Consider the following 59,094-nt stretch of genomic DNA (forward strand, 5'->3'; position numbering starts at 1 on the left):
TGCCGTCATGCCTCAAAGACACCGTAAAACTTGACTCATCCAGACTAGTGGGCCAAGAGGGCAAAGGAAGTATTATAGAAATAGTAAGAGAGAAGGGAGAACAAGAGGGAGGGTCATGGGAAAGGGAAATAAATTGTCAATGAATTTTTATGTTTCTCCCACTGTGCTTCTGCTGTGTCAAGGATGCTCGCCACCCCATCCCTGCTTTTCCACACTAGAGCCGTAGTTTTCAGAGTGTGGCCCCCAGGCCAGTAGTGGCAGCATCACTTGGAAACTTGTTAGAAATACAGATTCTCAGGCCCCTCCCCAGGCCTACTGAATCAGACACTCAGAGGTGAGGCCCAGAAATCTGTGTTTTAATGAGCTCTCCAGGTGATTCTTATGCCTGCACTAGTGAATTCCCTATTCATTCTTCATGGCCCAGCGTCAGTGTTACCTCATCTGCAGAGCCCTCCCCAATCCTCTCAGACAAAATTAATGACTTCCTCCTCTGTTTTCCATTGTACTTTATCCATGCCAATTATATAGCACTTAGTCTATTGTAGTTAGCTCTTTAAGAATCCTTCCTCCCCCACAGATTATAAGGTCCAGGCTTATTATTGATCTTTATATTTCTAGCACCAGGCATGGTGCCTGGTATGAAGTAGACATGTTACATTATCACAAATTACTTTTATTTGTTCTGCTCCCATGACCCCTTGTCACTCCCTTCTTACCTGTTCTTTTTCTTCCTTTCCTTGGACCTGGCTTCTGGGTATGAATAAATCATCACAGTGAGATCTTACCATTTAAAGGCAATGTTTCCATTGGATTCAAGCACTCAACCCTTTCATATCTATCAGGCAGGGTTCAAAGAGAGAAGCAGAACCACAAGTAGAGATATTTAAGGGTGTGTGTGTGTGATGTGATTGAATGATTGGTTACAGGGATTTGAACTTACACGATTATATGCTAGTTAAACTGTCTGTGCTTCTAAGTTGGAGCTTGAGTCCACTTGGTTAGACATCTGGGAAGGGAAAGATAGATGAAAAAGGGGTGTGTGGGGAGAGCAAAGGAAAACTGGATCCCACAGCACCTAGTGGAGCTCATGAGCATGAACTAGAACCCAAGGACAGACTGGAACCAGTCAGTTCTGTCTCCAACCTTGGTGACATGGATGTCCCACCAGTGTAGCGAGTGCCTGTGTCACGGAGCTAAACACGCTCCCCACCCAGCAGTTGGAGGCGCTGACGGAGAATCTGGGAAAGGGGAGCGGCTGCAGGCCCAGCGGCTACCCCTCACTGAAGAGGGAGCCAGCAGATAAACAACTGCGTGTGGGAGCCACAAAAGCGCCTGCCCCAACCTTCTGAGTGTGAAAACAAATGCTTCTGTGCACCTAAAAGTACTCCAAAATAAACTTTTTAAATAAATGGCTGCTGCTTCACTTTCACCTCCAAATCTCATGTGAAAATATCCCTGTGCCCCATTCTCACCAGGAACATATCGGGAAGGAAATTCTGGAAAACTTAGTTCAGGCTAGCAAGTTGACACCATACATAGCCACCACAATATCCACGAGTCTGATTCTGAAATACCTGAGATTTACTCTCTGAACTGAAAAATCTGAGATATGGGCAATATTTTGCAAGAAAACCCAACTATGGGCTGGGTGGTGGAGGAAAACTCTTCTTAGATTGGCTGGCAGTGGAATTGGTTCCAGAAAGATCGATAAGAATTACATGGGGGAAGACTAGGACATCCCAGGGGAGACAAATCATGATTCTCAACAGAAGACCCTCAGTCACCAGTGAAGGGCATAATTATGCTGAGGACATTATCTTTACTGAGGTAAGATAGATTTTAGAAAGATTATCAGTAAGAATTAAAAGCAAAACCATCTAAATTTAATTAATTAGAATATCCTTCATGCATTATAGTTTATTGAGGTCTTTTGTATTAGTGAGTGTAATAAAGGATAATAGAGTTTAGTAGAATGTAGTGGGCGAGAGCCTGGACTCCCCACTTACTAGCTCTGTGACCCAGAGCAATGTATTATACTTCTGCAAGCCTTTGTATTCTCGTTTGTAAATGGGCACTAATAATAGTCTCTACCTCATATAGTTATTGTGAGGACTTAATGAGAGAATCCATGTAAAGTACTTGGCAGAATACTAGGGACATAGTATGTTACCTGCTGCCATTGTCTCATCATCGGTGCTGTTGATGTTGTTACTGATAATGCTATTACTTCTCTAGGAAATACTTCCCAGGCAGGTTGGTTCCAAAGGTTCAGTCATACCTTTACCACTCTAACTATGAAGCCCATTTAGCAGACAGGATCCAGCATTGTTATCAGAAGAAATTTGCTCTCCTTCTATTTATCTTTTCTTTGGATTCAAATATAGTTGCCCTTATCTCCTCAGCCTCAACTTCAAAATGTATCCCTCCACTTTCCTGTAAAAGTTCTCTTTCCTTTGCCTAAGTAATGGGCTTTGCAGCTTTTCTCCACTACCTGTGCTACCAGGCCTTGGGCAAGGATGGTTTGAGAACCCAGGGTACAATGGCTGGAGCCCCAGCCTGCCTGCCTGTTCACGAGGGGGGTGGCTGTGTGCACACCACCCGTGGTTGGTCACCTGACCCACCCTCAGGTGCTAGCAGGAAAGAATGGGATGTGGTTAAAGCAATGTTATGGTCTCCCTGTAGCAGAGTACAGAGACTTGTTTTCTGGGGACAGGGAGAAACAAGCTGAGTCCGCCCACAGCCATGGGTATCAATTTATAACCGTAATCAGAAGCTGTTAAGCCTTTTTCTGCCTAAGGGAAAGTCCTGCATATCTCTTTATCTTTGTTAAACAATAAAAAACAATGAATGGAATGTTATCCTTTAATTAAAGCCTCTTTTTTTATCTTGATCATTTTTGAGTTTTCATAAATCTCTATCTCTGTCTGTAAATCTTCAGTCTCATCCTCTCCCCCCACCCCTCCCCATCTTTAATTAGATTTTCTGGTTTTTGGCCACTTTAACTGGAGAAAAATCATTGAAGTACAATTTGAAAATAGTACAGTCCCTTCTGGTTTTATTACTCATTTTCAGTATTGGTTGGATCCCCAGAATGTACTTTCATTTACATACTTCTCTTTTAAAACAAAATCTATGGATCCTATCAAAGCAATACTTTTTTTCTTCTTTACCAAGCCCAAACTGACTTTACTCCAATTACAAAAATTCCCTCAGTAGAATAAATTAAAGGGTTCCTAGTCATTGAAATGTGTATTTTGCAGGCCCTGTCTCAGCTATGTTTCCAAGAATGAAATGCCTCAAGCATTCTTTCTTCCTTCACGTCCCACCTTCAAAGTATTTCTTGAATTCATCTCTTCCATGATGTCTCAACTGCTACTGCTTTGGTTCAGGATATCAGTGTCTCTGCAGGACAGTGCAAGAACTCCCCCAGTACCTCAGCCATACTGAAATCCTCTTCATTGGTAAAACAGGTTCATAATCGAATCGTGTTTCCATGGCTTTGTTCAAGCTGCCCCTCTGCCCAGGATGCCCTTTTAGCTTTGTCTGCCTGATGAATTCCTTCAAGACCATCTGAAATGTCACCTCCTCTATTCATCTCTCCCCAGCTTCCTCAGTCGGATTATGCATGCCTTACTTTGGGCTTGGTAGAGCTTCTTTGTATTACGAAAGTCATTACATTTGCGTTTGTAATTTTTTGTGTCCATCTCCTCCTCTAGACACCTTGAGGGCAGAATCCTTGCCTTCTTCATAATTGTAACTTCCCCACTACCTAATATAATACCTGATCCAGGGAAGGCACGTGGTAAATAGTTGCTGAGAGAATGAAAATGCAATCTCCTTTTTTAAGGTTGGTATATAAAGAAGAAGAAAAAACATAATAAAGAAGACAATTACTTAGATATTTTTCTGAAGAAACTAGAGAAAGCCACAAGTAATTTGTTTGTAGTTTAAAAGAAATGGGCTATTCCTTCACAGCCAGAGGATAAAAGGCAGGGTTCCCAAGATAATCTTCTCTCTTTTTAGAAATGTATAGTATCTACCTAAATGTACAATGAATGTCTGTAGAAAGAAAAAAACAGATTTTTTTTAAATTTTTTCATTTATTTATTTATTTATTTATTTATTTATGGCTGTGTTGGGTCTTCGTTTCTGTGCGAGGGCTTTCTCTAGTTGCGGCAAGCGGGGGCCACTCTTCATCGTGGTGCACGGGCCTCTCACTATCGCGGCCTTTCTTGTTGCAGAGCACAGGCTCCAGACGCGCAGGCTCAGCAGTTGTGGCTCACGGGCCCAGTTGCTCCACGGCATGTGGGATCCTCCCAGACCAGGGCTCGAACCCGTGTCCCCTGCATTGGCAGGCAGACTCTCAACCACTGCGCCACCAGGGAAGCCCAAAACAGATCTTTTTATTCAAAAAAGATCAAAGAATAAAATGGTACATCTGAGATAATTTAGTCTCTGCAACTGAATTTTGTTTTTGTTTTTTAAATTAATTTATTTTTATTTTCGGCTGCGTTGGGTCTTCGTTGCTGCGTGCAGGCTTTCTCTAGTTGCGGCAAGCGGGGGCTGCTCTTCGTTGCGGTGCACAGGCTTCTCATTGTGGTGGCCTCTCTTGTTGCAGAGCAGGGGCTCTAGGCTCACAGACTTCAGTAGTTGTGGCATGCGGGCTCAGTAGTTGTGGCTCACGGACTTCAGTAGTTGTGGCTTGCGGGCTCTAGAGCGCAGGTTCAGTAGTTGTGGCACACTGGCTTAGTTGCTCCGCAGCATGTGGGATCTTCCCGGACCAGGGCTCAAACCCGTGTCCCCTGCATTGGCAGGCAGATTCTTAACCACTGCGCCACCAGGAAAGTCCCCCAGTTTTGAAGTATGGTAATGTTTTTAGTTGTTGTGTTTTAATGAAGTAGGTTATTTTGACCCTACCTCGTGTTTCTTCTCACTCTTTTATTATCATATAGAGTGCTTCAGGACCCTACAGTTGGATATCTGATGCCTCTCAGAGCAGTACACTTTTTGATTTCATGCATTAAGGTGCCAAATTTTCTTTGCACCCCAAATAAACCTAGAAGCATCTCTTTATCTTTGTAAATCCACCATTTAACTCAACAGGAAATAAAATTTTGCATGCTGCTGACCCCTAACTGATTTTCAGATTATGTTCTGTGATGTTTTGTTGGAGCTTACTTCCATCATGTCAAAACCATTTCAAGAATAGTCAACGTTTTGGTTTCTCCACATTGTTTCATTTGGTCAGTTGTGGATTTTGGTAACAAGGACGGGGCATGCCCAGGCTAGCTCACCATTCTTAACCAGAGAACTCCCAAGGCAGAGACATGTGATTAGAACATGGAAATGGCAGGCAAAAAAAAAAAAAAATCCATATCCTCATGGAGCTTACATGTAGCCAAAGAAGAAAGACTGCTAATAAAATGGATAAAATACAGTGCTGGGTACTGTGGAGGAAAATAGAGCAAGGTGGTTCAGGGAATTCTGGAGGTGAGGAGTGAGGGTGATTTAAATTGGGTTTTCAGGGAGGGCCTCCCGAGGGAGGTCCCATTTGGGTGAAGATTTGCAGGGGTGAGGGGGCAGTCATGTGCATTTCTGGGGGTCAGCGCAGGGAGGTGCTGGGGGTATCCAAGGTCCGCCTGGAGGCCAGAGTGGCCGGAGCCAGGGGAAGGACATGGACAAAGTCAGAGAGGAGTTAGCCTTCGGAGGTAGGGGTTGGTGTTTACCCTTAGCAGGAGTTGAGCTAAAGAGTGATCTGATCTGACCTGTGTTTTAAAATGATCAGACCACTGTGGTGAGAAGTGGCTAGGCTTAGGATCTCTTTTGGAATGGGATTTCCTGGCACACTGAATGTAGGGTGTGTGAGAAATTGAGCCATTTAAGGCGACCCTAAGGATTTCAGCTTGAGAAACAGGAAGGATGGAGCCACCATTAATGAGGAGTGGAGACTCCAGGTTTGAGGCAACAAGGTCAAGAGGACATCTGTGTCTAGTGATGTATAAAGCTGCCCATGGTGTGTTAAGTAAAAAATTTCACACGTATACATATGGTGGGGAAAGCCTGGGAAGATGTATGTTTAAGTGCTAGCAGTTAACTGTTTAGGACGTGGCATTACTGGAGACTTCACCTTCTATTTTTCATGTGTATACAATGCACAAGTCCAGGTGATATGAGGGGTACAAAAATGCATAAGACATGGGCCTGACTGCAGTGCATGTGAGAAGGCAAAGAGCAGAACTGGATAAGGTAGGGTGATCAGACCCGGTGAGTCGACCCAGGTCCAAGCTCTAAGCTCTCAGCTTTGCAGGTTTCCTTCATCATTCTCCAGAAGGTGCTCAAACTCTGAAGGCCAACTCACACCAACAAATTCATAAGACATTTCTAAATCAGAATAGAAATGTATTCACAGTGGGTTTAAAGTAATATTAATAATTGTTTGCTTAGGAAAATCCTTTCTTGTGAGTAACTCCATTCAGAAAACCATATTATAAGCCAAAATGTGACTTGGTAAATATAGATTTAGAACAATAGAAGTGAGGGTATTTCTACCAAGCAAGACTACTTTGGCAAATTGCTATTCTTTTCTGTCGAGTTGTTTCTTTCCAGAAAACTAATCATCCTCAGAATCAAAGAAACTTTTCCCCAATCCAACACTATTCAGACACACTAAAAATTCTAATGGATCAGCTTGCTCAGTTCACGAATCTGCCCTTAATTCACACCAGGCAAGGTACAATTCAAGATATTAAGGGGAGTGTAACTGATTTGAGAATCTGAATAATATGCTAGAAATTAGTTATCTACAGAGAGAGAACAGGTTATCTATTTGCTGATGAGCTATTTCTAAAAGAAAACTATTTTCTCAATCTGTTTTTTGTAAGGGGACCAATTACTGCAGAGCCGTTAAAGGAGAATTTTGCAGATACCATTGCTGGAAGGAAAAGTAACACGGGCAGGTGGCAAGTCTTGAAAAGTAGAACAGTACTAGTCCAGAAACTGGGCAGCCAAATCACAGTCAGAAAGAGACTTGGTCTAGGTATGGTAGAGGGAACTGTCAAAAGTTTAGGAAAAAACAACAGAAGTGAAACCAGTGAATCACTGAAGTAATCATACTACTTTAAGTTTATTGTGAACACACCAAAAAGATAGTTTGCAAGACAGGAACACTCAAACCAAAACATGGTATGAGGCTCAGAGGTATATTGCTCTAAAGCAGCTGATACAGTAAGGAGGCATTGGTTGTTTATTCTTCACAGTGATTGGTTACAATATTAGAATTTTCTTAAATGAAAGGAATTGGTTCGTGATGACCTCATATCAATTTGAGAGAACAATTTTAGTTTCGCTTATGATTTTCAGAGGCATAAGCAAGAAGTGACCCAGGTCACGTTAGCATCGTTGGGCTTGCAAAATAAGCTAAATTAAGCTTTGCTTTTATAACTAAACTGGTTTTGTCTGCTCAAGGAATTTTCAAGTCTAGTCTCCATTTGTGTTTGATTTTAACAGTCCCCCCCTTTGGTCATTCTCTCAGCAAGCTCAGAGTGTGAACAACTTGTATAGCATTACTCTTGGTTACCGTTGTTGCTGTAGCCAGGCTGAAGAATCACATATTCGCTGTATCCAATATTTGTCAGGACAGAGGGTCACGCAATTGCTGTTGCCAACAGTTGCATCGTCATCATAGACCTGGGAGGTCAGATCATTGAGTTCCTCAAGTTGTCTAATCCTGATGGATATCACTGATGTGTGTGTGGCTGCCAAAAGGTATTTAAAACCCTTAAGAGGAAACAGCACGCTGAAAAGGTTAATATGATGACTATAAGGAAACTAATAGCCAAGGACTGAAAAATTCCCCCAAGCAGAGATTTCCAGAGGCCAAGATTTAACCAACCAAACAACTCAAATGGATTATAATCAGATTCAGACTTTACCTTTCTAAGTCAATCTACATTTCTATTTTGAATGATTTATGTAGCACAACATGATGTATTAACAATCACATATTCTCATGATTACTTAGGACAGGATGAATGTGAGGACGTTTTATTTCAGGAGGTGGTGCTGCAGGTGAGTTTTCACCTAAGTTAGGCCTCTATATGATGTGGGCAATCGGGTAATTTAATGAGACATTTCTACGGAAAGAAAAGGAAAACAAAGGGTAATAGTTTCAGCAGATTATACATTCAGTTTCTGAATTTGGAGAACAGCTAGTTGAGAAAATTTCTAGTTTTGAGTTCAGAGCATCTCTAGCAGATGGAATGAGGATGGCAGTCTCAGTCTGATGGATTTCCCTGGTTTACAGTTTGACTGTCTTTGATGAAGTCATCAGGTGTTCTATTGAACTTTCTTGAGTGGCCCATATAGCAACAGGCATGAAGTTTCCATATGTGATTTACTGTAGTAATTTCTCTGAAGTTTAAAGTAGATAACAAAACCTCAAAGATAATGAACTGGACCAGAATCTGAGAATAGGTATGCTACAGTTTTGTATTGAGATACAATTTTTATAGTAACCCATTTTTATCAAAAATATTTACAGTGAAACTAATTTGTTAAACAAAATAATAAGTCTAGTCTTATTATTTATATAAATGTAGTAACAATAGTAATTCTATGCATATTCTCAAATATGACATTTCAGCTGAAGTTTTGGTAATATTCAAGGGGCTTTATTGATAAAGTCAACCTTAGGTCTTTAACGTTGTCTGGTAATAAGGAATCTCAGATTAGATCTTTAAAGTCTATTTAGGATAAGAAGCCAAGCTAAGGACTTGTCTAGTTGTGTCCTGTTACAAGGAGAACAGATTCTTATTGAGCTTATACAAATACATATATTGTCATGAAAAATAAAAATATTTAATAAGGGTTTCTGAATTCTGGGGGGATCAAATAGGGAGAAAAAGAGAAATGTTTCAACTTTTGTTTACAAAAGTATACTTTATCAAATTGCTGTAAGGTATAAATAGCTTTTTTAAAAGAGAGGAGGAAAGAGGCTCTTTAAATATGGAAAACGAAACATTAAAGAAGCAGCAATGTTTTCAATGAAGTCATAAAAATTGTAGTCATCTTCATCAGTTCATTCAGTCTCCTGTAATTAATTTTTGTTTTACTTCATCTTGGGTTTGAAGCTTTATGAATCTATCAGTTTTCCATTAGCATTTAGAAATTCTTACTCAGTTCAGTAGTATGATGTTAAAGTTATCAGAAACCTGTACTTGTCAGCGTCTTGGCCTTGAATCTCTTTGAAGATGAAGAGATTTTTGCCTGTAGTTGATTGTAAATGCTTTCAGAGAAGAATGGAGAGTAAAACAATAACTAACTCTGAGTGAGAAAAGACTTAAATAGCCATTGTTAAAGATCTGGTGAGAGAAAGTTCACCTAAAATGATGCAATTGAGAAGCAAATTGTTATTTTTGTGATACACAAGATTGTAAAATAATAACTGGAATTATGACTGATAGCATTATACCAGGACACATCAGATTTTTAGGAATTTTGTATAATTTCTGGAGTACTTATATAACCATGTAAATATAATCTAAGAAGGTTAAACATTACTTTTTATTTGACCTTGTTTCCCATGTAATTTAACATATCAAATAAGCCTAAATAAATTAACATTTTTCTTTTATAAGGAGAGAGAGCAAATCTTTTGAGATCTTCCCAGGGCCCTCTGGAAAATCCCAAATTTAGTTTGAGGTCAAAAAGACTTCATTCAGAATTTGATTTGGGGAAGTTTGTCCAAAATGTCAAACACTTGATCAAATAGGATCACAGGTCACTGTGAAACAATACCTAGTTATCCATTCAACCAAAGTGACAATTAAAAGATTCCAAAGGCTAATAGAGAAAGTTATGTAGTTGTAAAAAAACCTTAGCTCTTTTAATATGGAAAACTCAGTTTTCTTAATCAAAGACATGATGAAGACAACGTGAAGCCCCAGAAATTACTTTGATAAAACACAGTCTTTGTTTTCTAGGCAGCTTACTTTAAGGGTAAAGAAAAAGTTTGCAGTAGCTTATCAAGAGCAGACCAATGGTCCAATAAGTTTTAGTTTTACATAAGGACACTACTTATTAAAGCTTATTTTTTAAAATCCTTATAACAAAACCATTCAATTTTAGCCAGCTTTGACTTCACAACATAAAATTTCTTTTCCACAAACGTGTAACTTTCTATATCCATTTAGGTTTTGTCTTATTCTTTTCCTTTCTTAATATGGAACAACTAGTTATTTTATTTTAGACAGCATTACTCTCTTTTTCCCTGACAAACTCATACTATATTCCTTGCATACTCTGCATATAAAAATACATCCCATTTTCTTCCCATATTTTGTATGCAAAGTTGTTTCCCTTCACTCTTATCGTTTCTTATAGTTTTGTTTTTATGTATTGATTATAAATTTTAACCATTAGTAAATTTTACCTTCCAGTGAAAACTGGGAAGCAGGCAATTGTGAACTGTCTATCACATATTAGCATCCAGTAGTAGATTAGCAAATTTATAAATATATAATTATGAAAACATTCTTTTTAGAGACGTTTTTCATAGTATAATTTTTAATGTGGTAAAAGATATTTATTAATAAACCTAAATATATTTTGTCTCTCTGTAAAAATTAAAAAACCAAAAGTAGATAAACTTATGTTTAGCAATCAGTCTCAGTATATTATCTTATTTGAATATCTAGATATCAGTGAATATCCATTATTTAGTTTAACTTAGTATAAACTTTTATCTCGTTTGTTTATTTAAATTACTTTTTAAATTTACCTTTAACAATCATGCTTAGATTATACATCAAGCAGCTAAACATTATCTTAAGTTATTTTTCTTGTTGACAAATTTTGTAACATAGAGAGAGCATGAGCTTATGTGACAAGCAAACCCAGGTAGGAAAAGTTGTGTTTGTATTACATTTAATGTTGACAATTCTGAAGACATGTCTGTTTTTATTAAACCAACAAACTTAAACTAGGTTTTCTTCCAAATTAGTTGTTCTTTTATTTAAAATTTTTTTAAGTTTTTATACAATTTTTCAAAGTTACTTTCCATTTACAGTTATTACAAAATATTGACTGTAGTCCTCAAGTTGTACAATACATCCTTGAATCCATCTTACACCTAATAGTTTGTACCTCCCACTTCCCCACCCCTGTGTTGCCCCTCCCCTGCCCACTGGTAACCACTAGTTTGTTCTCTCTAACTGCGTCTCCTTTTTTTTGTTATATTCACTAGTTTGTTGTGTTTTTTAGATTCCACATATAAGTGATATCATACAGTATTTGTCTTATTCTGTCTGACTTATTTCACTTAGCATAATGCCCTCCAAGTCCAGCCATGTTGCTGCAGATGGTAATATTTCATTTTTTTATAGGTGACTAGTATTACATTGTATATGTATACCACATCTTTTTTATCCATTCATCTGTTGACGGACACTTAGTTTGCTTCCATATCTTGGCAACTGTAAATCATGCTGCTATGAACATTGGGGTGCATGTATCTTTTCAAGTTAGTGTTTATGGATTTTTTTGGATATATACCCAGGAGTGGAAATGCTGGGTCATATGGTAGCTCTATTTTTAGTTTTTTGAGAAACCTCCATACTGTTTTCCACAGTTGCTGCAATAATTTACATTCCCACCCACAAATGTACGAGGGTTCCCTTTTTTCCCCATCCTCGCCAGCATTTGTTATTTGCGTCCTTTTTGATGATAGTCATTCTGACAGGTGTGAGGTGATATCTCATTGTGGTTTTGATTTGAATTTCCCTAATAATTAGTGATGTTGAGCATCTTTTCATGTGTCTGCATTTCCTCTTTGGAAAGATGTCTATTCAGTTCTTATGCCCATTTTTTAATCTGGTTGTTTCTTTTTTTGTTGTAGAGTTGTGTGAGCTGTTTATACATGTTGGATATTAATCCCCTATCAGTCATATCATTTGCAAATATTTTTTCCCATTCAGTAGATTGTTTTTTTCGTTTCATCAATGGCTTCCTTTGCTATGCAAAAGCTTTTAAGTTTTATTAAGTCCCATTTATTTATTTTTTCTTTTATTTCCTTTAAGAGATGGATCCAAAAACATATTGCTGTGATTTATATCAAAGAGTCTTCTCCCAATGTTTACCTCTAGGAGTTAAACTAGTTTTTATTTATCAAATATTATCCCAGATCATGTGAACTTGAAAAACATTTGGGTTAGATTTTACATTTCTGAGAGATTTAGGAATCAATTTATATGAGCATTTATTTTTCTTTAAGTCAATTAATAGAACTCTTAAAAATATCACACGTACATAATATACATACATACATACATACATACATACTCATGAACATATAGACAGACACGAAGAGAGATCTTGTAGCCTTCATTTAAAAATTTTAGCCACGTTGGGAATTCCCTGGCAGTCCAGTGTTTAGGACTCCAAGTTTTCACTGCCGAGGGCCCAGGTGCAATCCCTGGTCGGGGAACTAATATCCCGCAAGCCACATGGAGCGGCCAAAAATAAATAAATAAAAATTTTAGCCATGTCTTAGGTACAAGACAAAAAAATAACTGGATCCAAATTGTGTTTTTGGCAGGTGGACTAAGTTAAGATAAACTGCTCAGTTGGACAAAGTTATTTACAAAAGATTTTTTTTTGCATTCTGTAAGGATTCTTTTAGAGAAAATATTTTTGGAGTCATTTTGTCTTTTAGAAGCTCCTGCACGCCAGTCAAAGAATGCATTCCATTATCCCTGAGAGGTTTGGGATCCTCTCTTTTCCAGGGTGTCCCTTAAGGTGGACTTACCTAAGTTAAAATTTCCCCAAAGTGGCCACTGCAATTCCAAATTATTCAAAAGTTCACCCATTTTTCCATAAAGGCACAAGATCCTGGTCCATAGTGGGTATACATATAAGAAGCAGGAGTCTTTTAAGGGAGAAGGAGGAGCTTTAGATCAAGTAGACCCCCTCTCTGCCTTTAGATTCCCCGAAACAAATAATCTATGGGGAGCCCAGTAATCCTGCGGCTGCCTAAACCCCAGGGAATCACGGGTTTCTCCCCTTACAGACAGAAGGGTGACTTAGCAAGAAGCTTCAACAAACAGAAACAGAGAGCAAGTGTGCACAATAAGGTTGGAGAACTCAGAATGCAAAGAGAGGAAAGCTCAGACCCAAGAGAGACTTAACCCCCAAACTCCAGGGTCTGCGAGAAAGCAGTGAGTGCAGTGGACTGTGGGTCCTGACTCCTGATTGCTCGCCAGCCTTGGAGTCACTGGGGGAGTCTTCTTTGGATTCCACTTCTGATGCTATGAACTGTCAAAAGTTCGGGAAAACGCAAAAGTAAAACCAGTGAATCACTGAAGTAATCATACTAGTTTAAGTTTATTGTGCACACACCAAAAAAGACAGTTTGCAAGACAGGAGCACTCAAACGAAAACATGGAATGAGGCTCCGAGGTGTATTGCTGTATTGCTCTAAAGCAGCTTATATAGTACGGAGGCATTGGTTGTTTATTCTCCACAGCGATTGGTTACAACATTAGAATTTTCTTAAATGAAAGGGAATTGGTTAGTGATGGCCTCATTATCAATTTGGGGGAACGATTAAGTTTCACTTTTGACTTTCCCAGAGGCAGAAGCAAGAAGTGACCCAGGTTGGCCTTGCTCGTCTTGCAAAATAAGCCAAATTAAGTTTTGCTTGTATAACTAAACGGATTTTGCTCAGGGAATTTTCAAGTCTGGTCTCCATTTGTGTTTGATTTTAATGAAACAAAAAAAGAGACACTTGGGAGAGACGGCATGTGTGTCCTAGGGGATGATTCCTCCGCCTCCACCCTGCCCCTCCCTTCCACTCTCAGGAACTGGGTATCATGTATGATCACGTATGATCCATCTTCACAGGGAAGCAGAGATGGGCCGCAGAAGGGAGCTGGCATCTGAGCTGTGAAAGGGGCAATTGGGAGAGCATTGACCTAAAGAAGTAACCCAGGACCAAGGCCAAAGCATCCTGGGTCTGGTGAAGGACACTCGAGCCTTTGGAGAACCACCGAGGGGCACAACGGCTGGGCCCAGCACACTGAGTGGTTCAGAGTTCCAGTTTCACGCCAGTCGCTACTTTCTGAGAGTTGGGAAGCATGCCAGTCTCTTAGCAAGATGCTTGTAAGTCGTTGTTCAGATGTGTTACTGCTCAAAGTGCTTAATTTCATTGGTTCACTATGGAGCCACCTTTGTTGGTGATTTTGCTGATTTTGCTCTTAATTCTGCAGGCACACCCTTATGTATACCCTGTAGCCTTCTAAGTGCTTAAAATTAACGTGCAGTGACATCATCTGTGGGAATGAGGATATGAGGAAGACAGAAAAGGTTGATGATTTATGAGGTCTATTCCAGGTTGTTTTTTGTACAAGGGAACTGTATGAAATGAGAAACTGCATTAGGTCACCTTTCACAAGGCGTGTGGAACGCCAGCTGGGTGTGGAAGACCCAGCTGTGCATCAGGCAGTAAACTACATTTTATTAATCCCTGCTTTCACTGGTTTTTATTCTGGTGATGTAGTGGTTCTGAGTTTTCGGGGGAGTTCAGGTTCTGAGTTGCTGATTAGTTCCTCTGGCCTTGACAAAGATGCAGGATGATGTACAACCTTCTTCAGTGCACATCTGAGCTCCACAAAGCAACCTCTGGTCTCATATATTTCATGTGGTTTTTTGGTCCTTCCAAAGGAGTCATCAGCATAATTTCTAGGAGACAGTTTGAAGGATTTTTGTACAAGGTCATACCCTGCTTCACCAAGAGAACATTAAGAGCCTACCTTACTTTCTCTTTCAGGTTCCTCACTGAATTCCTAAGCAGTCACTGTTAAGCTAGAATAAATCTGCACACTTCTACTTTCTTTTTCTGGACCACAGATGGGTGGGCACTAGTGATATTAAGACAGCAATTTATAATAATAGGCTTCCAATTATTGAGCTCTTGCCATATACTTATCAAAGAGCCTTACATGTTTTAACTTCCTTAATCCTCATGGCAGCCCTAGGAAGTAGATATTATTATGATCCCATTCTATAGATGAGAAAATTGAGGCTTAGAGAGGTTAAGCGATTTGCACAGCATCAGCCAGCAACTCTGTGGCAGAGCCTGGATTTAAAACCAGAGACTCTGGATCCAGGACACATGCTCAGGGATCCAGCTCTATTCTGTGTTCCCACTGTAATGGAGAGTGGAAGAATTATCATTTTGACTCTCAGTTTTGGTATATCACATCCACTGAGCAGCTGCCAGTTTGTTGGATGAGGAGATACAAGTTCAGTGCTTGGGGCTTGATGGTCATGTGCAGTAGTAGCCTAGCATTTTTCAGCCACATAAGATTCTACCTGAATTTCCTTCTCAGATCCCCATGTCTTGAACTTACCGAACTTACCTATCCTTTGGGGATTTCTTTTTTGCTCTTGTTTGCTTCACGTTTGTTTCAGGCCTGTGGAGTTGGTGTCAGAGCCCAGCAAGAGAGCGCCAGCATCATGAGGAGCCGCCTTTTGTTTTGGCACTTGGGGCTGTGACTGTGGGTCAGAAGGGGTTGTTGTGATGCTGTTTCAAAGCTCTGGATGAGGGACTCCCGGGCACAAGGATTTCATTTCCAGTTAGCCTGTGGTCAGATGGCTTTATAGTCTTTTTTCGTGTTTGTTTTTTGCCTTAGGGATAGGAAGGCACATGAAATAATTGCATGTGGCAAAGAGTCTAGAAAAGATTCTTTAGAACTGGTGAATCGGGAATGTTAAAAGCAATGACTTCATTGTCATCTATAAAATAAAATTAATAATATTACCCAACTTTTTTATTCCTCCCAGGATGCCCTGAGGATTCATTTGATTCCAGATCTATAAAATATAACTAGCTCTTTAGGAAAAACATATGTTTGTGTATTTGTAAAGTCTTTTTGAAAGTTATATGTAAAATATTGGTCACTGCTAAGTGAGGAAGATGTCCCCTGGCCTTAATTATTCCGTGTACTTAGAGAAAACACCTAGTCACTTGGAATGCTTGGGTATCATCTGATTCATCAGGGCAGGATTCTCTTAAATTGTTGTCACCTAAGAATCCATGTACTTCTCCAATAACTCGTGGACAGAGTGACTTCATCATTTTTATGGGAAATGATGGCAGGTATCAGATAAGATATTTGGCCTGCGGTGAACAGAGTATCTGAATGTATTCGCTGTGGTAAAAGGTTCAGCTGCTGTAAAAAGAAACCCAACAATAGTGTGGCTTAAAAATGAAGTTTGTTTTCTCAAGTATCATTCCCGGGCGGGTGTCCCATATCAGCAGGAGAGGAGAGATTCATGACAGGCCGTGCTCAACGTAACTTCTTTCTTCTGGTCACCACCGTCTCAGCCCATAGGAAGTGAGTGTTTGAGAGACGTGTGTGCCGGGACAGGAAGTGGCACCCATCTCCTCTACTCACATTCCATTGGCAGGAATTCAGTCCCAGTGCTACTTCACATGCAGAGGGGGCTGGGCAGCCAAATGATGCCTAGTTATTCTTTTAACACAGTGGAAGAAGGGGAAAGTGGATTTTCATAGACAGCTAGCTAACGATCTTTTTAAATTTTTATTGAAATATAGTTGATTTACAATGTTGTGTTAGTTTCAGGTGTACAGCAAAGTGACTCAGATATATATATAGATTCTTTTCCACTATAGGTTATTGTAAGATACTGAATATAGTTCCCTGAGCTATACAATAAGTTGTTTATTTTATATACAGTAGTGTGTACATGTTAATCCCAAACTCTTAATTTATGCCTCCCCCACTTCCCCTTTGGTAACCATAAGTTTGTTTTCTATGTCTGTGAGTCTCTTTCTGTTTTGTAAATAAGTTCATTTGTATCATTTATTTAGATTCCACATATAAGTGATATCATATGGTATTTGTCTTTCTCTGTCTTACTTCACTTAGTATAATAATCTCTAGGTCCATTCATGTTGCTGCAAATGGCATTGTTTCATTCTTTTTTATGGATGAATTAATATTCCATTGTATGTATATACCACATCTTCTTTATCCATTCATCTGTTGATGGACACTTAGGTTGACAGCTAACAGTCATATGATATTTGTCTCTGTCTGGCTTACTTCACTTAGTATGATAATCCCTAGGTCCCTCCATGTTGCTGCAATGGCAAATTTCAGTCTTTGTTATGGCTGAGTAATATTTCATTGTATATATATATACCACATCTTCTTTATCCATTCCTCCGTTGATGGACATTTAGGTTGCTTCATGTCTTGACTATTGTAAATATTGCTGCAATGAACATTGGGGTGCATGTATCTTTTTGAATTATGGTTTTCTCTGAATATATGCCCAGGAGTGGGATTGCAAGATCATGTGGTAACTCTATTTTTAGTTTTTTAAGGAACCTCCATACTGTTTTCCATAGTGGCTGCACCAGTTTACACTCCCGCCAACAGTGCAAGAGGGTTCCCTTTTCTCCACACTCTCTCCAGAAGTTACTATTTGCAGACTTTTTAATGATGGCCATTTTGACCAGAGTGAGGTGATACCTCACTGTAGTTTTGATTTGCATTTCTCTAATAATTAGCAATGTTAAGTATCTTTTTTAGTGTGTGCTTTTTAAAATTTTTTTTTATTTTTAATAGATTTTTATTGTAGTGTAATTGCTTCACAATACTGTGTTAGTTTCTGTTGCACAACAAAGAGAATCAGCCATATGCATACACGTGTCCCCATATCCCCTCCCTCGTGAGCCTCCCTCCCATCCTCCCTACCCCACCCCTCTAGGTCACTGCAAAGCACTGAGCCGATCTCCCTGTGCTATGCTGCTGCTTCCCACCAGCCAACTATTTTATATTCGGTAGTACATGTCGATGCTACTCTCACTTCGCCCCAGCTTCCCCCTCCCACCCCATGTCCTCAAGTCCATTTTCTATGTCTACCTCTTTATTCCTGCCCTGCAACTAGTTCATCAGTACCATTTTTTTTAAGATTCCATATATATGCGTTAGCATATGGTATTTTTTTTTTAACATCTTTATTGGAGTATAATTGCTTTACAGTGGTGTGTTAGTTTCTGCTGTATAACAAAGTGAATCAGCTATACATATACATATATCCCCATATCCCCTCCCTCTTGCATCTCCCTCCCACCCTCCCTATCCCACCCCTCTAGGTGGTCACAAAGCACCGAGCTGATCTCCCTGTGCTATGCGGCTGCTTCCCACTAGCTATCTGTTTTACATTTGGTAGTGTATATATGTCCATGCCACTCTCTCACTTTGTCCCACCTTACCCTGCCCCCTCCCCGTGTCCTCAAGTCCATTCTCTACATCTGTGTCTTTATTCCTGTCCTGCCCCTAGGTTCTTCAGAACCGTTTTTTTTTTTTAGGTTCCATATTTATGTATTAACATACGGTATTTGTTTTTCTCTTTCTGACTTACTTAATTCTGTATCACAGTCTCTAGGTCCATCCACCTCACTACAAATAACTCAATTTCATTTCTTTTTATGGCTGAGTAATATTCCGTTGTATATTTGTGCCACATCTTTTTTATCCATTCACCTGTTGATAGACATTTAGGTTGCTTCTGTGTCCTGGCTATTGTAAATAGTGCTGCAATGAACATTGTGGTACATATCTCTTTTTCAATTATGGTTTTCTCAGGGTATATGCCCAGTAGTGGGATTGCTGGGTCATATGGTAGTTCTATTTTTAGTTTTTTAAGGAACCTCCATACTGTTTCCCATAGTGGTTGTATCAATTTACATTCCCACCAACAATGCAGGAGGGTTCCCTTTTCACCACACCCTTTCCAGCATTTATTGTTTCTAGACATTTTGATTATGGCCATTCTGACTGGCGTGAGGTGATACCTCATTGTAGTTTTGATTTGCATTTCTCTAATGATTAGTGATGTTGAGCATCTTTTCATATGCCTCTTGGCCATCTGTATGTCTTCCTTGGTGAAATGTCTATTTAGGTCATCTGCCCATTTTTTAACTGGATTGATTGTTTTTTTGATATTGAGCTCCATGAGCTGTTTGTACATTTTGGAGATTAATCCTTTGTCTGTTGTTTCATTTGCAAATATTTTCTCCCATTCTGAGGGTTGTCTTTTTGTCTTGTTTATGGTTTCCTTTGCTGTGCAAAAGCTTTTAAGTTTAATTAAGTCCCATTTGTTTATTTTTGTTTTTATTTCCATTACTCTAGGAGGTGGGTCAAAAAAGATCTTGCTGTGGTTTATGTCAAAGAGTGGTTTTTCCTGTGTTTTCCTCTAAGAGTTTTATAGTGTCTTGTCTTACATTTAAGTCTTTACTCCATTTGGAGTTTATTTTTGTGTATAGTGTTAAGTAGTGTTCTAATTTCATTCTTTTACATGTAGCTGTCCAGTTTTCCCAGCACCATTTATTGAAGAGGCTGTCTTTTCTCCATTGTATGTTCTTGCCTCCTTTGTCATAAATTAGGTGCCCATATGTGCATGGGTTTATCTCTGGGCATTCTATCTTGTACCATTGACTATATTTCTGTTTTTGTGCCAGTACCATACTGTCTTGATTACTGTAGCTTTGTGGTATAGTTTGAAGTTGGGGAGCCTGATTTCTCCAACTCCGTTTTTCTTTCTCAAGATTGCTTTTGCTATTCGGGGTCTTTTGTGTTTCCATACGAATTGTAAAAATTTTTGTTCTAATTCTGTGAAGAATGCCATTGGTAGTTTGATAGGGATTGCACTGAATCTGTAGATTGCTTTGGGTAGTATAGTCATTTTCACAATATTGATTCTTCCAATCCAAGAACATGGTATATTTCTCCATCTGTATATGTCATCTTTGATTTCTTTCATCAGTGTTTTATAGTTTTCTGAGTACAAGTCTTTCACCTCCTTAAGCAGGTTTATTCCAAGGTATTTTATTCTTTTTGTTGCAGTGGTAAATGGGAGTGTTTCCTTAATTTCTCTTTCTGATTTTTCATTGTTGGTGTATAGGAATGCCAGAGATTTCTGTGCAATAATTTTGTATCCTGAAACCTTATCAAATTCATTGATTAGTTCTAGTAGTTTTCTGGTGATATCTTTTCTGGTGATATCATAGTATTTTCTATACTATGTATAGTATCATGTCATCTGCAAACAGTGACAGTTTTACTTCTTCTTTTCCAATTTGTATTCCTTTTATTTCTTTTTCTTCTCTGATTGCTGTGGGTAGGACTTCCAAAACTATGTTGAATAAGAGTGGTGAGAATGGACATCCTTGTCTTGTTCCTGATCTTAGCGGAAATGCTTTCAGTTTTTCACCATTGAGTATGATGCGTGCTGTGGGTTTGTCACATATGGCCTTTATTATGTTGAGGTAGGTTCCCTCTATGCCCATATTCTGGAGAGTTTTTATCATAAATAGGTGTTGCATTTTGTCAAAAGCTTTTTCTGCATCTGTTGAGATGATCATATGGTTTTTATTACTTAATTTGTTAATGTGGTGTATCACATTGATTGATTTGCATATATTGAAGAGTCCTTGCATCCCTGGGATAAACCCCACTTGATCATGGTGTACGATCCTTTTAATGTGCTGTTGGATTCTGTTTGCTAGTATTTTGTTGAGGATTTTTGCATCTATGTTCATCAGTGATATTGGTCTATGATTTTCTTTTTTTGTGATATCTTTTTCTCGTTTTGGTATCAGGGTGATGGTGGCTTTACAGAATGAATTTGGGAGTGTTTCTCCCTCTGCAATTTTTTGGAAGAGTTTGAGAAGGATTGGTGTTAGCTCTTCTCTAAATGTTTGATAGAGTTTGCCTGTGAAGCCATCTTGTCCTGGGCTTTTGTTTGTTGGGAGATTTTTAATCACGGTTTCAATTTCATTACTTGTGATAAGTCTGTTTATATTTTCTAATTCTTCTTGGTTCAGTCTTGGAAAATTGTACCTTTCCAAGAATTTATCCATTTCTTCGTGGTTGTCCATTTTATTGGCATATAGTTATTTGTAGTAGTCTCTTACAATCCTTTGTATTTCTGCTGTGTCAGTTGTTATTTCTCCTTTTTCATTTCTAATTTTATTGATTTGCGTCCTCTCACTTTTTTTCTTGATGAGTCTGGCTAAGGATTTATCAATTTTGTTTATCTTCTCAAAGAACCAGCTTTTAGTTTTATTGATCTTTGCTACTGTTTTCTTCGTTTCTATTTCATTTACTTCTGCTCTGATCTCTGATTTCTTTCCTTCTACTGACTTTGGGTTTTCTTTGTTCTTCTTTCTCTAGTTGTTTTAAGTTTAGGGTTAGATTGTTTATTTGAGTTTTTCTTGTTTCTTGAGGTGAGATTGTATTGCTGTAAACTTCCCTCTTAGAACTGCTTTTGCTGCGTCCCATGGGTTTTGGGTCGTCGTGTTTTCATTGTCATTTGTTTCTATGTATTTTTTTATTTCTTCTTTGATTTCTTCAGTGATCTCTTGGTTATTTAGTAATGCACTGTTTAGCCTCCATATATTTGTGTTTTTTACAGTTTTTTTTTCCTGTAATTGATTTCCAGTCTCATAGCGTTGTGGTCAGAAAAGATGCTTGATACAATTTCAATTTTCTTAATTTTTCTGAGGCTTGATTTGTGACCCAAGATGTGATCTATCCTGGAGAATGTTGCATGTGCACTTGAGAAGAAAGTGTATTCTGCCACTTTTGGGTGGAATGTTCTATAAATATCAATTAGATCTATCTGGTCTATTGTATCATTTAAAGCTTGTGTTTCCTTATTTATTTTCTGTTTGGATGATCTGTCCATTGGTGTAAGTGGGGTGTTAAAGTCCCCTACTATTATTGTGTTACTGTTGATTTCTCTTTTCATGGTTGTTAGCATTTGCCTTATGTATTAAGGTGCTCCTATGTTGGGTGCATAAACATTTATAATTGTTATATCTTCTTCTTGGATTGATCCTTTGATCATTATGTAGTGTCCTTCTTTGTCTCTTGTAACAGTCTTTATTTTAAAGTCTGTTTTATCTGATACAAGTCTTGCTACTCCAGCTTTCTTTTGATTTCCATTTGCATGGAATATCTTTTTCTATCCCTTCACTTTCAGTCTGTAAGTGTCCCTAGGTCTGAAGTCGGTCTCTTGTAGGTAGCATATATATGGGTCTTGTTTTTATATCCATTCAGCCAGTCTGTGTCTTTTGGTTGGGGCATTTAATCCATTTACATTCAAGGTTATTATCGTATATATGTTCGTATTACCATTTTCTTAATTATTATGGGTTTCTTTTTGTGGGTCTTTTTCTTCCTTTGTGTTTCCCACCTAGAGAACTTTCTTTAGCATTTGTTGTAAAGCTGGTTTGGTGGTGCTGAATTTCTCTTAGCTTTTTGTTTGTCTGAAAAGCTTTTGACTTCTGCATGAGATCTGAACGAGATCCTTGCTGGATAGAGTAATCTTGGCTGTAGATTTTTCTCTTTCATCACTTTAAGTATATCCTGCCACTCCCTTCTGACCTGCAGAGTTTCTGCTGAAAAATCAGCTGATAACCTTATGGGGATTCCTTTGTATGTTCTTTTTGGTTTTTCCCTTGCTGCTTTTAATATTTTTTCTTTGAATTTAATTTTTGTTAGTTTGATTAATATGTGTCTTGGTGTTTTTTTCCTAGGGTTTATCCTGTATGGGACTCTCTGTGCTTCTTGGACTTGGGTGACTATTTCCTTTCCCATGTTAGGAAAGTTTTCAACTATAATCTCTTCAAATGTTTTCTCAGACCCTTTCTTTTTCTCTTTTTCTTTTTGGACCCCTATAATTTGAATGTTGGTGCGTTTAGTGTTATCCCAGAGGTCTCTGAGATTTTCTTCAATTCTTTTCATTCTTTTTTCTTTATCCTGTTCCTCAGCAGTTATTTCCACCATTTTGTCTTCAAGCTCACTTATTCATTCTTCTGCTTCAGTTATTCTGTTATTGATCCCTTCTAGTGTATTTTTCATTTCAGTTATTGTGTTGTTCATCTCTGTTTGTTTGTTCTTTAGTTATTCTAGATTTTAAAGTATCTTTTCATGTGCCTTTTGGCCTGTATGTCTTCTTTGGAGAAATGTCTGTTTAGATCTTCTGTGACATTTTTCTTGTGTCTGTTCTTTTTTTTAAAAATTGTGGTAAAATATCATGTAAAAGTTACCATTTTAAGTGTATAATTTAGTGGCATTAAGTACATTCACATTGTTTTGCAACCATCACCTTCATCCATCTCCAGAACTCTTCTCATCTAGCAAACTCTGTAGCCATTAAACACTAACTCCCTATCCCCTTTTTCCCCCAGCCCCTAACAACCACCATTCTACTTTCCAACTCAATAAAGTTGATTACTCTAGGTACCTCATATAAGTGGAATCACACAGTATTTGTCCTTCTGTGACTGGCTTATTTCACCTAGCATTATGTCCTCAAAATGTCCATGTTGTATAGTATGTCAGAATTTCCTTCCTCCTTAGGCTGAATAATACTCCATTGTATGTTTACACCACATTTTGTTTATCCATCCATTGATGGACACTGGTTGCTTCCACCTTTTAGCTACCTTGGAAAATGCTGCTGTGAACATGGGTGTGCAAATATCTCTGAGTCTCTGCTTTCAGTCCTTATGGGTGTGTATCCAGAAATGTGTTACTGGCCCGTATGGTAATTCTGTGTTTAATTTTTTGAGGAACTACCACACTGTTTTCCATCGCAGCTGCCCTATTTTACATTCCTGCCAATACTACACAGGGGTTCCAGTTTCTCTCCATCCTCACCAACATTTGTTATTTTCTGGGTTTTTTTGGTTTTGGTTTTGATTTTGGTAATAGACATCCTAATCAGTGTGATGTGGTGCACCTTTTCTTGATGATGTAGGTTTTTAAAATTATTTTTCTATTATGGTAAAATATATATAACATAAAATGTACCATTTTAACCATTTTTAAGTATACAATTCAGTGGCATTGATTAGATTGCCAATGTTTTATAACCATCACCACTCTATTTCTAAAATTCTTTCATCACCCCATGGATGAAGTTTTTAAAAGTGAATTTTAGACACTATGATAATTAATCCCCAAATACTTCAGTGTGCATCTCTAGAAAATAGATACCTTTTCCTATATAATACAATATTTTTATTGTAAGAGCCTTCACTCACATTCCATTGGACAGAACTTACACACAGGGCCACACTCACGTGAAAGGGAGGCTGCTAATTATAGTGTAGTTGAGCAGCCACTTGCCCAGTTATAATGGAAGAAGGGAGAGTGGATTTTGATGCTATACCAACCTACAGTAATAAAGCAATGAAGACTTAATTGGTTCACATTACAAGAAGTTTGGGAGCTGGTGATATTGGGAATTTAGTACAGTGTCTAATGATATTATCAAGGAGTCACGTCTTTCCATCTGCTACTCTGCCATCCTTAGTATTTTGGCTTTGGGTCCTTGTGTTTGTTGTCTCATGGTTACATGATGGCTGCCATAGCACTAGGTATCATACTTTCACAACAGCATCCCAAGTGGGAAAGGAGAAGAGTGGGCAGAAAAGAGGCTTTCCATTGCATCTCATTGGCCAGGTGCAAGGGAGTCTGGAAAGATATTTGTCTAAGGAAAATGACATAGCTATGATTGGCTTATACTGGCCATGACTTATACTCTTGGGCTGAACACTTTGCTGTCCTGGGTAAAACTAGGTTCTGTTAGCTAAGAAAAAGAGGAGAAATGATTGTTGAGTTGGCAATTATATCTGCCATATGTGGGAAATATTTTTATTATTGAGGATATAAATGGACTCTGAGGAGGATCTCGGCATAGAAATTCTAAGAGGTTATTATTGAATTGAAATACTGGAAGAAGGGACTTCCTTCTGGGATTATTCCATGAATGGTGTGAGGACAGTATGTCCCATCTATTTCTGAGAAAAAGAATCATTTGGGCCACTAGCGTGAATGGATCCCTATAAGTCATTTGTCAACTGAATGAAAGTGATTGATCTTAGAAATCAAGAGCCCATTGAAGAAAAACCAGTACCATTCGTTCTACATAGAAACTATCATATTCTTTTGGAGATGGCAATATTTTAAAGAATTCCGTTATTAATTAATATATTGTTTCTTTCCAGTGCTCGTGGAAATTATTTTGGCTCAAAATTGACCTCATAGCTTGAATAGTATTGCTTATATCTGTATGATTAAAGGAAGTCATATATTTTTATATGACACCAAGTCACTCAAGCTATCATGCTTTCCCAAACTTAGGATTTTGAAAGCAAAATTTTAACCATCAGCATATTGAGTTTGCTGTATTGCAGATCTCTATGCTGACTTACATCTGGGACCCTGTAAACATTTTAGGGATGAAACAAAACAAAACAAATAGTCCTTGTCATTACCATCTATAATTGTAATTGAATTACAAAATAACACACACTCTCCACATTTGTCTATGATACATGTGGAAAATAACTCGAGATTCCCAGAAGGTTAAAAAAATATCAAGGATGCTCTTGGTCCATAGACAGTGCAACAATCCTGGTCATTAGTGGGTGACTCATTAATCTTTCCTGCTCCATGCCAGCTGGCCCTGGGAGCAGAATGAAAAATTGCTTTGGCAGAGAGCTTATTTCCTGATAAATTACAAAATTTTAAGAAAGATAACTGAAGACCCCGAAGATCACTTGCAGTGGCATATAGTTAAGACTTATTGAAAAGCCATCAAATGTTAGGCACTGTTATCAGAGCCTTAAATGTATTTTCAACCCTCATAAAAACCCGATGAGTAGGCCCTATTATTGTTCCCACTTTACTGATGAAGAAACTGAGGCACAGAGAGGACTGAACAACCGAGATCACACAACCACTATAGTAAGTGGCAGAGCTGGGATTCCAAGCCCTGGTAAGCTGGCTCCTGAGCCCATGAACTCTAGCTGCCTCTCACCACTACCCTAGGTTATACAAAATCCTTCCAATTCATAACAAGCAAATCGTTTCCAGCCCCAAAAGATATTATCTTAACTTTTGAGACATTTCACTGTCATAAGTAGTTTCTTATTAATAAAGTTTTAAAATCTGTAGATCAAGATGATCCAATGGGCTTTCCTTTTCCATTTGTGGCTTGGAGGAGTTTTACCACCACCTGAAAGAACGGAAAGTTTGTCTTCAAGGATTATCGTTGGTAACAGTATGCTATATTCTTTGACTTGAGTAGCTTCATTAGATTATACTATAAGAATCATCTGTTTGGAATTTGGTGATTAAAATTATGAATATATGACCTCAACTTTATCAAGACCCGTTCATGTAGTTGGGGTCAAATCACGTTTTTCAAATCACGTTCATGTAGTTGGAGTCTTGGGTGCTGAGCAAATGTGGGCTTAAGTAACACTTTGTTTCTTTCCATGAGATTGTAAGTTTTCAAATGACCGAGTGTTCTCTTGAGCATTAAAGCTAGAAGACTTACAGAGGAACAAAAGTGTCGACAGCAGAGCCACTGCAAACGTTTGACAGTTCGTTTTTCTCTCTGAGGAAGAAGGAACGCTCAGGGAAGCAGGGAGCAGATCGAGGTTTTCAGCCTTTGACTCTGAGTGCTCAGCAGTCCCCACTTTGCAGTCCCACTCCTACCACAGATTCCATGAAAGAGAGTGAAGGTCGCTCAAACTTTGAGAATGTTATTTATTGGAAGAAAAGAACATGCAAGAGAAATGTACCGGGGATTAGCGGTACTGGCATTCGAGGAGGATTTGACCATCTGGATAACAGCTTTGCAAATCATTTGGGTACATGACACCATTTGGAGGGGAGTCTTCCAAACTGAGTCTAAATGCCAGAACCCTTTCGAGAAGGTTTATGCAATTCTGGCTCTTTTCCTCCTTTTGTCAGAAACGCATTGGGTGACATTGTTCCCGATATAGTTTACCATTTGGGACATGGAAGCAATTATCTTAAGTTTTTTCCTATGAGGTATTATTGGAAGATTAATATCAATGGAGTAAATATTACACAAAAATTTTAAGAAGTATAATTCAGAATGCACAGATAAAACTATCTTAGGAGTATGGAGTAGTCCTTCCTTCTTCCCCTCTTTCTTTAAAAAGGCAAGGAAAAATGTATCCTCATAGCTGGTAGGTGCCATGTTGATGCAGCTCAGGGAAAGAGTGGAACTTGTCCTTGCTTGGAAATATAAGTAAAGTTTGTGTGACACTTTCTACTGTGATAGGAAGCATTGGGCCAGTTTATTTTAATGGTGTCTGGAAGGATGGGAGAAAGAGAACCACCATTCAGTTTTAACTTTTAATTCTTAGATAACATTGAGGCAATGAAGAGAGTTGATTGAATAGATCTATTCATTTTTTTCTTTTAGAAGTACTTCCAGTCAAACATCTGAACTTGTCAAGCCAGAACACCTTATGAACCAAACCAAATCAAACATTCATATCCTGGCATCTCCAGAAGTCCTCCTCCAGCACAGAAAGTAGAGAGCATACCAGTGTTTTTTCTATCGCAGGTTCTTTGGTTACATTATCAGCTGGGTATGCGCTAAGGAAAGACAAATAGATTATTTTGGACAAGAAAAGTATATGTAGCAGAGTCCCCTTCTTTGGTTAACACAGTCCCACCAGGGAGGGAGAAGGAAAAAAAAGCATCAAGGTATGTCGGATGGGGTATTGGTAGGCTAACAAAACCAGAAGCTGGTCCTGAAAGAGCATTTTACTTTGATTTTCTGGTCTCCATGGTAACTCAAAGGTGGGTAGGGAGGTGAAATAAGTAAGGGAACTTCCCCCATCTACACACATACACCTCACTGTTCTGTTCTTAACCTCATACTCATCAGCTGACAAAAGAACCTGGCATGGTAGGGTGTATTATGGCTTAAATATATGTTCTTCATTATAAGAATCTTCTTTACTACTTATTACTAAGTCAGAAGACTGACCTAGCTCATCACCTATTTCCTGATCCTTGTTAAAGTGATTTATTTATAAATGGTCTAGGGTCTAATCCAATTGAATAAGACAATAGAAATCTATTGTTTAAAAAGACCATAACCAGATCACAGATTTAAATGTAAAATTATACATCTTTTAGGGAAAAAAATACAGGCTGAAATCTTCGATATTAAGGGCTAGGCAAAGAGTTCTTAGGCTTGACATCAAAATCATGATCCACAAGAGGAAAACTTGGTAAGTTAGAACTCATCAAAATTTAAAAAGACAGTCTTTTAAACAAATAGTTCTGGATACTATCAAGAAACCAGAAAATAGGGAATTCCCTGGTGGTCCAGTGGTTAGGACCCCACGCTTTCACTGCCAAAGGCCCGGGTTCAATCCCTGGTCAGGGAACTAACATTCCGCAAGCTGCACAATGTGGCCAAATAAATAAATAAATAAATAAATAAATAAATAAATAAATAAAATCTGACACAATCCCTGTTTAAATAAAAAAGAAAAAAAAGAAACCAGAAAATAACAAGTGTTGGTGAGGATGTAGAGAAACTGGAACCCTTGTACATCACTGGTGGGAATATAAAATGGTGCAGCTACCATGGGGGTTCCTCAAAAAATTAAACATAAAATTACCATGTGACCACCAAGTACCAGCAATTTAATTCCTAGGTATATACCCAAAAGAACTGAAAGCAGGGACATGAATAGATATTTGTGTATGCTATATATATGTTTATAGCAGCATTATTCACAATAGCCAAAAGGTGGAAACAACCCAAGTGTCCATTTACAGATAAATGGGTAAACAAAATATGGCATATACATACAGTGGTATATTACCCACTACAGAAGAGAAAACCTGCAGGCCACAACTAGAGAGAAGCCCGCTCACTGCAAAGAAAGATCCCGCATGCTTCAACAAATGTCCTGCGTGCCACAGCTAAGACCCAACACAGCCAAAAATAAATTAAATAAATACATAATAAATAAAGAAAGAAAGAAAAGAAAAGAAATGAAGTTCTGATACATGCTACATCATGGTTGAACCTCAAGAACTTTATAATAAATGAAATAAGCCAGACACAGAAAGACAAATACTGTATGATTCCACTTACATGAGGTAGCTAGAGTAGGCAAGATCATAGAAATAGAGAGTAGAATGGTGGATACCAGGGGCTGGGGGAGGAGGGAATAGAGTTATTGTTTAATGGGTATAGAGTTTCAGTTCGAGAAGATGAAAAGGTTCTGGAGATGAATAGTGGTGATGGTTGCCCAACAATATGAAGGTACTTAATGCCACTGAATTGTACACTTACAATGGTTAAAATGGTAAAAATTTTATGTTATGTATATTTTATCATACATACACAAAAATAATTTTTAAAAAGACCCTGTATAAGAGGATAGAGATGCTACAGACTTGAAGAAAATAATTTGCAAACTACATGTCCAAAAACAGACTAGTATCTAGAATATATGAAGAAATCTCAGACTGTTTTTTTATTCTCAACTGTAAAAAAAAAAAAAAAAAGCAATCCAAGTTGAAAATGGGTAAAAGACAAGAATAGACCTTTCACTGAAGAGAGCATACAGATGGCAAATAAGCACAGGAAAAGATGTTCGATATCACTAGCCACCAGGGAAATGCAAATTAAAACCACAATGAGATATCACTATATGACTATCAGAATGGCTAACATAAAAAATTGTGATAGCACCAATCAACACCGATTATTTAATGATAACACCAAATAGTGATATCGATAGTGATAATGATGTGAAGAAACTGCATCAATCCTACATTGCTGGTAGGAAAATAAAATGGTACAGCTGCTCTGGAAACAGTTTGACCGAGTCTTTAAAAACTAAACATGTATTAGCTTTGCGCAGTGGCAGTATTGTAGCCAATGAGGTTTATCCAAGGCATGATTATTGCTAACTGAAAACTTTTCCCAATACCCCACCATAACGACTTGAAATATAGTCCGCAATGGCAATTTTTGACAGTCTCTATGGAGATTGAATAAAAAAAGAAAAAAACTAAACATGCATTAGCAAATGACCCAGCAATTGCAATCTTGGGTGTTTATTCCAGAGAAATAAAAACTTATGTTCTGGAACTTCCCTGGTGGCGCAGTGGTTAAGAATCCGCCTGCCAATGCAGGGGACACAGGTTCGATCCCTGGTCCAGGAAGATCCCACATGCCACGGAGAAACGAGGCCTGCGCGCCACAACTACTGAGCCTGCGCTCTAGAGCCCGCGAGCCACAACTACTGAGCCCACACGCAGCAACTATTAAAGCCCACGCGCCTAGAGCCTGTGCTCCACAACAAGAGAAGCCCCTGCTCGCCACAACTAGAGAAAGCCCGCACGCAGCAGTGGAGACCCAACACAGCCTAAATAAATAAATAAATATTTTAAAAATAATAATAATCAATTAAAAAAAACTTACGTTCCCACAAAAACCTGTACACTAATGTTCATAGCTTCTTGATTTGTAATGGCCGAAATCTTGAAACAAACCAGATATCTTGTAAGAGGTAAATCAACACACTTGGTCCGTCCATACCATGGAATACCAGCCAACAATGAAAGGTACCAAACTATTGATCAACACAAACCTTAGATGGTCTCCAGGGAATTATGATGAGTGAAAAAAAGTCAATCCTAAAGGTTGCATACTACATGATTCCATTTGGATATCATTCTTGAAATGGTAAAATTATAGAAATGGAGAACAGATTAATGGGTGCTAGAGATCATTAAGGAGGGTGCAGGGGAGGGAAGTGGGTGTGGTTATAAAAGGGCGACATTAGGGATCTTTGAGGTGTTGGAACTGTCCTGTACCTTGACTGTAGTGGTGGCCACATGAATCTACACATGTAGTAAAATTGCATAAACTAAATACACGTGCACACACACACACACACACACACACACATACAGAAAGGAGAGCATGTAAAGCTGGTGGAATCTGAATAAAGTGAAAGGATTATATCAATGTCAGTATCTTGGTGTTGACATTGTACTGTGGTTATACAGGATGGGAGGACAGAGTGAAGGATGTACAGGATCTCTCTGTTTTCTTTCTTACAACTGCCCATGAATTTGCAGTTTTCTCTAAGGGAAAAAAAAAAGCATAACCAATGTAAACTTCCTGAAGAAGCACCAAAGTAGTTCCATTAGAAGCTAACTAATACAATTATCCATAGACTTATTCTTATCACCTCCCAAGGCATCCTTTTGGGTTAAAAAAGGGAAATTTCATCTATCATTAGGCAAGGGATACAGCATGGTTTTCTCATAATTTGGATATAAGGTTTCCCTATGAGAATTAAACTAGTAAAACTAAAATAATTTAGTAGGAGAGTAGCCATTAGCCACCTTAGCTGCTTCAAAAACAAAATAAGAAAAGCTATGCATACTTAATGATAACCAGAGGGTAGAAACTTAAGAAGGTGGGCCTTCAATATATGTGTAAGAAAAAGGTATTAATTAATTTTTTGGAGAGTCATCTAAAGAAAGAAACTATTATTAATACTATCAGGAAGGGAGTCTGCCTTGTTCTAGAAAAGCAGGAGCCCAGAGAAGAAAGTGTTAAGCTGTCGTGAGGCCCTGCCCTTGTCCTAACAGGTATATTGATCTGCTTGGCAGTTAGAGTTGGCAGGGACGCCACTTACAGAACATGTATTTATGTGTGAGGTACTTTACCTGCCTTGGCAGTAATCCTCAGCACAACTCTACAAAATAGAAGTTATCTCCATCATTAAACTAAGGCTTAAGAGATGAAATAACTTGCCAGAGATCACACAGCTAGTGAGTGGCAGAACTGGGCTTCAGTCCTATGCCTGGCCATACCATTTCCAGTCCTCCATACTGCCTCTCTGTAAAGGAAATTAGCACACAAAGCTATTGCGCTTGATGCCTTGCTCTTAGAATTATCTCATTAACTCTCTTCACTCTAATTTCCTGCTTCAAAATTTTGATTTTCCATATAGACGTTCCTTAAAAGGGAAGCCCATGTGAATATTTAAGCTTTTGGCAGTTGTGTTTTTCACTGTATATCAGTCAGTTGACACTGTGATTTACTCACCAGCCTAGTGTGAAAATGGTTCATAGGCATGAGTTCTTCTGCAGCTGATTACTCTGGGTATATGGGAGCATTCTGTTACTGTAAAAATATAAGATGCTGAACTTGGGTTAACTTCCAAGGTACCACCACCCTGTGAGGCCTCAGTCTTTGATGCCCTTCTCCCTCTCTTAGAATTCAGTCTTCATGCGGCAAGATGGGGAAATGGTGTTGCTGATTTAAGTAACTGGCTCAGGCTTATGGAGTCAGTTACAGGCAAAGCGAAAGATAAGAACTAGGTCCCCTAACTCTTACTCCAGTGGAACCCTTTTGGCTGTACTCATCTTGTCAGAGCGCCCTATTTCAGGGACAGATCCAGAAAAATTGGTTTACATGCTCAGTGAACATCCCTATTTTCTGTACTCCCTCTGCATCTTGGCTACTGGTGGAATTATTTTTGTTAGCATTATTGATAGCTCTATTATGAGCCCACAATTTTCTGGACATAAATAAATGAATAGACACTGAAAAGTCATATTGTATATGTTTAAAATGTTCATCATTTTCGACATCGTATAAACTGGGCAGCCATGCACCACTGGCTCAGATAATAGCTTTTATATATTGCATAGACTATTACATATAAAGAGTTATACTCATTAGACCTCAGTATTTCCACCGCCCGGTATAGTACCTGGCACATGTAGGTTGTCAATACCTGTGAACTGGATCAGATTGGATTAGACTGAATTAAATTGATTGAAAGTGGTTCTAATGTGTTTCGACTCCTAGATCCTGTAATTTATTTAACACCCCTACCCAAGTAGGTGTTTACACTACAGCATGTCTGTTCAAAGACACATTATTAGGTCCAGTTGTCTGTCCCCTGATCTGAAAGATCTACCTGATCAGGTAGGTCAGTTCTGGGAACTAAGACCTTCCTGAGAACTCGCAGATTACCAGCCTGGAAGGGAAGGCTGTGTTCTCTCTCTGTTCTCAACAATCGGAAGGGCCAGGGAGTCTCAGCACATGAAAGCAGGTATTGCAGAGGTGCTCAGAAATGTGGCAGCGCTGGTTCAAACCCAGTAAGCGACTTTTTTTGCAGTTAATTGTAAAACCCCAAATAATGAGCAGTGTTATTTCCTTAGAGGTGCCATTTAATCACTTTACCCTTCTCTTTGTCAGGTCACCTGCGGAAGTCACTAGGGCACTTTATTTTCTTGAAACTGAAACAGGTTTTTTCTTTTGCCTTAAGGATTGTTGGCATCCAGAGTCTCAAATAGATTTTGTCTGTTGGCTTTGGGCAAAGAAGGAAAGTGATAATTAGTTGTTTCTTTCTGTTCTGTACCAATAACTTTTCACAGACACTTCTGAAGCTTCTGGTTTTCACTTCATTTTTGTGGAGAACTTTTTATTCATATGTTTTTCTTTTAAAATATAGTATACAAAATGCCTGACATCTGTATCCTTTTTGATTGTGTTGTTTGGAGCGAATTTAAAGTTATACACAATACATTGTTTTCTAGAGCATTCGTCTTTAGAGTCTTCTGAGATTGTTGCTCGATAACATGTCATGAGGAAAGTTCAGATTTCCGAAGTATTTGTCATTTCTTCCTGTGCTGCTAATTTGTTTAGTAACCATTTGTTTCTCACACTCTTGTCTGCCAAGCTGTAGACATAGGTACATGCCAGATCCATAGATCCATAATCCATAAATGTTAGTAATAGCACTAAAAGTAGGTTGGAGTATGCCTTTGATATCTAACTTTTCTCCTGAAAGTCCTAAACCAAACTCTCTGGTCTTTTCTTAAATACACTGATGCTTGTATAATGATACGTGTCTTCAGGAGAAATTTTCCATCAGTTCTCAACTAATACTCTGGAATATTTAAACTAATGATAGAAAACAGTCTTCCATGTTGCTTCCTCAAGGGATTTCCTACCTGTGTAGGTAACAGTAATGACAGTGATTTGAAACACGGATTCATAAAATACACTTTTTTAGATTAAAGTAAACTTCCATTCCATCTTGAAAGAGTGAGATCAATTTTTGCCTTAGTTATTAACACCTGTTCATTTTATTTCAGGGATACAGGCATGGATGGGAAGAAATGCAGCATATGGATGTTTTTACCCCTTGTATTTACCTTGTTTACTTCAGCTGGATTGTGGATAGTGTGAGTATTCTCTTATTTAAGGACTCAGGTGCAATGTAGATAAAAATGTCAAGTGTTGATAGTATGGTTGACCCTTTGTGTCTGCAGACTGCACATCCTTGGAGTCAACCAACTGCAGATCAAAATTATTCGGGGAAAAAAAATTCCAGAAAGTTCCAAAAGGCAAAACTTGAATTTGCTGCTCACTGGCAACTATTTACATAGCATTTACATTGTATTTACAACTATTTATATTTTATTAGGTATCATAAATAACTTAGAGATGCAAGTATACAGGAGGATGTGCGTAGGTTACAGTTGACCCTTGAACAACAGGAGTTTGAACTGCGAGGGCCCACTTATATGTGGATTTTTTTCAATAAGTACTACAGTACTATATGGTCCATGGTTGGTTGAGTTTGAGGATATGGACCCTTGGATGTGGAGCTGACTATGGGACTTGATTACCCACAGAATCTGGTGTCCACTGCTGGTCCTGGGACCAATCCCCCACAGATACAGAGGGACAACTGTTCATATTCATATGAATGTATTTGTAAATACTTTAAAATAATGTTTACTAGTTCAATCATGCTAAATTCCCCGTTTCTCTTCCCTTCTTGTTTCACCCAAAGTAAATAATAAGAGCAAGTAATAAATTATGCAAAGCAGACGGTGAAGAATACTGGTGATGTGGACTCATTATTTGCAAGATTTGCTAATTTGACACTAACATGCTATAAAGATTCCATTCACAGCCCCGTTCATAGTCCAGTTTTTTGGTGTGTGTGACTGGGTCTGGTACGTTTATAAAATGGGTATCATTACATTAGAAGTCTTGCTTATCACAAAACATTCCCACACTTGCTTATTTCAAGTACTGTTTACTTCTAGAAAATTATTTTATTTCCTTGCAGTTCATTAAGAAAGGTGGACACGTATTCCTGAGAAATTAGAAACTTTGAATCCTAATTTTAGTTTGCCCAAAGTTGTATAGTCTTATTTCTTTGTTTCCCAGTTTCCAGATTATAATGATTACCATTAATTAATTGCCATTAATTTTCTTTTGAAAATTAAAGAAATACTATTAATGACATTTACAGTTCAGAGGGCTAGGTGAGCTATAGGTAAAGCATTGTAGTAAAACAACATTTTCCCAGTTAGAAAAAAATGAATATGATTTAATGTGGTTAGTCCAATAAAACTGGGAAACAAATGATTCTTGGGTTTTTTTTTACATTACTTTGTTTTATACATTTTTTTGTTTTTTCTTCATAGATACTTTATAGCTGTGGAAGATGACAAAATTTTCCCATTAAACTCAGCTGAAAGGTAAAATTTATCTCTGGGTAATTCTTTGTTCATCAGCAGATTTAACAAAAACTTTGCCACTGATGAAGTTAAACTATGCACAAGTGACCATGCTTTAACCTGAGCTTCTGGGTTTTCTTTTGTTATCCAGGAAACCTGGTGTGAAGCATGCACCATATATAAGGTAACTTGATAATTCTCTTCTGATCTGTTGGATCTTAGGAAAATTTAGGGTGTATTAGTTCTGGCTACTAGGACAAAGTAGCATAGACTGGGTGGCTTCTAAACGTGAGAAACTTACTTCTCGCACCTCTAGAGTCTGGAAGTCCAAGATCAGGGTGCCAGCGTGGTCAGGTTCTGATGAGAGCCTTCTTCCAGGTTGCAGACTGCCATCCTCTCATTGTGTCCTCACATGGCAGAAAGAGGGCAAGAGAGCTCTCTAGGGTCCCTTTTATAAGGGCACTAATCCCATTCACCAGGGCTCCACCCTCATGATCTAATCACCTCCCAAAGGCCCCACCTCCTAATGCCATCACATTGGGGGTTAGGATTTCAGCATATGAATTTTTAGGGGACACAGACATTCAGTCAATGGCAGAGAGTTATCGATTTTACTATAGTAATAATAAAACACTTCCTGTTTTTCAAGTATTGCAGGTGATGAACCTCCTGCAAGCTGTGTGTTTAGTCAAGTTATGAACATGGCAGCATTCCTAGGTAAGAAGAGCATAAAGAATGCTTTATGTGCTTTGGTATGTTTCTTTTTTATTTTAAATTCTCCCAAACCCATATCAAATGTATGGTGGGCTTAGTTGATAATTCGGTATCATATCATGTCAATATGCTGAAGAGGGCCTTTTGTTTTGAGGGTCTTTTTTTCTCATAAATCCTTTTACATTCACCTGCTTACCTTACGTTTTCTTTTCCCTTTACTATCTTTAATCATTTCAGCCAATTCTTGACTTTATTTCTTTTGCTGCATGAAATAATATATTTCATGAGCCATAAAATCCTGCATGAGAATGTAATATTGTGCAATATGTTTGCTTTAAAAAGAATGCCTTATTTTTTCCTTCACTGGCAAGGATGAAAAAATGCTTAGGCTCTGTGATAAATATTGATGTGTGTAGATATTGTCTTTAAATCTAAAGGTCAGCCTTAACATTAGGGTGATGCTCTCCCCTGCGCCTATACACATATCAAGCTGGCAAATGGAAACATAGGTTAAAAAAAGAAAGAAAGAAACCTTTTGTACTCATGTCTGGCCCCAATTCCCCACTTTTCCTTTAGGGACCAAGGCCCTCATTTAATATCCTGTCCCCTTTGTACTGTTCCCTGGGGATCGTGGGAACCAGCCATGCTCTCTGTCTTCCTCCAAATTGACCTTATAGCCCATCTCCTCCAGGCCAGGACTCCTCGGTGTCTTTCAAAGGGTCAACCAGCTACCACCACTGACATATTGTTGGGTCGGCCTGTGACAGCTAAATTTTTCAACAGTGGTTTTCTGGAAGTGGTTCTTTTGCATAGTGAGACTTTCACTCCAAGTAAGAGAGAATGATGATATTATTACCGAGGGAGTATTGGCACCTGTCCCCCAGAGAGGTGCCCTGTTATTTCATCTATTTATAAACGCACCATAAAGAAATTTCTATTCACTCTTACATGTTCTTTTTAATGTTTGCTGTAGGAAAAGGGAAGACCTGTAGAATTCCCTGGAAAATCAAGGGAGACGGTTGGTCCAACATGCAACACAGGCAGAATCTTAGTTGGTTCAGAAGGCTGATAATGTGAGAAACATGGAGAATGTTCCCTGTGAGGCACCAGGGGAAGTGCTAGTGGGTCCGATTTTGTCCTCACTGCCTTTAGCCTCAAGGTTGCCAGGAGCTGTAGACTCACTCTTTTTTCCTAGTCTTGACACTACTCTTCTGAAGAGCTCTAATAAACATATTCATGCTAAGGCATAAATGACCTCTAAGGAGATATTTGCATTTAATAGAACACAAAGTCCCAAGGGTGAATCTGGACTTGCAGGGTCAGGGACCCTTCCCAGCCCCTCTGCAATCACACCACATAGGCCTGCAGGTTGGTACAGACTCATATGATCATCCCCACGGAGCACAATAATAACAATAATTAATGACAGTCACTTAATATTCCAGGCATAATGCTAAGTGCTTTGCAAATACTACCTCTTCTAATCATGATACACAGGAGACTGCCTTTATGAGGAAGCTGTCACAGGCTGTCTGTCTTCCACTGGGCTTTAAAGAAACCAATGAACATGTTGGAAACAATATATTATCCTTTATATTCTTAAGACAAATTGGTATGTCCCAATAGTCTTTAGTGTAAAATCTAAAATATGCCAGTTTGCACAGCTCACAAATTTATCCAGTTATAAAGTTGATGATTAACTCATTATAAAAGCATTTCCAAAAACACAGTCATGAAAACAAGTTCCCCTCTTGCAGATGACATTCGTCATCATCTGACTCTCCAGTCCTCCCCTGCTCCACCAAGAAGCAATTAAGTTTTTACTAGCTTTTGCTCTAAGGTATTACAGCATCCAATATTTATACTTTATTATCTTTCATCATTTTTAGTGCCATCTGGTAGACACAGAACTGATTAAGATTAGTGCTCAGTGGGAGTGAACCAACAATTATTTATCTGGGAATGAAAAAGAATCAGTTTACTAATGATTCTTGCTCTAAACTGTGGTTGCTTTTGTCTCCCCAGGCCTACCCCTCTTAGACCTCAGGCTGTTACTTTAGACGACATCACTGACTATAAGCAACAACATAGACCACCTATAAATCACTGCTTGTTGGCAGCTGTATAGATTATAATTTACAACCTACAAATGAGTTGGTGTAACATTTATTAAAATCAGTTAGCTAAGATCTTATATCTTTTTGATGGACTAATCAAAGATCAAATGCTCAGTGATTTCCGTATAGAATTAGTTATGCTTTTTGTCCTGAATCCACACTTTCGTTTCTCCTGGGGGGTGGGGTGTAAAGACCTAAGACAACATTCTTTTTTTTTTTAGATAAGAAGTGGATTTATTTAGAGAGAAACACCCTCCACAGACAGTGTGGGCCAGTCAGAAGTCAAAAGGCCCCAGGTTACAGGGTGGTTAGTTTTTATGGGCTGGGTAATTTCTTTTTTTTTTTTTACTTCCTAAATTTTATTTATTTATTTGTTTTATTTCTTTTCATACAGCAGGTTCTTATTAGTCGTCCATTTTATACACATCAGTGTATACATGTCAACCCCAATCTCCCAATTCATCACACCACCCCCACCCCTCCCCCACCTTCCCCCCTTGGTGTCCATACGTTTGTTCTCTACATCTGTGTCTCTATTTCTGCCTTGCAAACTGGTTCATCTGTACCATTTTTCCAGATTCCACATATATACGTTAATATACGATATTTGTTTTTCTCTTTCTGACTTACTTCACTCTGTATGACAGTCTCCAGATCTATCCACATCTCTACAAATGACCCAATTTTGTTTCTTTTTATGGCTGAGTACTATTCCATTGTACACATGTACCACATCTTCTTTATCCATTCATCTGTCGATGGGCATTTAGGTTGCTTCCATGACCTGGCCATTGTAAATAGTGCTGCAATGCACATTGGGGTGCATGTGTCTTTTTGAATTATGGTTTTCTCAGGGTATATGCCCGGTAGTGGGATTGCTGGGTCATATGGTAATTCTGTCTTTAGTTTTTTAAGGAAGCTCCATAGTGTTCTCCATAGAGGCTGTATCAATTTACATTCCCACCAACACTGCAAGAGGATTCCCTTTTCTCCACACCCTCTCCAGCATTTGTTGTTTGTAGATTTTCTGATGATGCCCATTCTGACCGGTGTGAGGTGATACCTCATTGTAGTTTTGATTTGCACTTCTCTAATAATTAATGATGTTGAGCAGCTTTTCACGTGCCTCAGCCATCTGTATGTCTTCTTTGGAGACCAAGACAAATTTCTTAAAAGGAATATTATTTTCTGCCCTGGAGAGGTTGTGAGGATAAACTAATAGCTGAATGATTTTGGTTACCTAATAGCGGCGTCTTTCCCTCCTTCAGCCAAAACATATCGATTGTCATGTTCTACTGCTGTCATAAATAAGAATTATTGATGCATAAACAGTAAAACTAAACAAAATGAAAAAGAATTTGGCCAGACACCAGTCTAGAACTGCAGTGAAGAGCTGCTATTTTGAGTTTGAACTTTAAAAACTCGATCAGCTTCAAAATAGAAGAATTTAACAAAGAAAATAAGGAATTACTCTAATATTTACATTTTTTAACAGACAGATAAATAAGGGACACTTGTATAGCAAAGGACTGCTGGAAATATCAAAAACAGCAAAAGGGTGGGTTTTAAAAATCTTTTCTAAAACTGTAAGTAAAATTTTAAATTTTTAAATGAAACAAAAATATATCTATTGAGCAGAACATTAATGTGGTAAAAATTGGTTGACGTATATACAGATGGCTTTGAAATTGCCCTACTGCCCAAGAAAACTTTTTCAATAAGGTATAATTAAATCATTACTTGGTTGTAAATGGACTTCATAACAGATAGTCTGAATCTGTCTGTATTTAAACCTGTTAATAAAACTGTTAATGGATCGGAAGCTTTATTATTTCCACAACTGTAAAATTTCAACTAGACCCTATTTTGGAAAGAAAGTAGGCCTAGCCTCAGCTGATTAATAATGGAGTTAATAGGTTAAAAGGGCCAAGTGTGGTGTTTGGAATGCAGTTCTGGAAGTTGGGAATGTTGGGTTGGTTCCTGTCTTCAGGGAGGTTTCTGTTTCCTGCTTAATGTCATCATCTGTTCTTGATGAAGTGATTTACCATCCATATTACAAATGAGAAGGCTAGCAATGCTGGAGCCAGGAGAATGGTACACGTCCAGAGTTCACTGGCGAGAAATGAGTAACACAGACAGTGGCACTGACTGTGTCCCTTTGGGTAGAGTGACACAAACTACCTGGATGGTCAACGTGAAGAGCCATTTCGGTGTCTGCTTTGGTAGTGGGTTAGGGCTTCAGCCAGAGTTCCAGCACCATCCTAGCCCTCCAAACTGGGTGACAACCAGAAAGTTCCCAGAGTCATACTCTCCACTAGTCGTTTTTAAAAGAAATTAAATGTGCTGCCTTGGTATTCTGTCATTATGTCCTAATATCCACACACAATGAATTAGCAAATGTCTCCCCTGGTGCCTTGTGGGGAGATTTCTGGTCTAAATCTAATGGCTTATTTATCTGAAGATCACTTTGTGTCAGGGTGCTTATGTTGAATTTCTCGTCTCCCCACTTCTTCCTCCTATTCGTATCCCCAAAAGTATTAGAAATTGTGCTTATTTTTTCATCCTCTAGGATAGTTATTGTCAACATTAATAGACTTCTGATAATATGATAACTCCTAACTGGATCCCTCAAACCATTAGGTTGAAAAACTATTATAAAAAAAATGGTTCTGAAGAACCTAGGGGCAGGACAGGAATAAAGACGCAGATGTAGGGAATGGACTTGACGACACGGTCGGGGGGTGGCAGGGAAGAGTAAGCTGGGACAAAGTGAGAGAGTGTCATGGACTTATATATACTACCAAATGTAAAATAGATAGTGGGAAGCAGCCGCATAGCACAGGGAGATCAGCTCGGTGCTTTGTGACCACCTAGAGGGGTGAGATAGGGAGGGTGGGAGGGAGATGCAAGAGGGAGGAGATATGGAGATATATGTATATGTTTAGCTGATTCACTTTGTTATAAAGCAGAAAGTAACACACCACTGTAAAGCAATTATACTCCAATAAAGATGTTAAAAAAAATAACTATTATCAACTCAAGTATAATCTATAATGTGATGATGAATCATGGGCATTAGCTTTAACATAAATATACTAAAAGCTAAATCAGATCCAAACAATTTAAGATTTCATAGATTGCAGTTTATTTCTATTTTGTTTCCAAAATCCAACTATTAACCAAGTTGTATACCACTCTTTGACCAGAGGTACTTGGAACTGAAAGTCAACTCACTGAACTAACTTTGTAGCTTGAAACTATGAAATTCATCATACTTGGGAAATGCAAACTTGTGAATGGGTTTCTTTGTTAACGGCTACTAATAATGGCCTGAAATCAAGGCAGACTTATAGCAAATAATTGCCTACTAATTGCTGTATAAATAGGATAATTCTTGAATTCCTAATTGTCCTCCCTGCTAAACCTTACTGTCAAAATAAATTGCCTTAGGAAGTAGTAAGTGCATTTCTTTATACTAGATATAACATATTAATTGCAAGTGCTTTTTAAAAATCATTTGTAGACTGACCTCTCCCAGCTTTTTGTATAAATATGAAAATATCCCTGCACTAAGCAATTAATAAAAGGGGATTCTTAGATTAGTGACTTGAGTATGGACTGGTCTCAAGGTTACTATTAGAAGTCAGATTTGAAATCTAAGTAACTTCCTTTTTCTCTCTGCAGATTCTCCGATGACAATTTGATTCAAAAAAGTGGGATTTTAAAATAAGTAATTAACATCATTTGGAAGAATTGAGCTTTCTTAATATAATCAATATGATTTTCAGTACATACCAAACCCCCAAATCTGCTATGTTAAAATACAGATTCCATGATTTGATTGCTGTAACTGCTCTAATTTGAATGAGCTGCCTTTGTCCTTTGACAATGAACACCTACAGGTAGAATCAGAAAGGAGAGGGAATAAACCAGTAATAAAGGGATTTGTACATGTGCCTTTATCTTCCTTCCTATCCCCGGGCATGATTTCTGGCACAGGGACCCGCAGGTTTGTCTAGATTGGTAACCTTGTCTTCTTCCCCGTGTTTCCTTGCCCTATCTGTTCTAACACGGTTCTAAACTAAAGGCTGATTGAATCAGTGAATTCCCGTGCCACGGGCTGTCTCTCTGTGTCTGATCTGTTGCGTGCCAAGCCTCTGTGATGTCCTCCTAAGCCAGTCTGTCTTGTGCTGACCTTGTTTTTGAAAACTCTGAGAACAACACTAGTTGTTACCAGTCTATTGTCTTGCGTCACCCAAATAACATATAGCACGCTGCTTCAATTCCTCTCTGCTTTCCCCAGGTTAGCTAGAATAAAACATCTCAATAATCAGAAACATCACATGGAAAACTTCTTTTAAAAATGCATCTGTCGTTAGAAGATTTAAAGGTGTACTGTGGCAAAAAGTTTACTTCTGCACATTGTGGCTTTAGAACGCTGCTTCCTAGACTGACTGTGTGATTTAACTTTTTCAATTATAACATTTTGTTTTATTCCCAGCTCTGGTGGTAGCTGTTCTGCGCTTCATACAACTGAAACCAAAGGTTTTAAATCCGTGGCTGAATATTAGTGGATTGGTGGCGCTCTGTCTGGCTTCCTTCGGAATGACCTTACTTGGTAATTTTCAGGTACTTCATTTGGCCTTTTTCACCTCCATCTCACACTTCACCTATATGATGATCACAGCCACTGAGGTATAGTCACTACGTGGCCCATAGAATTCTCCATGAATCTTTAAAAAAATGCTAACAGTGGTCCCTGATATGCACAGTTTCTCCAGCAGTCAGCCCATCTGTTCTTTGAGCCTCGCCTACGTAAGTCTGAATTAAACGTAAGAAACTCCTCCCTATGCATTGGAAATACAGCACAGCTATTGGGAAATGTATCTACTAAAATAGGGCTTTCAAACTGCTGTATACTTTTTTTCATAACAAATTGTATTCTAATGTACCTTTCTAGAAAATTAATAGGATCATTGCCTTTCTGTAATTAAACATTGAACATCCGTATTGGATGAAACCTTGCATTTTAGATGAGCAAGCTCACATGGGGGTCAGTTTGAAAACCCAGAATTTCTCTAGAACACCTGTGACTTGTATAAAGAGGTACTAACCCTAACTCTTCTTCCCAGAGACGTAGAAGCCCAAGGTCACTTAAGCATAATTTCCCTTGCCAATACCCTCACACAACTCTTGACCTAAATGACTTCATTTGTAAAATAGACATGGGGACCCTGCCCAGTTACAGTGGCTTTCTGTTTTCCCTGCCTCCATGCCCTCCCCAGCTTCCTCCGGCCTCTGCGATATACTGCTGCTAGAAACTTCCTCCTTGCAGTCAAACACCGATCCTGACACTTCTCCCCCGTCTGCTGAGTGAAATCCAAATGGTACAGGCATTCCAGACACTCAGCATTCTAGTGAGTGTTTAGGAATGTTCTTACTGAAAATATGGTAGTGGATTTTCTAAGACTGTCTCTCGTCCTTGACCCTTGGTGCTGATAATTCATTAAATTAGGATAACTCATTCCCCAAGACGTCCCCTGGCACACAGTAGCAACTCAATAAGTATTTTTTTAAATAAATAAATTTAGTTATTTTAATTTTTATTTTTGTGGTTGCATTGGGTCTTCGTTGCTGCACGCGGGCTTTCTCTAGTTGCGGCGAATAGGGGCTACTCTTCGTTGCAGTGTGCGGGCTTCTCATTGCGGTGTTGTCTCTTGTTGCGGAGCACGGGCTCTAGGCGCATGGGCTCCAGTAGTTGTGGCTCCGGGCTCAGTAGTTGTGGCATGCGGGCTTAGTTGCCCCGTGGCATGTGGGATCTTCCCAGACCAGGGCTTGAACCTGTGTCCCCTGCATTGGCAGATGGATTCTTAACCACTGCACCACCAGGGAAGCCCTCAATAAGTATTTTTTACGTAATGGGTTGTCTGACAGATAGGCAGGCAATCCCACCAATTCCTCTAACTATTCTAGATCTCATTCCATATCAACCTAGATAATGAGAAAGCTGCATTCTTAGAACATATTGGCTAGGACGATGAATTATCAGGAGAATATTTGAGAGTTTATCTGTTCAGCTCCAAAATGTTAGGGCACAGAGCATTTTTTATTGAGATTTCGGTGGTAGTCTTTCCTCCACTTATCCATCTGTGCTACAGGGGCCGGCATGTTGTAAAATGCTAAGTAACTATCATTGCTCTCAACCAGGTCCTAGATGGAAGTTACTGAGTAGACATTTTGTTTTTCACTAAAGTTCCCCGAAGAAGCCCAGTGATTGGGTTGTTTGGGTGAACCACAGATATTCAAAACTGTAAATGATGACGCTATATATGAAGAACATTTTCTGGAATATCTACAGAGATTACACAGGAAACAAATAACACATTAGTTGCCTGTGGAGAGACCAGGTGGCTAGTATATGAGATAAGAGACAGACTTTTCAATCTATACTCTTTTTACAATTTTTTAAAGTTTGACCCATGTAACTGTATCATCTACTTTTAAAATTAGAATTAAAAAATAAATGAACAGACTATGTAGAGCATGGAAAACCAATTTCCTAGAAGTAAAATTTGATTTGGGGAATCATTACTTAAAGTGTTTCAGGACTTCCCTGGTGGTCCAGTTGTTTAGACTCCACGCTTCCAGTGCAGGGGGTGTGGGTTCGATCCCTGGTCAGGGAACTAAGATCCCACATGCTGCACAGCCAAAAAATAAATAAATAACAATAAAATAAAATAAAATGTTTCAAAAATATGTGTTTTGAACTGTGAGGGGGGAAAATGGCTTCTTCAAAGAAGAAAAAAATCCTACAGCCAAAACAATAGAAAAAAATTGTAAAGGGAAAGTAATATTGATTTGATACAACCATTATTCATAGCAACGCTAAACAATAAAACACCTGAAGGCAATGGCGATTCAAAAGGATATTTTCACCATGTTTTTAAAGCCATCTCTTCAACAGTAGATTTTATTTCCTGTATGTTTCCTATATATATGGGGTACTATATGTGTAGTTAAAAATATATGCAATTAATAAAGGTGTTTTAAGTGACAGATATATTTTTTAAATCAGTCGGTAATGATTTGGGCAGTTTACATCTCTAACCCCCAATTGAAATAACCCAGATGGGTCTCCTTTAACCTATTAACTGTATAAAAGCCTTGACCAGGAATCTTCAAACACTGTTGCCCTTTAATGGGTCTCCAGATATGGCAAAAGCTCATAAGTGCAGTTTTCTTATTATAATAGGAAAACAAAACAAAAGCCCATTAACAATGAATTGGCCGCATTACATAGACTGGCCAGTTTTGTAAGAGTAAAGAACAGCTCAAGTGTTATTAGTTGTCCAGGCCAGTGAAATCTTGACCTGCTTAGAATTGGCCATCTTCAATCAGTAAATACACAGCCGGATTCTGGTCTCATTTCTTAGTCTAGAAAACAGAGTTTGGGGTTTAAGTCTGTAGAAACTTTGACATTTCTCTTTTTTTGTGTAACTCTCCTGCTTTTTTCTTTTACTTTTCTACAAAGCTTTTCTGGAAAATAAATTCAAAGAATAAATTACCACTGCCTGTATGGTTCTTCCAAACGTTTTGAGGTGTGGGCATACTATTCATTTCTCTACTTCCCCTCAGAGTTGGAACCAATGGAGAATAGACACAAAGAGCCAGTGGAGATGAAGGATTCTACTCTTTCTACAACCTATCATCCCATTATTGGGACATCTCTTTACCTATTTTTTTCTCCTTCACGTATTCCATTGGCTTGTATGTATTTTCTAAATGGGCCTCCACAGGTCATTATCTGTTCATCCCTTAGCTCACAAATGATGAAGAAATCCATAATGTCGGAACTTCCTTGACTTTTGGATTTGGCACGTTGGCCTGCTGGATCCAGGCTGCATTGACACTCAAAGTAAACATCAAGAATGAAGGACGGAAAGTTGGAATTCCACGAGTTATTCTCTCAGCATCTGTCACTCTCTGCGTGGTCCTCTGTATCCTTTTAATGTGAAAACGTTCTTTGCCAGTGAGATTAAAACACAGATAAGTTGTCCATGTAGAAGATGAGAAGATTGCCATTCTCAGTTGGTTAGGATATACTGTCGTATCAACTCAGAATATTAGACAAAAAAGAAAAATAAATGGGTATAAAAACGAAAACTTTCAGACCTATTTTTCGTGCCAAAGAGGAGATGGAGAGCTAAAGAAAACAAGCTCTGCCTTCTCAAAACTGTTTCAATCTGTAGGAATGGTGCCATGCATTCTCCTTTTGATGTAAAGTTTCCTTTTGTGAAAAACATAGAATGCATAACCAAAAGAGAATTGTGGGGTTTTATCCCTTCCATCTTGAAAAATTTTTTTTCATTTGCGACTTTATTAGTGGCTCTGTTATTTCATTTAATCTATTAACTCTAAAATGAATTTCTAGGGACAAAAATACATTTATATCTTTCAGGAAAACAAGTAAGCTTTTCTGGAAAAGAAATTCAAGAACTAGATTACCACTGCATGTACTGTTGTCCTGAACAAATAACTTTGAGGTGCTATTTATTTCCCTTCCTCCCTCGGAGTTTGAACCAATGGAGAACAGTCACAAGGAGCCAGATGGGGATGAAGAAATCAGCCTTCATTCCTAGTAAACTTGGAAAGGAAAGTCGTGCAGGCCTCCTATCTCACACCCCGGAATTCAATCTATCCACCCAGTAAGAAGCAGAGAAATCAGGGAAAGGCGGAGGAGAGCATTACACTCAGCTGAAGCCCAAACAGATGGCAGAGGGCCTGGTCTAGGGTGGCGCACAGTGACCCCACCTACTATCACAGGGCCCAGTGGAAGTCGGCCAGGAACGAGCCCACCAATCAGATCAGTCACTCAGTCCTAAGTGTTCACTCCATTAGGTCTTCTGGAAACTGGAGAAGGGAGTTCCTAGATGGCAAACGGTATAACTAACACAGTTACAATCATCAATGTAATAGCCAATATTTATTGGGTCCTGATGATGTGCTAGGCAGTATTCTAAGCACTTTAAATGTGTCAACCCTTTTAATCCTCACTTAACAAGTAAGAATAGTGAAAAAACGGAGGTTAATTACCCAAGATCACACATGGTATGTGTCGATTTGTTCTAAACTCAGGCTCAGTTCTCATACTCTTAACCACTATGCCATCCCTCCTTAGAGTGGCTTTAAAATACAAAAACATTTAGTGCTCAGAGACGTTCGTTAGTGGAGTATTTGGAGCCATTTATTTCTTCTTCCCTCACAAACTGCCATTCAGTCATTTTAGCGGTTTTCTTAAGTCACATTAGATTGAGAACATTTAAGGACTTGAAATTCAAGCCAAGAAACTTGCTTATTACTAGCAACCTGATAAAATATTTTATGAGTAAACAGGTCAGAATTCTGCCAGTGCGAGATTTGAAGATGTACCCCTCCCCTAGAAGTTAATATTGCTTTGGCAAACATTTTGAACCCTCAGTCAGAAGAGTATGTACAGATTTTAAATCATTCTGAATTTTGAGCTTATACCAAACAATTCTGATCCACGATATTTCCGAAGACTTGGAACCATTTCGTGGTTCCCAGGTGACTGAATCCAGGCCTAGTCAGGAGAGCGAAGTTTGGCTGAAGTAGTTGTCACGGACTTTTTCACTCTCTGAAAATTTCCCAAGATTTTAAGGCTAAGTTCTGAAGGTAGAACTAATTCTAAGGGAGCATTTCTGATTTTTCTAAATAACTTTATTCAGTCCTTGGCCTCTTAGCTTTTCACTATAGAACGTTATGAAGCTTTCTCCTCCCCAGCTCCTACCTTCATATATACTGATGTGTGTGTGTGTGTGTGTGTGTGTGTGTGTGTGCCTGTGTACACATACATACACTCTGTGTATATTCAGGCATAGACGTCTCGTCTGTTCTTTGGTTTTTAAATTGCCTGCTTTCATTTGGCACAAGTTTAAACGCAACACCGGGAATGAAACCAGCCTATAGAATATTGTTTGAAAGGCAACATTGAAAACTAGAGAGAAGAAGAGGGGCCACTTAGACCTTATTAGTAGCACTGCAGAGACAAACACAGCTTATATGGAGGTAGTTAGCTATTTGATACGTTCACATTGTTCCATGGTCATTTGCAGTGCCTTTTAAAAATACAGTGTTATTTTTCTGGCCAACTAGTTACTTTGGAATTGTAATTCTTTAGCTAGTCTCACAGTTTATTAGGCAGCCGTAGAGTACAGCGGTCGAATGCGTGGCCAGGGAGTCAGAGTGCTTGTGTTTGAATCCCACTTCCACCAGTTAATACCTGTGTTACCCATTTGGCCTCCGTTTCCCTATTTTAAACGAACTGCTGATAACAGGATGTTGTGATGAGTAAGTTAGGTTTTCCATGAAAGCACCTAGAAGCATGTCTGGCACAAAGTAAGGGCTCAGTAATGTTACCTTGTGTTATTTATGTAGATGGTGTTCAGCTGACTCCGTGACGCTCTTCCGCTGGTCGGGGGGGAGCCAGGCTTTTCCTGTAACCTGTCTCTGCCCAGGAAACAGCCCCGTCTTAATGTGGCCGATGGAGGAACTTGCCTTGACTACTTCTCCCCAGACTTCATCCTCATGGCCCAGGGCATCCACCTGTACGCAGCCAGGGTCCAGTGGGGCCTGGTCATGTGCTTCCTGTCTTATTTTGGCACCTTTGCTGTGGAGTTCCGGCATTATCGTTACGAGATCGTCTGTTCCGAACACCAGGAGACTTTCCTAAGCTTCTCAGAAAGCCTGTCTGAAGCTTCTGAATATCAAACCGACCAGGTGTAACCCATCAGTTTTTCCTTGCTGGTGAGGTGGGTGTAGCAGCAGGGGAGGGGCCGAGGCACACCCACAGGACTTGACACACAGCCTCATGACACATCGTAAACACAGGCACGTGCACACGCACACACATATTCATGGCCACGTTTGCCAAACAAGTGTTTCAGGGCGAGTTATTTAACGAAAAAGCACAAGCCCTATGTGTCGAAATACACGCTGTTAACACTGAAAATATAATGCACGACAGAGCAAGAAGCTTGTGCATGATCACCTCTCTTTTCCCCTCTCTCCCAACACCCCCTGCTCTTCTTGTCATCTTCACATATTTCAGACATCCTGATCACCCTACCTTGGGCAGGCCAACTGTAACATGGGAATAACGCCAACTCCCAAAGTTGCCTTCAGATCCAGAGGGCTTGGAACCAGCTCATGAGGACATTGTGAATCTGGCACTAGGGCTCTTGAATGGACAGAGTATCATTTGGTTGGATGGAAACTGTACAGAGATGTGACCCCGTGTAACCTGTGGATGATGTTGGATCAAGGATAGAACTTTCCCACAAAAACTCCCTTCATCATTGTTCAGTGGTTGGCTGAGCAGGTTCGACAAAAGGAATACGCTACGAGCTGTGGGGGGAAAGCACACCACCATGATGTGGACTTTACTGTGACTGAGAAAATATTTCCAAATGTGAATATTTGTAGGGCCATGGTCTACCAGGCATGGAGAGATGGGGGCAGCGAGAGTGTGGTTTCAGTTTTGCTTCCATAGTATGCTATGTTCAGTTTTTATTTTCTATTTCATAGTTTGCTTTGTTTTCTTTTTCTTTTTTTTTAAGTAACTACCATGGTTCTCTTGAGGCCTCGTGGACAGAGAAGATGTAGGCCAAACGCAAGAACTGAGCTTGTTTGGGGTTCAACATGATAAAAGAAAAAAAAAAGAAAGGTCACCTGCAGGCTTAATTTGCTGCTTTTATGTTTGAAGCTAAGAAAATGTTCACAGAAAAGCACAAAGAAATACGTGTGGAGGTAATAAAAAGAGCTCCTGCTGGACATTTGTAAAAGAGAGGAGTTTCAGAGGATCGTGTTGTAAATCCAAATCAAGGAGGAGTTCCTTAATATGTATCTATTGCTCAAATTTAGTATTTTGGGGGGCGGGGGGTTAAGGGCTTTTCATACTCAGAATTTGTAGAAGCCAATTAAAAGGTTACCCTCCCCCAAAAACAAATTGGTTCAGTTCGTCCCCTACAACCCATATCATGTAGTTCCCACCTGCGAAGAGTTTAGAACTCAAACTCTATTCCTGGGCTTTAGAGACTGTGCTTCATAAAAAAGGGCAGAATTCTAAATCAAAATGCATTGGAGTGGGCCAAGCTGATAGACCCTCCGTGAGTGCACTTTGTTTCAAGAAATCCCCAAACTTACTTCATAGGGGCTTGGAATTTCATGGAATATAATGTGAAAAATGTTTTTTTAATCCAACCCAAACTCTGAGCTTCTTGAGGAGGGAGTTCAATGACTTTTCATCTCTGTATTTATCCCCACCTCTTAGCACAGTGCCTGGCACATATTAGGTGCTCAACAAACATCTGTTGAATAGAATTACTGGTAATTTACAGTAGGAAAAAGGAGTATCAGAGAAAGACTCAAAGATGTGTGAGAGAATAGAAGATGACCGTTTCATGCAAGACGGGAATGGAAGAAGTCACGAGTAAGGGTTAGATGGGGGAGGCAGAACACCTCTAAGGGACAAGTAAAATGTGAGAAAAAGAGACAAGCAGAGGGTGTTCTATTAGAAAGTCATCTTACTGTAAATAGTCCAAGGTGACATTTATTATTTTTGAATACTGCTTTTGGGGATTTTTTTTTCATTTTTATATTTTAAAAATTTTATCAGAGAACAAAGATTTATGAAGTTTTCTTTTACTCTACACAATCCAAATTCAATAGCTTTCGGTGATGCACCGTACACTTTCTTAAGAGTATATCTAATAGCGCATTTTAACAGAATCAAGCAATGACTGGCATTATTCATCGGGATCTGACCACTAAATAAAATTCTTTTGTGCAGAATTGTGATTTTTCTTTTGTCTCTTACAAGAACATTTCTTCTCTAATATTAAAGCATGTGTAAACTGACTCAGACATTATGTTGAAAACTTCAGTGTTACACTGGCAGCATATTTCTAGGGTGTTTTCCAACACTAACAACCAATTCTCTGATTCTCTGGACACCATCTGGGTGTCCTACAATTCAGTTCAATTCTGACACTACCCAAAGTTATCCTCAGACCCCATGGGTTTAAAGGCTTGGTCCCGCAAGACCTCCTTCGCTACAAATGCCGGTCGCAAGTATCATGTCCCCAGATTACCCACACTTCGGTCCAACCTGGTCATAAAATTGGAGGGTTCCCACAATTCCCTTCCCTTCTGGGTTCAATAATTTCCTAGAACAGCTCGCAGAACTTGGGAAAACACTTTACTTCCATTTGCTGGTTTATTATAAAAGATATAACTTGAGAGCAGCCAAATGGAAGAGATGCATGGGGCAAGGAAGGGGAGGGATGCAGGGGCACAGCATCTTCCCGGGGTTCAATGTGCTCACCAACCCAGGAGCTCTCTGAATCTCACTGTTGCTGAGTTTATAGACCCCTCTCCAGCCCCCTCTGCCACCCATGCCTGGAGGTCAGTCAGGAGGTCTAGTCACTTGGTCTTTCTGGTGACCAGCTCCATCCTGAGGCCATCTAGTGGCCTCACCCTTAGTGATCTCATTAGCATAAACTCAAGTGTGATCAAAGGGGCTCATTACAAAAAAAAAAAAAGCCATTCCTATCACTGAGAAAATTCCAAGAGTTTTAGCAGCTCTTGGCAGGAACCGGAAGACAAAGACCAAATAAATTTTTGTATTAGGCCACACAGACACATAAAGATCAAGATTACAGAACCTCTTAGGAGTTAAGGACCACAGCATTCATCTAGGAGGACAGGACCAGGGAATCTGCATTTGGAGTGAGCATTCCTGGAGGAGCAAACGCAGACGACCCAGAGAACAAAATAGTAAATATACTACACTATGTTTCTGGTAGTCTAGCTAAGTCTCTTGAAGAAAATTTGCCTTCCTGGTTAGGAGAGAAATATTTTAAGAACAATGTTAACATTTTCAAGGTTCAATAGTTTTTGATTTAATGGAGAACTGACAGTGAGGTCAAGTTTTATTACCTGTGTTATTTATTGGGTTTTCTTTGCCCCTGGTATGGGAAAGTAAAACTTGTGTACCCTGAAATTTGCAACCTGCTGGTTATTGTGGAGACCAGTACATCACTGTTTATTTTGGTCCTTAGGCATTGTGTCAGGATGGATTGGGTTTTGCTATCCCAAAGTAAAACTAACGAAACTAAAGTTTATTACTCATACTAGGTGTCTATCCCGGCTTAGCAAAGGGGCTCTGCTCATCACTATGGCTCAGACCCTGGCTGGTAGATGCTTCGTCTTAACACTGCTTCCACAGTTGCTGTCAGCCAAGGCAATGTGGGAGACTGCTCACTGGTCTTAAAGCTGCTATGAAGTGACAAACAAAACCACACGGCCATACCCAAGAGTGGCTCTCCTGCCATGTGCCCAGAATGGGAGAAACATTTGTGAACAGCCTAGTAACTTACTGGCCACAGTAAGTGGACTCCTGGCCACATGTGTTATGTCCCCCAAAGTAGTGGGAAGTTGGGGAAAGAGAATTCCACATGTGAAATAAGTTGATTTTCACAATCCTCAGTTCCATATCAGTTCAGATTCCCTATTAACATTCCTCAAAGTGAGGGTTCCAAGAAACAGCAAATATCCAAATCTGAAGTCCAAGGAAGGGAGGGTGGGTGAGAAAGCTAGGTTCCTCACTGGAAAAGCAAAGATCTTTCCATTAGCATAACTATTTTTTTATTTCTTCTATCTTAAAAAAAAAAAAAAGTCCATATTTGCTCTCTCCAGCCCCTCTCTCCCAAATCTTTCTTCTTTTTTTTTTTTAAATTTATTTATTATTTATTTTTTTGGTTGCATTGGGTCTTTGTTGCTGCGCACGGGCTTTCTCTAGTTGCAGCGAGCAGGGGCTACTCTTTGTTGCAGTGCGTGGGCTTCTCATTGCGGTGGCTTCTCTTGTTGTGGAGCACGGGCTCTAGGTGAACGGGCTTCAGTAGTTGTGGCAGGTGGGCTCAGTAGTTGTGGCTCACGGGCTCTAGAGCGCAGGCTCAGTAGTTGTGGCGCATGGGCTTAATTGCTCTGCGGCATGTGGGATCTTCCCGGACCAGGGCTCGAACCTGTATCCCCTGTATTGGCAGGCAGGTTCTCAACCACTGTGTCACCAGGGAAGCCCCCAATTCTTTCTTTTTTAAAAAATTTTGTTGAAGTATAGTTGATTTACAATGTTGTGTTAATTTCTGCTGTACAGCAAAGTGACTCAGTTACACATATATATTTTTTTCATATTCTTTTCCATTATGGTTTATCACAGGATATTGAATATGTTCCTTGTGCTATACAGTAGGATCAATTCTTTCTTGAACCCACTCCAGTCTTGCTTGTACCACTTCACTGGACCTGCTCTACTAAAGTTCTCCAAAGACCTTGTCATGGTATATACACAGTTCATTCTTTTCATACCTTACCTAGCAACACGTCACAACTGGATCACCTACCTGCTTAAACATTTTCTTCACGTGGCTTCCAGAACACCGTGCTCTTTTAGTTTTCCTCCTGCTTCTGTCCCCTCCTCAGTCTCCTTTGCTGGGCCTTCTTCTCCCTGACATCTTTGAATGTTGAAGTCCCCCATGGCTCAGGCCTTGGAACTCTTCCTTCCCATCTACACTCACTCTCTTGGTGACCTCATACAGTCTTCTAGTTTGAACAATTGCCATATGCTGACCTCTCCCAACTTCTCCAGCCCAGACCTCTATCCTAAATGCCAGACCTCTATCCTAAATGCCAGACCTGTATATTCAACTACCGTTGTGACATCTCCCCTTGAAGGGCACCTAAAGTTTAACAGTCCTGATCTGATCTCTTTAAACTCACCCCTCCAGGAGTCTTCCCATCTAAGTTAAGGGCAACTCATCTTTCAGTTACCAGACAGAAACCTTGAAGTAATCCTTATCTCTTCTTTCTATCACACCCCACCCACATCTGTCAGCAAATGTGATTTGCTCTATCTTCAAATTATAATAGAATTCGTCCACTGCTACCATCTAATCCAAGCCACTTCCATCTCTCCTGGACTTTTATAATAGCCTACAAAAACTAGTTTCTCTGCTTTTTCATTTGCTCCCTTCAGACTGTCCTCAACACAGCAGTCACAATGATCTCAGATCATCACTCCTCTGCTTAAAATCCTCCAATGGCTTCTCTTGTACTCCTACTAAAAAACCCCATTCACTAAAATGCCCTACAAGCCCCAACAGGACCTGCCTCACCACCTTTCATTTCGCCTGGTCCACTCCCTCTGCCTCCTTGTGTTCCTCCAACAGCCAGCCATGCTCTGACCTCAGGACTTTTGCACTTGCTAAAACCTCTGGCTTGGACAATCTTCCCCCGGATATTTAAATCTCTCACCTTCTTCACCTACTCAAGTGTTACCTTCTCACTAAGGACTCCTTGGCCTCTAAAATTTACCCCCCTCAAGCCCATCCCAACACTGTCACTCTTTCCAGCTTTATTTTGCTCCATAGCATTTTTAAAAACATGGTCCTGGGCTTCCCTGGTGGCACAGTGGATAAGAATCCACCTGCCAATGCAGGGGACACAGGTTCGAGCCCTGGTCCGGGAAGATCCCACACAGAGCAACTAAGCCCATGCGCCACAACTACTGAGCCTGCACTGTAGAGCCCACGAGCCACAACTACTGAGCCCACCTGCCACAACTACTGAAGCCCGTGCGCCTAGAGCCCGTGCTCTGCAACAAGAGAAACCACTGCAGTGAGAAGCCCGAGCACCGCAACAAAGAGTAGCCCCCGCTCGCCACAACTAGAGAGTCTGCGCACAGCAACAAAGACCCAACGCAGCCAAAAATAAATAAATTAATTAAAAAAAAAAAAACATGGTCCTGTGATTACTTAAAAGTCTGACGTGCGTAACACTCTCTAACACCTTTTACTTATTTTATTATCTCATCCTCTCTACCCCTAAAATGCAAGCTCCACGAGGGCAGGGATTTTTGTCTGCCATATACCTGGCACCTAGAACAGTGCCCAGCACATAGTTAAGTGCTTAGTAAATTTTTTTTTAAACATCTTTACTGGAGTATAATTGCTTTACAATGGTGTGTTAGTTTCTGCTGTATAACAAAGTGAATCGGCTCTACATATACATATATCCCCGTATCTCCTCCCTCTTGCATCTCCCTCCCTCCCTCCCTATCCCACCCCTCTAGGTGGTCACAAAGCACCGAGCTGATCTCCCTGTGCTATGCGGCTGCTTCCCACTAGCTATCTGTTTTACATTTGGTAGTGTATATATGTCCATGCCACTCTCTCACTTTGCCCCAGCTTACCCTTTCCCCTCCCCGTGTCCTCAAGTCCATTCTCTACATCTGCGTCTTTATTCCTGTCCTGCCCCTAGGTTCTTCAGAACCATTTTTTTTTTTAGATTCCATATATATGTGTTAGCATCCAGTATTTTTCTCTTTCTGACTTTGGTAAATATTTTTTAAAATAAATGAATGACTGGTAGCTACTATCCCCCTCTTTTTCTTTTTCTTTTTGTTTCTTTTTTAAAATTTAGTCTCTTAAATATGAGCTGCTCAGTGTTCAAGGCACTTAGGAAATAATGGTTGACAGGGTCAGATTTCAGAGGATGCAACTTTCCCCCTGCTTCTCATAGCAAACAGCTTTCTGGGTCTTAAAGAGGAAACTCTAGATTATAAAAAGGGTTTTTTCTTATGATGTCTGCAGCTACTAGTACACGTTAAATACCCAAGTTCTAAATAGGACCTGAAATAATCCTTATGCAAACTCTGTGTCAGTAACTGATTTTCTCTCATGGAGCTTCAAAAATAAAATCATTATTTTTGGATAACTGGGTCCTCACCTGAGGAAAATTGCATCTATTTTATAGTTTTAAGACAGGAAGCTGAGATGACTCTGCAGGTCATACTCAGATTTTTTTAAATTTAACTCGTCAAAAACTCTCCTTACAAATACTGTTTGGATTAGGATAAAGAAAATGGTGTAAGTTATTGAATGAATATTTTTGTAGAAAGTAGAACTAAGGGATTTATTTAACAGTCAATATTGGAATAACATCTAACACCTCTAGATTTTTGTAAACCAAGTTTAGATTTGTAGCCCGGGATCGTTCAGAGGGTCTGGAGCAAAAGAGCTTTGACTAAACACAGGAACAAAGTGGATCCAAGGATTAGAAGCACTCCAGGGAATTCCCTGGCGGTCCAGTGGTTAGGACACCGCGCTTCCAGTGCAGGGGGTCAGGGTTCGATCCCTGGTCGGGAAGCTAAAATCCCACAAGCCGTGCAGTGCGGCCAAAAAAAATTAAAATAAATTTTTTAAAAAAAACAACAAAAAATAAAAAATAAAGAAGTACTCCAGAGACTACCCAGTGATTTGCTTCTTGAATGGCCCTGGAGGCGCCTTCTCAAAATACAGCAGACTTCCATCTCATATCTATAAGCATTATCATTTCTTGCCCTTGGAAAGCTTTAAATGCTTCCTTTTGCTAGTATGAAACCTGAGAGCATAATGCCTATTATTACTGGCAGTCTTTTTCTACCCCGTTGCATTGTATTCTGTAAGTAATAATGAACTCCTAGAATTTCAAGTACAGGCTGTTAGGAATGGGAAGTAAAGAACAAATTTGTGAGGCTGTGAAAAAGACAGTGGGTGTCACTTGCTACCCACGTGAGGAGGGTGAAGGGGAAGGAAAAAGCAGAGACATTCTGAGGTTTCAAGCCTGGATGATTGGGAAGGTGGAGACACTCACAAAATCTAGGAAGACAAGAGAAGCCACTGTTTGGAGGGAGGAAAAGGGAGCACATGAGACAATCTTGATGCTCCTCACTTGCACTCTCCAGCACGGGCCCTTTAAATCCATCTGTGCTGAAAGGGATGAGAAGTCTGTCCACTGCTTGGTACCATATGACACACTTGGTGACTTTCCAGTTACTGTGGCTGCCTAGCAAATTACCACAAAATATAGCAGCATAAAAACAACTGTGCAATATGCTCACAGATCCTGTGAGTCAGGAATTCAGACAGGGCACAGCAGGGACAACTTATTTCTGCTCCACGATGTCTGAGGTCTCAGCTGGAAGACTTGAGGGCTGGAGACTGGAAGCATCTGAAGGCTAGTTTATTCACATGTCTGCAGATGGAGGCCGGCGTCAGCTTGGGGCCTCCTTTCCTCTCCCCAGGGGCCTCTCCACCTGGTCTCTCCACATGGGCTAATTTGGGCCCTCACAGCATGGTAGCTGGCTTCCCCAGGGCAAGTGTCCGAGGCCTAGCTCCTGAAAAAAAAGGATATAGAAGCTGTATCCTTTTCATAACCTACCCTGGAAAGTCACAGAGCATCACTTCTGTGGGCCTCTTTTGGTTGGAGCAGTCATAAGCTCCCACCTAGATTCAAGGGACGGGAACAAAGGCCCCCACCTCTTAGTGGGAGGAGTGTCAGTGTCACAATGTTAAAAGAGCACGTGGGGTGACATCAGTGAAAGTGGAGGAATAAGGAACATCAAAAGTCCTTCCCTCCAAAAAAGCAACAAAGAGACTGGCAAAAACTGTCAGAATCAACTTTTTCAAAATTCTGGAAAATAAGTAAAAGCTTACAGCAGCCCGGGGGAATGCTTAATCAAGGCAAAAACAGCTGAATCTCGGTAAAGACAGAGAGCTTGGTGGTGTTTTAACTCATCTTGGTCCCATCCCTGCTCCCCAGCTCAGGGGTAGCCTAGACAATAACAGCCTGTATTTCTGGAACGGGTAAGAGCGCCAGAGGGAGCAGAACAATGGACCTCATTTGCCAAGAACTGTGGTTGTTTGTTTTGAGCTGTGTGTTAGCTCAAGCTGCAGTCACAAAATACCACAGCCTGGTTGTTTGAAACAGCAGAAGTTTACTTTCTCACAGTTCTGGAGGCTGGGAAGTCCAAGATCAAGGTTCTGGCCGATTCAGTTTTTGGTGAGGGCTCTCTGGTGTCTCTTCCTCCTCCTGTGAGGACCTCAATCCCATCAGATTAGGGCCCCACCCTGATGACTTGCTTTAACCTTAACTGTCTCCTGAAGGTCCTATCTCCAAGTAGAGTCACACTGGAGGTCAGGAGTTCAACATATGAATCTGAGAGGGGCCGGGGTTGGGGGGCGAGGCCTAGAAACACAATTCAGTCCATAACCATCTGCCTTGGCGGCTCCTTGGAGGACTGGCTCAAAGCGTTTACCTTTATCTTGCCGAACTAAGAATTCTGCCAGTGTTGAGGCAGCTGCCCAGGGGCATTTGTCAAAAAACGTTTAAAGGCAGTGTATTAGTCACAGCTACCGGGAGCACTGGATAACAAATGGGACAAACGACAGACTAACCAAAAAGCTTGAGAGGAAAGAGTGGAGAATGAGATGCTTCGGCAAATAAGGGCTTTGAAAAGCTCTGACATATTCCTGGTGTTACGGGTTGAATTGTGTCTCCCCAAAAAGATTTGTTGAAGTCCTAATCTCCAATAGCTCAGAATGTGACCTTATCTGGGAATAGAATTGTTGCAGATGCAGTTGGTTAAGATGAGGTCATGCTGGAGTAAGGTAGGCCCCTAATCCAATACTACTGGTGTGCTTGTAAGAAAGCCTGTGAAGACACAGACACACAGGGAGAATGCCATGTGAGATGGAGGTGGAGATCAGAGTAATACATCTGCATGCCAAGCACTGCTAAGGGTTGTCAGCTGTCATGAGAAGCTAGGAGGCAAGGGACAGATTCTCCTTCGGTGCTTCCAGAAGGAACCAGCTCTGCTGACACCTTCATTTCAGATTTTTGGC

The 59,094-nt window shown here is 39.5% G+C and overlaps 1 protein-coding gene and 1 non-coding gene across 4 annotated transcripts; both read left to right on the forward strand.

Annotated features, from left to right (window-relative positions):
* Positions 1-14,119: 14,119 nt before the first annotated feature.
* TMEM150C (transmembrane protein 150C) lies at positions 14,120-50,986 on the forward strand. Of its 3 annotated transcripts, none has more exons than XM_068542111.1 (9): positions 14,120-14,154; positions 34,086-34,175; positions 35,433-35,486; positions 35,617-35,649; positions 36,115-36,182; positions 42,798-42,925; positions 46,116-46,293; positions 48,891-49,125; positions 49,425-50,986. In XM_068542111.1, exons 2-8 carry the CDS (start codon positions 34,096-34,098, stop codon positions 49,097-49,099), a joined length of 750 nt encoding a protein of 249 aa, XP_068398212.1. In that variant the 5' UTR covers positions 14,120-14,154; positions 34,086-34,095; the 3' UTR covers positions 49,100-49,125; positions 49,425-50,986. The 3 variants fall into 3 exon arrangements, with proteins under 3 accessions (XP_068398212.1, XP_068398213.1, XP_068398211.1); XM_068542112.1 differs by having other exon boundaries at positions 48,891-49,093; positions 49,933-49,969; XM_068542110.1 differs by having other exon boundaries at positions 48,891-50,986.
* LOC137764482 (U4 spliceosomal RNA) lies at positions 29,807-29,947 on the forward strand. The gene has a single exon (XR_011073987.1). It is a non-coding gene; the product is annotated as a U4 spliceosomal RNA (small nuclear RNA).
* Positions 50,987-59,094: the final 8,108 nt, after the last annotated feature.

The sequence above is a fragment of the Eschrichtius robustus genome, chromosome 4, assembly GCF_028021215.1.
Source record: "Eschrichtius robustus isolate mEscRob2 chromosome 4, mEscRob2.pri, whole genome shotgun sequence".
Taxonomy (NCBI): domain Eukaryota; kingdom Metazoa; phylum Chordata; class Mammalia; order Artiodactyla; family Eschrichtiidae; genus Eschrichtius; species Eschrichtius robustus.

Coding starts and splice junctions, on each gene's coding strand:
- TMEM150C (XM_068542110.1), top strand. CDS start 34,096: ATGGATGGGAAGAAATGCAGCATATGGATGTTTTTACCCCTTGTATTT. Junction 36,183..42,797: donor GAACATGGCAGCATTCCTAG/GTAAGAAGAGCA, acceptor TTTTATTCCCAG/CTCTGGTGGTAGCTGTTCTG. Junction 42,926..46,115: donor CCTTACTTGGTAATTTTCAG/GTACTTCATTTG, acceptor TTCATCCCTTAG/CTCACAAATGATGAAGAAAT.